Source organism: Mustelus asterias, chromosome 20 (assembly GCF_964213995.1).
Source record: "Mustelus asterias chromosome 20, sMusAst1.hap1.1, whole genome shotgun sequence".
In the NCBI taxonomy this organism is placed as follows: domain Eukaryota; kingdom Metazoa; phylum Chordata; class Chondrichthyes; order Carcharhiniformes; family Triakidae; genus Mustelus; species Mustelus asterias.
Window position 1 is genome coordinate 5,378,475 of NC_135820.1, and position 68,288 is coordinate 5,446,762.

A 68,288-nucleotide genomic window follows, 5' to 3' on the forward strand; every position below is an offset into this window, starting at 1 on the left:
CACAAACTCAAATTACAAGATAATGGTTGGAATGCGAGTCTTTACAGGTAATCAAGTCTTAAAGGTATAGACAATGTGAGTGGAGAGAGGGTTAAGCACAGGTTAAAGAGGTGTGTATTGTCTCCAGCCAGGACAGTTAGTGAGATTTTGCAAGCCCAGGCAAGTCGTGGGGGTTACAGATAGTGTGACATGAATCCAAGATCCCAGTTGAGGCCGTCCTCGTTTGTGCTATCAGTTTCTGCTCAGCGATTCTACGTTGTCGTATGTCATGAAGGCCGCCTTGGAGAACGCTTACCCGAAGATCAGGGGCTGAATGCTCGTGACTGCTGAAGCGTTCCTCAATTGGAAGAGAACACTCCTGCCTGGTGATTGTTGAGTGGTGTTCATTCATCCGTTGTCGTAGCATCCGCATGGTCTCCCCAATGTACCATGCCTCGGGACATCCTTTCCTGCAGCATATCGTGTACCTGGTGGATGGTGTTCTCACGTGAGATGATGGCATCCGTGTCAATGATCCAGCATGTCTTGCAGAGGTTGCTGTGGCAGGGCTGTGTGGTGTCGTGGTCACTGTTCTCCTGAAGGCTGGGTAGTTTGCTGCGGACAATGGTCTGTTTGAGGTTGTGCGGTTGTTTGAAGGCAAGAAGTGGGGCTGTGGGGATGGCCTTGGCGAGATGTTCATCTTCATCGATGACATGTTGAAGGCTCCGGAGAACATGTCGTAGCGTCTCCGCTCCGGGGAAGTACTGGACGACGAAGGGTACTCTGTCCGCCGTGTCCTGTGTTTGTCTTCTGAGGAGGTCGATGCGATTTTTCACTGTGGCGCATCGGAACTGTTGATTGATGAGTTGAGCGCCATATCCTGTTCTTATGAGGGCGTCTTTCAGCGTCTGTAGGTGTCTGTTGCGATCCTCCTCATCTGAGCAGATCCTGTGTATACGGAAGGCTTGTCTGTAGGGGATGGCTTCTTTAACGTGTTTAGGGTGGAAGATGGAGTAGTGGAGCATTGTGAGGTTATCCGTGGGCTTGCGGTACAGTGAAGTGCTGAGGTGACCTTCCTTGATGGAGATGCGTGTGCCCAAGAATGCAACCGATTCCGGAGAGTAGTCCATGGTGAGTCTAATGGTGGGATGGAACTTGTTGGTGTCATCATATAGTTGTTTCAGTGATTGTTCACCATGAGTCCAAAGGAAGAAAATGTAATCGATGTATCTAGTGTATAGCATCAGTTGAAGGTCCTGTGCGGTGAAGAGGTTTGTTCAAACCTGTGCATGAAGATGTTGGCATATTGAGGTGCGAATTTGGTCCCCATGGCTGTTCCGTGTGTTTGGATGAAGAACCGGTTGTTGAAGGTGAAGACATTGTGGTCCAGGATGAAGCAGATGAGTTGTAGAATTGCATCTGGAGATTGGCAGTTGTCGGCGTTCCATCCCACCATCAGACTCACCATGGACTACTCTCCGGAATCGGTTGCATTCTTGGACACATGCATCTCCATCAAGGATGGTCACCTCAGCACTTCACTGTACCGCAAGCCCACGGATAACCTCACGATGCTCCATTTCTCCAGCTTCCACCCTAAACACGTTAAAGAAGCCATCCCCTACGGACAAGCCCTCCGTATACACAGGATCTGCTCAGATGAGGAGGATCGCAACAGACACCTACAGATGCTGAAAGACGTCCTCATAAGAACAGGATATGGCGCTCGACTCATCGATCAACAGTTCCGACGTGCCACAGTGAAAAACCGCACCGACCTCCTCAGAAGACAAACACGGGACACAGCGGACAGAGTACCCTTCGTCATCCAGTACTTCCCCGGAGCGGAGAAGCTACGGCATCTTCTCCGGAGCCTTCAACATGTCATTGATGAAGACGAACATCTCGCCAAGGCCATCCCCACACCCCCACTTCTTGCCTTCAAACAACCGCACAACCTCAAACAGACCATTGTCCGCAGCAAACTAGCCAGCCTTCAGGAGAACAGTGACCATGACACCACACAACCCTGCCACAGCAACCTCTGCAAGACGTGCCGGATCATCGACACAGATGCCATCATCTCATGTGAGAACATCATCCACCAGGTACACGGTACATACTCTTGCGACTCGGCCAATGTTGCCTACCTGATACGCTGCAGGAAAGGATGTCCCGAGGCATGGTACATTGGGGAGACCATGCAGACGCTACGACAATGGATGAATGAACACTGCTCGACAATCACCAGGCAGGAGTGTTCTCTTCCAGTCGGGGAACACTTCAGTAGTCACAGTAGGGTATTCAGCCTCTGATCTTTGGGTAAACGTTCTCCAAGGTGGCCTTCACGACATACGACAACGCAGAATCGCTGAGCAGAAACTGATAGCCAAGTTCCGCACACATAAGGACGGCCTCAACTGGGATCTTGGGTTCATGTCACCCCATCTGTAACCTCCACGACTTGCCTGGGTTTGTAAAATCTCATTAACTGTCCTGGCTGGAGACATTACACATCTCTTTAACCTATGCTTAACCCTCTCTCCACTCACAGTGTCTGTACCTTTAAGACTTGATTACCTGTAAAGAGTCGCATTCCAACCATTATCTTGTAAATTGAGTTTGTGTCTACATATGTTCTGTTTGTGAACAGAACGCCCACTCACCTGAAGAAGGAGTGAGACTCCGAAAGCTTGTTTTTTTTTTATTTTATACTTTTCCAATTCAATCAAATCAAGTCCAATTCAGAGTCTCAACAAGTTGAGACATTTCCGATCCAAGCTGCATGTTCTCCCTGAGTCTGTATTGGGTTTCCTCCGGGTGCTCCAATTTCATCCCACAGTCTGAAGATCTGCAGGTTAGGTTGATCAGTGGTGCTAAATTCTCCCTCAGTGTACCCGAAGGGATGCCAGAGTGTGGCGACTGGGGGATTTTCACAGTAACTTCATTGCAGTTTTCACGTAAGCCTACTTCTGTCATGAATAAATAAACTTAAAACTTAGCCAGAGACGCCCACATTCCATGAATGAACAGAAACAAATGTGAAGCCTATCAGGGTCAAATGTCCCTTTGCATGGAGGAGGGGGCGTTCAGGGTGGTGCCTATTCCACCACAAGTGGGTCTGGTTGGAGAATGCTTCTGACAGACAGACGCCCCTTTAAATCCGCCTGTGGCTGACCCTGGCCTAAGCCCCGCCCTTTAGACTATGTTTGGGGGAGGAGGGCGGGGCCTGGGGAGTCGAGCGCTGATTGGCTGTTCCCGCGCGTGTCTCCATTCAGGGCAGGCCGTGACGTCTGAAAGGCGCGGCGGGACCACGTGGAAGGGCAGAGCCTGAGACAGAGTGAATTGGGAAAGTTACCATGTGTGAGGTGACAGCAGCAAATTTCCAGCTGATGTACCCTCAGATCAAGGAGGAGATTGCAAATTGTGACTTTGTAGGTGAGGATCCTGCAATTAAGCAGGAACAGGGGGAGAATTCATTCCCTAGCTACATTCCGGTTCTGTTTTCAACGAAGACACTTCCAAAGCTTGTCTGCAATAATTTTTCTCTCAGTTGTCTGTTGTATGACCGCACCACTGGTTCTCTCAAAACCAACAGGACTCTTACAGACCCGCCTGAAATGCTGCTCTGAATGAGAGTCATTTTCACTGTTAGGATCTGGTTAAATCAGACTTTAAACTTGTACAACAGGCAGGATAGCCAGAAGTGTTGTGTGTTGCAGCCACCAGACCAAGCTGGTGAGGGATAGGAAAACCTAATTTTGTTTTCCAGACCACACAACTGCAAAGAAAGCTTGGAGTCCAGATTCAGAGCTCTCTGTTTGGGAGTTATGAATGCAAGTCGCTGAGCTGCCACTTGCATGTGGTGTTGCTTTGTTTATTTCCTTCCAGGACTTGCAAGTTATTTAGGAAAACAAGCTCTAACAGTGCAGCACTCCCTCAGTACTGACTCTCAGACAGTGCAGCGCTCTCTCAGTACTGACCCTCTGACAGTGCAGCATTCCCTCAGTACTGACCCTCAGACAGTGCAGCGCTCTCTCAGTACTGACCCTCAGACAGTGCAGCGCTCCCTCAGTACTGACCCTCAGACAGTGCAGCGCTCCCTCAGTACTGACCCTCTGACAGTGCAGCGCTCTCTCAGTACTGACCCTCAGACAGTGCGGCACTCCCTCAGTACTGACCCTCAGACAGTGCAGCGCTCTCTCAGTACTGACCCTCAGACAGTGCAGCGCTCTCTCAGTACTGACCCTCAGACAGTGCAGCGCTCTCTCAGTACTGACCCTCTGACAGTGCAGCATTCCCTCAGTACTGACTCTCTGACAGTGCAGCACTCCCTCAGTACTGACCCTCTGACAGTGCAGCGCTCCCTCAGTACTGACCCTCTGACAGTGCGGCGCTCCCTCAGTACTGACCCTCTGACAGTGCAGCGCTCCCTCAGTACTGACCCTCTGACAGTGCAGCGCTCCCTCAGTACTGACCCTCTGACAGTGCAGCGCTCCCTCAGTACTGACCCTCTGACAGTGCAGCGCTCCCTCAGTACTGACCCTCTGACAGTGCAGCGCTCCCTCAGTACTGACCCTCTGACAGTGCAGCGCTCCCTCAGTACTGACCCTCTGACAGTGCAGCACTCTCTCAGTACTGACCCTCTGACAGTGCAGCACTCCCTCAGTACTGACCCTCTGACAGTGCAGCACTCCCTTCGTGCTACACTGTAAGGAAGCTGCATTGAGCAATAGGTTGTGTGTCCTCGCTTTGCTGAACAGTTTAATGGCCAGGAAAAAATGTGAAATCAGTCATTGACTGACCAGCTTTACAACAGGAGACATTTCGACTATGTGCAGACCTTCTCTGATGAATGTTGTTGGGTTTGTTTAAACCTTGCGAAAGAAATGTTTAACTGATGTTATCTAACTGGAATGTGTGTCGTTTATATCTAGCGATCGACACGGAGTTGACAGGTTTGCATTCCAGCAGCTCCCCCACTGGACAGCTGAGGTAAGGACTGCTCTGGTCGTTCAAGCTCACTAACCTGGAAGGACTTATGGAAGCTGAGATTGTTTCCTTGAGAACATGATGGGAGATTTACCAGCACGGCGCCAAGAATGAGGGAGCATCAGTTCGTGCCGGAGAGAAGCTGGGATTGTTCTCCTCTGAGCAGAGAAAGTTAAGGAAGAGATTGAATTGAAGCGTTCAAATCTTGGGGCAGTTTTGGATAAAGTGAATGAGCAGAAAGTGTTTCCAGTGTCAGGAAGGTGGATAACCAGAGGGGACACAGATTAAAGAGAATCGGGAAAAGAACCAGAAGGGGAGATGAGGAGAATTTGTATTTAAACGCAGCGAGTTGTTGTGACCTGCAAGGCGCTGCCTGAAAGGGCGGTGGAAGCAGATTCAACAGGAACTTTCAAAAGAGGGATATACTTGAAAAGGAATAATTTACTGAGAAATAGGGAAGCGTGGGACTAACTGGGGCGATGTATCACAGAGCTGGCACAGGACACGATGACCAAATAGCCTCCCTTCTGTATAATTTGATGATTGTTTTGCTACTTCTGACTGACTTGAAAGAAATCAGTGACTTGTGTAACAACAAAATCAATAATTAACATTTGCACAGTGCTTTAACATTCTAATATGCTGTAGCATTAAAGCAGACAATGGAACAGAATTACAACATTGCCTTTCACCATCACAAAACAACTCAAATCACATTACAGCCAATGTAATTTCCATTGTAATGTTGGAAATGCAGCAGCTATTTCACACAAAGAAAACTCTCTCAAACAGCAATGTGATAGTCATCAAGAATATATTATAGTGATGTAGCCTGATGGAGAAATACTGAACCCCAGGCCTCCAAGGAGAATAGTGGAACTGGTGGCATCCTTTTTGTCCAACGGAGAGGGTGCAGAGAGTGCAGCACTCCCCCTGTGCTGACTGTCTGACAGTGCAGCGTGGCACATCCTCAGCGCTGACCCTCTGACAGTGCGGCGCATCCTCAGCGCTGACCCCCGGACAGTGCGGCGCATCCTCAGCGCTGACCCTCTGACAGTGCGGCGCTCCCTCAGTGCTGACCCTCTGACAGTGCGGCACTCCCTCAGCGCTGACCCTCAGACAGTGCGGCGCTCCCTCAGCGCTGACCCTCTGACAGTGCGGCGCTCCCTCAGCGCTGACCCTCTGACGGTGCGGCGCTCCCTCAGCGCTGACCCCCTGATGGGGCGGCACTCCCTCAGCGCTGACCCCCGGACAGTGCGGCACTCCCTCAGCGCTGACCCTCTGACAGTGCGGCACTCCCTCAGCGCTGACCCCCGGACAGTGCGGCACTCCCTCAGCACTGACCCTCTGACAGTGCGGCACTCCCTCAGTACTGACTCTCTGACAGTGCAGCACTCCCTCAGTACTGACCCTCTGACAGTGCGGCACTCCCTCAGTACTGACTCTCTGACAGTGCGGCACTCCCTCAGTACTGACCCTCTGACAGTGCGGCACTCCCTCAGTACTGACTCTCTGACAGTGCAGCACTCCCTCAGTACTGACCCTCTGACAGTGCAGCACTCCCTCAGCGCTGACCCCCGGACAGTGCAGCACTCTCTCAGTACTGACCCTCTGACAGTGCAGCACTCCCTCAGTACTGACCCTCTGACAGTGCGGCACTCCCTCAGCACTGACCCCCAGACAGTGCGGCACTCCCTCAGCGCTGTCCCCCCTGACGGGGCGGCGCTCCCTCAGCGCTGACCCCCTGACGGGGCGGCGCTCCCTCAGCACTGACCCCCTGATGGGGCGGCGCTCCCTCAGCGCTGACCCCCAGACAGTGCAGCACTCCCTCAGTACTGACCCTCTGACAGTGCGGCACTCCCTCAGCACTGACCCTCTGACAGTGCGGCGCTCCCTCAGTACTGACCCCCAGACAGTGCAGCACTCCCTCAGTACTGACCCTCTGACAGTGCGGCACTCCCTCAGCACTGACCCCCTGACGGGGCGGCGCTCCCTCAGCGCTGACCCCCTGACGGGGCGGCGCTCCCTCAGCGCTGTCCCCCCTGACGGGGCGGCGCTCCCTCAGCGCTGACCCCCAGACAGTGCGGCGCTCCCTCAGCGCTGACCCTGTGACTCCGAGCACAGGAATCATAAACAAATGGGTGTTGATGCCGGCAGGATTGGAAACTGCAAGGACTCAGATTAGATGTGGGTCGGAATAGGAATCTGGACAGGGGGGTTGAGAATAGTCGGGGGTAACAGTTACACGGATGTTACAAAGGCGGACAATGTAGTGTGTGTGGAAGTTAACGGTCATGGTTTTTGCGATGTGACCATCCCAGGATTGTATCTTGAGGTTCCGAATGGTTTGCCTCGGACGGTGAGGAGGATTTTCTGACGCGGTAGGTAAATACAACAGATGGAAATGGCTGGAAGTACAGAGCAGAATAAGTCATGTCTGTGGAGCGAGAAACTGAGTTAATGTTTCCGCCCATTTAATCTGCAGCAGAACTGGAACATGTCAGAGATGTAACAGGTTTTGACGAGTATAAGGCAGGGACAGTTGGAAAGAGGGAAACAGTGAATTTAATTGGAACAGAATAGGAGCTTGGGATAGTCTGTGTCCAAATGCAGCAAGACCTGGACAACGTACAGACTTGGACTGACAAGGAACAGTCACGCCACACAAGTGCCAGGAAATGACCATCTCCAACAAGAGAGGATCTCACCATTTCCTTCACATTCAATAGTATCACCATCACTGAGCCCCCCCACTATCAACACTCTGGCGTTACCACTGACCAGAAACTGAACTGGACTAGCCATATAAATACTGTGGCTACAACAGCAGGTCCAAGACTAGGAGTCCTGCAAGGAGTAACTCGCCTCCTGACTCCCCAAAGCCTGTCCACCATCTACAAGGCGCAAGTCAGGAGTGTGATGGAATACTCCCCACTTGCCTGGATGGGTGCAACTCCAACAACACTAAAATTCAATACCATCCAGGACAAAACAGCCCCACTTGATTGGCACCCCTTCCACAAACATTCACTCCCTCCACCACAGAAGCACAGTGACAGCCCTGTGTGTACCATCGACAGGATGCACTGCAGGAACTCACCAAAGCTCCTTAGGCAGCACCTTCCAAACCCACAACTGTTATCATCTAGAAGGACAAGATCAGCAGATACATGTGAACACCACCGCCTGGAGGTTCCCCTCCAAGACACTCACTTGGAGATATATCGACCATTCCTTCACTGTGGCTCGGTCAAAATCCTGGAACTCCCTCCCTAACAGCGCTGCAGGTGTACCTACGTCCCAGGGACTGCAGCAGTTCAAGAAGTCAGCTCAGCATCACCTTTTCAAGGGGCAATTAGGGGTGGGCAATAAATGCTGGGCCTAACCAGCGATGCCCACATCCCCCATTAAAGAATGGAGGGGGAAGGACGAGAATTGGTCAGGCTGGGAATGGAGTCAGGATGTGGGGAAGGTTGGAGAAGGAAGTTATTAACCAGAGTTTCCCTGACTGCAGCTTGTTTGACTCCCCGGAGGAACGCTACGGGAAACTGAGGCCAAGTGTGACGAGGTTCACCGTGTCCCAGATCGGTAAGCGGCTGGCAAATTGGACATAAACGGTGTGGAATCCGGACTGATTCTTGGAAAAGGAATCATTTTCTGGGATAGAACATAGAACAGTACAGCACAGAACAGGCCCTTCGGCCCACGATGTTGTGCCGAGCTTTATCTGAAACCAAGATCAAGCTATCCCACTCCCTACCATCCTGGTGTGCTCCATGTGCCTATCCAATAACCGCTTAAATGTTCCTAAAGTGTCTGACTCCACTATCACTGCAGGCAGTCCATTCCACACCCCAACCACTCTCTGCGTAAAGAACCTACCTCTGATATCCGTCCTGTATCTCCCACCACGAACCCTATAGTTATGCCCCCTTGTAATAGCTCCATCCACCCGAGGAAATAGTCTTTGAACGTTCACTCTATCTCTCCCCTTCATCATGGGGAGGGGACGACAGCGAGGGGACGGGAATGGGGTTGGTGGCACACCGGATGCTCTTTGGAAGGACTATCACAAGGATCACTGGGCCAAAGGGCCTCCTGAGCCGCAGTCTCTTGTCGCTCGAACAGCAGAAGTCAAAGTAACCCATGGGAGGAACGGGAAAGACTAAACCAACAGGGGGCAGATTTCCAAAGATGGGACCAGGTCGCGGGGGGCGGGGGGTGGGGGAATGGCTTTCGAAACGAGGAAAGGGGTTTTGCTAGGTCAGAAGTAGAGAAGATGGTTCTGTGTTTTTGGTGGGTGGAACCCGAACGAGAGACCTTCAGTATCAGAGAATCATGAACAGATGGGGAATTGAGAACTTCCTTTACCCAGGGAGTGGTGTAGAACTCTCTCCCGGGGGGGGGGGGGGGGGAGTGGGGAGAATGCGGGGTCCCCCCCCCCGAGGGGACTTGCCCCCCACGGGGAGCGGGGGGAATGCAGGACTCACCCCCCATGGGGGTAAGTGGGAGAAATGCGGGGACTCACCCACACTGAGGAGTAGGGAGAACGCAGAACTCTCTCCCAGGGGGGAGCGGGGAGACTGCGGGGACTCGCCCCCACGGGGGAGCAGGGAGACTGCGGGGACTCGCCCCCATGGGGGAGCGGGGAGACTGCGGGGACTCGCCCCCATGGGGGAGACTGCGGGGACTCGCCCCCATGGGGGAGCGGGGAGACTGCGGGGACTCGCCCCCATGGGGGAGACTGCGGGGACGCGCCCCCATGGGGGAACGGGGAGACTGCGGGGACGCGCCCCCATGGGGGAGACTGCGGGGACTCGCTCCCACGGGGAATAGTTGAGGTGAAGCGTGTAGTTATATTTTGGGGGAAGCTGGATAAACATGTGAGGGAAAGGAATTGAAGGATATTGTAACGAGGTGAGATAAAGAGAGGATGTGAGGAGGCTCGATGGAACATAAACCCCAGCATGGAGCAGGTGGGCCAAATGGTCTGTGCTGTGAAACCCCTGTAATGTCCCCTTTTAATAAATAATATACAAAATCTGCGATGAAGACAACACCCAGCCCGGGTGGATTTATCCAGATTTTCTGGTCACTGTCAGTCTTTAAATACCTTTTTTTTCTCTTTAAAGGCCTCTCCTTGTTTACCCAACAGTCTGATACAACCAATGCGTGAGTAGGTTCATCAGGGGTTGGGAGGTCAGGGTCTGACCCTTCACTTACTGCGACCTTTCTAACTTCCACAGCCCCTACAACTCTCCCTATCTCTGTAACCTCCTCCAGCCCCGACAACACTCCCTATCTCTGTAACCTCCTCCAGCCCCTACAACCCTCCCTATCTCTGTAACCTCCTCCAGCCCCTACAACCCTCCCTATCTCTGTAACCTCCTCCAGCCCCTACAACCCTCCCTATCTCTGTAACCTCCTCCAGCTCCTACAACCCTCCCTATCTCTGTAACCTCCTCCAGCTCCTGCAACCCTCCCTATCTGTGTAACCTCCTCCAGCCCCTACAACCCTCCCTATCTCTGTAACCTCCTCCAGCCCCTACAACCCTCCCTATCTCTGTAACCTCCTACAGCCTCTACAACCCTCCCTATCTCTGTAACCTCCTCCAGCCCCTACAACCCTCCCTATCTCTGTAACCTCCTACAGCCTCTACAACCCTCCCTATCTCTGTAACCTCCTCCAGCCTCTACAACCCTCCCTATCTCTGTAACCTACTCCAATCCCTACAACCCTCCCTATCTCTGTAACCTCCTCCAGTCCCGGCAACCCTCCCAATCTCTGTGATCTCCTCCAGCCCCTACAACTCTCCCCATCTCTCTAACCTCCTCCAGCCCCTACAACCCTCCTTTTTTCTGTAACCTCCTCCAGCCCCTACAACTCTCCCTATCTCTGTAACCTCCTCCAGTCCCGGCAACCCTCCCTATCTCTGTAACTTCCTTCAGCCCCTACAACCCTCCCTATCTCTGTGACCTCCACGAGCCTCTGAGATCTGAGGCTGCTGGGGGGGTCCTAAAGCGCTGGAATTCTGTCTCTAAATCTCTATACTGCCCTCCCTCTGTCCCACCCTCTCCCTCTTCCTCCTCCTCTCCCTCTCTCTGTCTCTCTCTTTAAGACACTTCATAAAGTCGATCGCTTTGACCAAGCTCTTTACCGCTGGTCCCTAACATCTCATTATGTGGCTCGGACTCAAATATTTGTCTCATTGCTATTCCTGTGAAACACTTTGGGACTTCTTACCTGTTATTAGGTAAGTATAGATTCCTATATTCAGCTTTTAGGTTACGGTTGTTTAATTCCCCTTCACCGCCCAGGTTTTCTGCTCTCTGCTACAACTTCTACCTCTTCCCGCCGAGTTTCGGGCCTCTGGATGCCGAATTCACATTCCAGTCCTCAAGCTGCTCTTTCCTCACTAAATACGGGTTTGATTTCGAGAAGGTAGGTCGCTGGCCTGAGTGAGTAGAGACTGTGAGGCCGCCGCTGAGGGAGCAGGGCCCACGGGCTGTTGTTATGGGGACAGGGCCCTCTGGGTGTTGGTGGGAACTGAGGCCTGCGGGGGGTGCTGTTGTTAGGGAGCAAGGTCTGTGGAGGGGGGTGGGGGTGGTGTTTGCTCGGGGGGCTGTCAGTGGAATCGACGCCGGCGGGGAGTGAGGCCACGGGGAGTAGTGGGGGTGGGAGGAGGCTGTCGATGGGGTCGGGGAAGTGTGGGGCTGTTGCTAGGAGCTGAAGCCTTGGAGATTGTTGCTGGGGGAACAGGGCCTAGGCGGCCTGAAGGGTTCAGATGGCGGGGGGGTGGGGGGTGCAGGGTGGCTGCTATCAACAGGAATTGGGGCCCGTTGGGTGGGGAAAAGCTATCGCAAGGGGCACGGGGTGGAGTGTAAGGGAGCTGTTGGCTAGCGGTGGGTCTGAGCCCCGGCGGAGCTGTTAGGGAGTGGGGCCCGGGGGGGGGGGTCAATCAGTGGGGATGGGGTGCCTGTCATTGGGGAGCGAGCCTGGGGACTGTTGCGAGGGAGCAGGCCGGTTGGGGGGAGGCGGGTGTTATGGTCATTGTTGAGTGGGCCCGGGGGCTATTGCTAGGGATGGGGCTGAGAGATGGTGTGTCAGTGGGCTGGGTTTGGAGGGGCCGTTGCAAGGGAGAAGGGCCCAGGAGGGGGAGCCGTTGTTAGGGAGTGGGGTCCCGAGGGTCAGCCAGTGGGCTGCAGGGCTTGGGGGAGAGGGCTGTCGCTAGGAAGCAGGGTCCTTGGGGGGGGGGGGGGGGGGTGCTGTTGCTGGGGAGTGGGACCTGGGGATGGGACCTCTTGCTGGGGAGTGGAGTTGGTGGGGGGGTAGTGTGTCAGTGGGCTGGGTTTGGTGGCGGGGGGCAGTTGTGAGGGAGCCGGGCCCAGGAGGGGGTGCTGTCGCTAGGGAGAGGGGCCTGTGGGAGGGGGATGTTGATAGCGAGTGGGGTCTGGGGGTCGTCACTAGGGAACAGGGCCTGGGGTAGACATTGTCAGGTTGTAGGGCTTGCTCCATGGTGGGGATTTGCTGTCAGGGAGTGCGGCTATCGCTCGGGAAAGATGAACTCCAGATTGTGATCTTCTCTCCCCCTCAGTTTTTCAGAGAGGGAATCCCGTACCTAAACAAGGAACAGGAATCGAGACTTCAAGACCTTCTCACCGCTGGAACCTGGTCTTTGAGCAAGTAAGGAGAGGGGGTGGCGACTCCTCGCGCGGGTCTTATCCGAACGGTACTGCAGGCTGTCTGACTGGGAGAGGCATCATGCCCTGCCATCATTTGAACCTCATTCTGCGCCAATGTGCAGGTTGCCTTCCGTCTCCAGGCCAGGGATTAGTCCAGAGTCCCTCTCCTGGGATTAGTCCAGAGTCCCCCACCTGGGAGCTAACCCGGGATTGACACGTGTCAGCGGTGGACTGGGATGAGGCTGCCAGAGCCTGGAGAACCCCAGCTCCACTCCCAGGCCCGACTCCGAACCTGGGCCGGGTCTCCTTGCAACTCCTCCCCCCCCCCCCCCCCCCTCACCCCTCCACCTCCGCAACTCTCCCACCTTCTAAAATGTATGAATCAGTGTGTCTCAGCTCAGGAAGAGGCCATTCAGCCCATTTTGCCTTCGACTAGCCCTTTGAATGATCTATCCGACGCCTGCCCTGACCAATGTCATGCTTGGGACCGAGCAAGAAAGAGTAACGATGAGAGGGATTGTAGTAAACATCAACAACTTTAGTCAATAATTATGGTAATGACATTTTTTCATATTAGCAATTGTAATTGCAAAGAGAAATAAGGAAAAAAGGAAGTAATCACTTTATTGAAAGGGGGAAACACTTTATATCTCTCTAAAGAAAGTAAGACGGACTGATATTTGTTGAAACACAAATCACAACTGAGGGAGTGTCGCTCTGTCAGAGGGTCAGTACTGAGGGAGTGCTGCACTGTCAGAGGGTCAGTACTGAGGGAGTGCTGCACTGTCAGAGGGTCAGTACTGAGGGAGTGCTGCACTGTCAGAGGGTCAGTATTGAATCCGAGGTGCTGTCTATCCTCTTGTGGATGTTAGTGTTCTGTCAAAATGGGAAAGGACTTTGTGTTTCGCTGTTCTGATGACAGAATTTATCACTCGCCCAAAATCACAAGAAACGCGTGATGTGGGCATCAGCAATTTGGCGCCTGTGGGATCTTGCTGTACTCAAATCTGTGGTAGTGTTTACAGCAATGAGTGGGCCTTGCGAGTAGCTGATTGGAATGTGAAACACATTGGGGTGTCCTGAGGTGCTGAAAGACTTAATTTCCATTTAGAACCGATCGCTTCTCAATGTGTCCCCCAGCTCTGCCTTGAAGGACCTGTTGAAGATGATGATTGCGGAGGTGTCCGAGTGGCTTGTTCATGCTCGGGAGGGAGACTCGCTCACACTGTCCGGCCTGCCAGGTAAACGCATCATTGTCAACACCACCTCGCCACTCCGGTCAGCAAAGTAGCAAGACTCTGTGACAAAGCAGTCCCACCCTACTGCTACCCACTAATAGGCAACACTGAGGGGTCGGTACTGAGGGAGTGCTGCACTGTCAGAGGCTCAGTGCTGAGGGAGTGCTGCACTGTCAGAGGCTCAGTGCTGAGGGAGTGCTGCACTGTCAGAGGCTCGGTGCTGAGGGAGTGCTGCACTGTCAGAGGCTCGGTGCTGAGGGAGCGCCGCACTGTCAGAGGGTCAGTACTGAGGGAGTACCGCACTGTCAGAGGGTCAGCGCTGAGAGAGCGCCGCACTGTCAGAGGGTCAACGCTGAGGGAGCGCCGCACTGTGAGAGGGTCAGTGCTGAGGGAGCGCCGCACTGTCAGGGCCAGTACTGAGGGAGCGCCGCACTGTGAGAGGGTCAGTGCTGAGGGGGGTGCTTTTGCAGAGTTAGTTAACGTGCTCTAACTCCTTGCAGGTCTCCAGGTGTTCGAGGTGCAGTTGATGTTGAGACGAGGGATATCCAATATCTGGACTGAGATTGAAGATCAGGACAAGGTGAATGCTGACATCTGGAGGCAAAATGGGGATTAGAAATCAACGAGGAAGTCTGCGTGAAGTGAGAGTATTTATCGTTGGGGCGAGGTGGGACGGTCTGGAGAGGGAGAGGGTGCAGATGGAAAGGACTCCGAGCTCGAGTGGTGCAGGTTTATGCAGGGGCGGGTTGTTGGTGGGAGATGGGGCAAATTGTTGGTGGGGGGGTGCTTTAGTGGGGATGGGATTCTGGTGCAGAGGGGGTGGTGGACAGCTGGGGTGGAGCACGGGTTGTGGGGATATAGAGGGCAGTGGGGTGGAAGGGAGGGAGGGGGTTGTGAAGAGTGGGGATTTCAGTGGGGATGGAATGGAGCTGGTGGGCGAGGGAAGCTGAGAATGTGAGGTTAGTGTGCAAGGGAGGGGGAGCTGGTGGCCGGAAATGCCATCAGTTCATAACGGTTACCGAGGAAAAGCACCACCAAATTTAATCATCTATTCCCTTCTAACACAAACTTGTCCCTTTCTCTGTCTGTGCCCCTCTATCCCGGATTCTCTCCCTCTGTTTCCCTCTGTCCCACGGTCTCTTTCTTCCCCCCCCACTCCCCCCTCTCCCACCCCTGCTTCCTGGCCCTCCCTCTTCCCCCCCCTCGCTCAGGTTGTGGTTCAGAAGGTCAGTTATTCCAAACGGACACAGTTGGAAAACTCGGTGACAGATGGTTGCCGTGTGGATCGGGTGCTAGAGGCAGCATTAGGATTTACCCAGGTGTTCCGTGATCTAGTTGGAGCCAACAAGGTAAGGAGCATGCAACCGGAGAAAATTTCAACCTAATATCAGGGATTGAGTGGGAGGCACATTGTCAGGGTGGAGAAGAGGGAACGTTACTCTGTATCTAGACCTGTGCTGTACCTGTCCTGGGAGTGTTTGATGGGGACAGCGTAGAGGGAGCTTTACTCTGTATCTAACCCCGTGCTGTACCTGTCCTGGGAGTGTTTGATGGGGGACAGCGTAGAGGGAGCTTTACTCTGTATCTAACCCTGTGCTGTACCTGTCCTGGGAGTGTTTGATGGGGACAGTGGAGAGGGAGCTTTACTCTATCTAACCCTGTGCTATACCTGTCCTGGGGACAGTGGACAGGGATATTTACTGTGGTGTCAGGAAACAAAGGCAGTTTTAACTAATCTAAATTTCTGTTTGTGGGTTTTAGTAGTAAGGTGTAGTGTTACATAGGTTTGATTTTGTGTTTCTGTGTCAGAAAGAGTAAAACATCAGTTAGCTTCATGTTAAACAAAGGTGCCTGTGTGTATGTGATTTTTTATTACATTTAAATATGTGCCTGCATTGAAATTAAACACGGCGCAAAAGCAATTATAAAACTTTTTTTAAAAATAAGCTGTTGCTCAGCAACCAGGATCACCCTAGCTTAGAATACATTTTTGAGTTTAGTTTTAAACTGGAGCAGAAAGAGGTGGACAGGACAACAGAGCAGCAAAACTAAAACTTCCTGGTTTCTGGAATTTCATTTGGGGAGTTGGGACAAAGAGACTCTTCCTTCAACGTAACTGTCTTCCTGAGACAAAGAGCAAGATGTTGAATAAGGTCCTGTTGGGTGAAGTTAAAGGGATAGCAGCAAGAACCAGATTTCAAGTGAGAAGCTAGACATCCGAGATAAATCAAAAGTTTAGTGACATCTGAATACAGCCTGTGAAGCAGTGGCATTCTGGATACCTGAGGGATTGTGTGGAAGCTCGAGTACATGAGACAATGCAGGGCAGAGGAATTCTGAAAGGAGAGCTGGAAATCCTGGAAGTGGATCCTTGGTGATGACATCCAAGAGAAAGCATTGTTATAGAGAAGATTCCAGAGCGTATTTTCTTTTCCCCCTGACAGTGGAGTTTGGAAACACTCGTGTGGAAGCCAAGAGTTCCAGTACAGTTGGTTCACAGTGTTGGTAGGTAGAGCTCATGAGGTGTATGTGTCTCTGTCCGAACAGGTGTCTTCAGAGTATGATGCAGTAAGGAAAGTTTTCCTTTGTGCATATGAGTTGATTCTTACAAGATAACAGCCTGGACACACCTGTGTTGATTTTGAGAGGGTAAAGCAAAGTAATTTTGATTATTGAATACGGGCAGTAAAGTTAGAGGGAACAGACAAAGCCTATAGATAAATGAATCATTTGGGAGAATTGGAAGATTCACTACCTCCGATGATGTGAACTAATTGGGGGAATGTAAAATTGAAACTGCTAGGCAGGTAGCAGAACTGACAGATGGCTACAAACTGGTCCATAGAACCAAATGTTTTTTTCTATCATCCTTATAAATCTGAGAAGGATAGAAGGTGGGAGGGTGAAAGGAAAATAAGTAGTCAGGGAAGAGGAGGAACAGTTGGGCACGGTTAGGAAATTTCACCTGGGATCAGAAAGGAAAGTGCCGAGGGTGGCAGTGACATTCAGAGGCCCAAGTGTTTCCATTGGAAGAAGGTGGGACATATTTGGGCAGATTGCTGGAAACTGAATGGGAGACCAGTTGCAGTAGCAGGGAAGGTAGCCTCTCAATAAGAAATGGCTGTGAACACTGCAGCAGTGAGGCAGGTGAAACGTGCTCCCTCAGAATCCATGAGAAAGGGGATAAGTCTTGAGATATTTGAGAATTGTTTGCGTACTGGTGAAGGAGGTAGGGCTATTAGAAGTTCTGGATGTTTTGTTTTGAAGGGAGAAGTTTTCCCTTACTCGTCTGACAATTTTGAGAGATGCAGGAGCGGATTAATCATTGGTGGCTCAGGATACAGTTTGTATTCCTGAAAGGTTTATGAAGGTGATAGTATTCATAAGGGATGAACCTGTTTCTTTGTGTAAAGTTAGTTTAAGAAATAAGTTTGTAAATGGAATTTTTACAGTAGGAATTATTCTCAAAGTACCTATTGGAGGAATAGATTTCATTCTGGGTAATAATTTTCCTTCTGGAGTCAGCAATATATTTGCTTAATTCATTCGTGGGACATGGGCGTCGCTGGCTGGCCAGCATTTATTGCCCATCCCTAGTTGCCCTTGGAGGGTAGTTGAGAGTCAACCATATTGCTGTGGCTCTGGAGTCCCACCTGGGCCAGACCGGTTAAGGGCGGCAGATTTCCTCCCCTTAAAGAACATTAGTGAACCAAATGTCACAAATTAGTGAACCAAATGGGTTTTTCCGACAATTGGCAATGGTTTCAGGGTCATTGGCACATTCTTAATGCCAGGTATTTATTTATTGAATTCAAATTCCACCATCTGCCCTGGCAGGATTGGAAGCCCAGTCCCCAGATCATTAGCTGCGTTTTTGGATTAATAATCTAGCGATAATGCCACTAGGCCATCGCCTATGACAACTGCATTGCAACAGGCGTGTCAATCTCTAATCAATTTTCAGAAAATATCGTGGACAAAAATGAGACACATGTTACAGATAGCAAGCAACTGAAGGAAAATCCAATTAATGGAGAAAGATCAGGTTTCACATATGAAAGAGGGCTTTGCGAATGGAAAAAGGGAATCGGTGAGAAGAATTGAGAATCAGTCATGGAAGCTGGAACACGTGACTGAGGAATTGAACTGTCGAAATGATAAACTTGTAAAAGCAAACTTAGCAACGGTCAATTTTCAGTTAAAACTTGATGAACTTAAAGAAATCTCTGAAGTATTGTGGAAAAGGCCTTGACAGGATAAATCGGAATAATTGTTCGACCTTTGTCGTGAAAACAGCAACGAGATTCTTGACCCTGGAAGTTGAATAGATGTGTGGTAGGGAGTGTCGCAATTCTAACGTTGTTCCTCTGAATAAAAAGTCATTGTCGAATCGTGATCCAGTTGTCCAATGTTTTCATGTTTGATAAATGTTTTACTATTTTAAAAGTTAATTGGTAGTTGCAGGGATTCTGTTCATTCACATCTCTGAATGAAACAATAAAAATTAGGGTCTGTGAGTCAGGATTTGTTTTGAGAGCTGACTGCACCAGCTATGGTGGTGTCGAAAACCATGATTAGATTGTTGGGTCTGATCATTTTCTGTCTCTTTGCAGCCTCTGGTTGGTCACAATATGCTATTGGACTTGATGTATATCCACGACAAGTTTTACAGATCACTGCCAGGTAACAAGATACCTGTCCATAAATAGAGCGTGAGGCTCATTTTCTGTTGTTCTGTCTCTGCCAAGCTCCGTCTCCATCCCCCCAACCCACCCCGAATGCCCCACCTGTGTGCCTACCCAGCCTGCCTGCCTCACCTTCCTGTGCTGACTGTGTCGTTTCAATGTCCCCTTCCTGAATCTCTCTTTCTCTGGTTTGTTTTCAGAGAGTTTTGCTGAATTTAAGGCCAATATTCACAAACTCTTCCCCTCCGTCTTTGACACCAAACACATCAGCAAGCGGATGAAACAGGTAAACAATACATCCAACACCATCTCAAACGTTTGTGATAGTGCAACTTCCCCAGATACGGGAGTGTGTTGTCAGTGTGTGAGCAAGAGAGGAACGTCCCCTGATAGAGGTTTGTGTTTATGTTGTTTAGGTGTCTAATTACAACCTGTGCACTTCTATCTAATTATATCATCAAGCAAGTGTTTTTCTTTACTTATCGACCAACCTTCAGACATGACTATGATAGATATATGTCTGACAAATGTCCTATGTCCATTGTTGCCTGTTACAACAGATAGTTACAAGCTGGAGCTGCACATGATTCAGTGGAAGTCTTATATGTATATTGTGTGACTGAAGTCTGCCTGGAAACTGGGAGTTTCTATAGTCCTTGACACTTATCGAGGTCTGCATGAATGGTCTATTAGTTACTTTGTACGCAACTCATCTGCACACTTATGCAGGACTGCAATATCATACCAACACCACCTTGACTGTTAGGCGATCTTATCAAAAGATCTTGAAGTCTTTACTCATCTCTCCACATATTGTCGAAATGCTTCAAGTGGCAGTCAGAGTATCAAGTTTTGTTCTCTGAAAAAAGAAATTAACACGAACACAAATATTACCAAGTGAAAGCTATCAATTTATTAGCCCCATTTATACTTTCCCTTCACTAGAATTTACATCAGTGCCAGATTGAAATAGTCCACTGAATTGAATTGCACTCATAAGAACATAAGAAATAGGAGCAGGAGTAGGCCATCTAGCCCCTCGAGCCTGCCCCGCCATTCAATAAGATCATGGCTGATCTGAAGTGGATCAGTTCCACTTACCCGCCTGTTCCCTATAACCCCTAATTCCCTTACCGATCAGGAATCCATCTATCCGTGATTTAAACATATTCAATGAGGTAGCCTCCACCACTTCAGTGGGCAGAGAATTCCAGAGATTCACCACCCTCTGAGAGAAGATGTTCCTCCTCAACTCTGTCCTAAACTGACCCCCTTTATTTTGAGGCTGTGCCCTCTAGTTCTAGTTTCCTTTCTAAGTGGAAAGAATCTCTCCACCTCTACCCTATCCAGCCCCTTCATTATCTTACAGGTCTCTATAAGATCCCCCTCAGCCTTCTAAATTCCAACGGGTACAAACCCAATCTGCTCAGTCTCTCCTCATAATCAACACCCCTCATCTCTGGTATCAACTGAACCTTCGCTGCACTCCCTCCAAGGCCATTATATCCTTCCGCAAATAAGGGGACCAATACTGCACACAGTATTCCAGCTGCGGCCTCACCAATGCCCTGTACAGATGCAGCAAGACATCTCTGCTTTTATATTCTATCCCCCTTGCGATATAGGCCAACATCCCATTTGCCTTCTTGATCACCTGTTGCACCTGCAGACTGGGTTTTTGCGTCTCATGCACAAGGACTCCCAGGTCCCTCTGCACAGCAGCATGTTGTAATTTCTTTCCATTTAGATAATAATCCAATTTGCTATTATTTCTTCCAAAGTGAATAACCTCGCATTTGTCAACGTTATACTCCATCTGCCAGATCCTCGCCCACTCACTCAGCCTGTCCAAATCTCTCTGCAGACCTTCTACGCCCTCCACACGATTCACTTTTCCACTTATCTTTGTGTCGTCTGCAAACTTTGTTACCCTGCACTCAGTCCCCTCCTCCAGATCGTCTATATAAGTGGTAAATAGTTGAGGCCCAGTGCCGATCCCTGCGGCACGCCACTAGTTACCATCTGCCAACCAGAAAAGCACCCATTTATTCCGACTCTCTGCTTCCTGTCGGATAGCCAATCCCCAATCCATGCTAACACCCTACCCCCAACTCCGTGTGACCCAATCTTCTTCAGCAACCTTTTGTGAGGCACCTTATCAAACGCCTTTTGGAAATCCAAGAACACCGCATCCACCGGTTCCCCTCCGGCAACCGCACTAGTCACATCTTCATAAAAATCCAACAAGTTCGTCAAGCACGACTTTCCCCTCATGAATCCTCGATATTAAAACAATCTCATTCTTACCTGCATGAATTTGTGTCTGGATTAAAATTCCCACATGTTTAGCAAAACATCCTGGGATCCTGCCTCTGGCCAATAAACATGAATCCCGGTTAATAACTTTTGAAAAGAAAGCTTTATTAATTGCACTTCCTTTCTATTCGTTTGACTTAAACCCCCCTAGACTTTGATCGCAAAATCACAATATCAGACAGAAAACAGTACAAGCCACAAATATTATTATCCATCCACGAGCAGAGAAACATAGCACATGCTTTAAAACAACAATAATCAAAATTTAATTCTGCAAGCGTTTTCGTGGTTCTGTTTTAAACTTCCAAAAATGCCTGTAATTAAAAACTCAAGGATTGATAATACAAAACTACGAACACCCACATAAAACAAGCAGAACACACGTTCTCACAGCTCGTAGATTTCAAACAGTTAATTCTCCGCATTCTCTCCAACTATAGATTGGACATATGGAAAAGATCTCCTGGTTCTCCAGCCTGTCCCACACTGTGGTTCTTTATTCATCACAAAACGTACATCCACCACCTCTCTTCCTTCGCCCAGAATCAAACAGGGCAAATGAAAAAGTCATAAAATAGATTTAATAAAACTCGGGCCAATTCGAGGGGAGAAAACTGGAAGATTCCCCCCTGACCCCCTTAAGCAATCAAAACTAGTCCAGGAGATAACGTTGGCTTTGTAAAGCGACGGAGCACTACAAGCTCTCAACCCCTTGATTAGAATAACAAACAAGATCCTTCATTATAACTTATTATGACATTCCTCATCTGAATCTGTTTGCACTGTGCATTCACCACCTTTGATACGGGGCCATCCATACCCGGGCTGGGGAAGAATTACGCAGAGATGGATGTTTCCTTTTCCCAAATTCTCTTTGTTCTTTGTGTTTGGCTGCCTCTTTCTCTCTCTAAATTCCATGAGTTGGAGGTGCCGGCGTTGGACTAGAGTGGGCACAGTAAGAAGTCTCACAACACCAGGTTAAAGTCCAACAGGTTTATTTGGAATCACGAGCTTTCGGAGCGCTGCAGCGCTTCAAAAGCTTGTGATTCCAAATAAACCTGTTGGACTTTAACCTGGGGTTGTGAGACTTCTTGCTCCAAATCCCAAACAGTTTTTGGGAGAAATTGGTCGGCTGCAGCAACCTGCATCGCAGCTAGAGGGAGCTGTCATCCCCATATACTCCTGAATGAGCACTTGATTCACTGTTACTGAAGCCGGCCTGGAAACTGGGAGTTTTGTGGCACACAGCGCCAGGGACCCAGGTTCAATTCTGGCCTCAGATGACTGTGTGGAGCTTGCACACTCTCCCCGTGTCTGCGTGGGTTTCCTCTGGGTGCTCCGGTTTCCTCCCACAATCCAAAGATGTGAGGGTTAGGTGGATTAGCAGGGTAAATACATGGGGTTACAGGGATAAAGCGTAGGTAAGTATTGTTGTCGATGCTGGCCCGATGGACCGAATGGCCGCCTCCTGCACAGTAGGGATTCTATTGTGGTCCTTGACTCTTATCTGGGTCTGATTCGAGTTGAAGCACTGGTTTGTCAGAGCCTCCCTGTGAGACCATATTTAACAGTGACCAACTTGTGTAATTTTTTTAAACTGGTAAGATTCTCAACCCTTTCACCGGGGAGTGTGAGGATGGGTATAGTGGGACCTCCCCAGATACAGGGGTGTGTGAGAGAGTGGGGTCATTGGGACCTCCCCAGATACAGGGGAGTGAGAGTGGGCTTTACTAAGACAACCCCAGATAGAGGGGTGTGTGAGGGTGGGTTTTAGTGAGACCTCCCCAGATAGAGGGGTGTGTGAGGGTGGGTTTTAGTAAGATCTCCCCAGATACAGGAGTGTGTGAGGGTGGGGTCAGAGGGACCTCCCCAGAAACAGGAGTGTGTGAGGGTGGGGTTAGTGAGACCTCCCCAGATACAGGAGTGTGTGAGGGTGGGGTTAGTGAGACCTCCCCAGATACAGGAGTGTGTGAGGGTGGGGTTAGTGAGACCTCCCCAGATACAGGAGTGTGTGAGGGTGGGGTCAGTGGGACCTCCCCAGATACAGGAGTGTGTGAGGGTGGGGTTAGTGAGACCTCCCCAGATACAGGAGTGTGTGAGGGTGGGGTCAGTGGGACCTCCCCAGATACAGGAGTGTGTGAGGGTGGGGTTAGTGAGACCTCCCCAGATACAGGAGTGTGTGAGGGTGGGGTCAGTGGGACCTCCCCAGATACAGGAGTGTGTGAGGGTGAGATTAGTGAGACCTCCCCAGATACAGGAGTGTGTGAGGGTGGGGTCAGTGGGTTTTTTCCCCCAGTTAGAGGTGATTTTTTTTTTGTATTTTTCAGGAATTTCAGTCCCTCCAAATTCATAATCTCTTTGCTCTTCATTCTGCTTTGGAAAGGTAAGTGGAGACGGGATTGAGAATAAACAAGGGCAGTGGGTCAAACACTGAGCTTTCACCTCCCTGTAGTTGGCATTACTGCAAGTAACCAAAAGTTAAGTTCAAGAGGTCGGAGTTATGGAGTCTTTTAAGCGGGAAAGAGGTGAACAGGTTCAGGGAGGGAAATCTGGAGATTGGAGCCCCAGGCACAGCCCCCAGTGGTGGAGTGAGGGAATGGGGAGGGACAACAGGCTGCAATTGCAAGAATGCAGAGACTAGGGGCTGGAGAAGGTTACAGAAATAGGGAGGGTTGTAGGGGCTGGAGGAGGTTACAGAGATAGGAAGGGTTGTAGGGGCTGGAGGAGGTTACAGAGATAGGAAGGGTTGTAGGGGCTGGAGGAGGTTACAGAGACAGGGAGGGTTGTCGGGGCTGGAGGAGGTTACAGAGATAGGGAGGGTTGTCGGGGCTGGAGGAGGTTACAGAGATAGGGAGGGTTGTTGGGGCTGGAGGAGGTTACAGAGATAGGGAGGGTTGTCGGGGCTGGAGGAGATTACAGAGATAGGGAGGGTTGTAGAGGCTGTAGAAGGTTACAGAGATAGGGAGGGTTGTCGGGGCTGGAGGAGGTTACAGAGATGGGGAGAGTTGTAGGGATTAGAGGAGGTTAGAGAGATAGGGAGGATTGTCAGGGCTGGAGGAGGTTACAGAGATAGGGAGGGTTGTAGGGCTGGAGGAGGTTACAGAGATAGGGAGGGTTGTAGGGGCTGGAGGAGGTTACAGAGATAGGGAGGGTTGTAGAGGCTGTAGGAAGTTACAGAGATAGGGAGGGTTGTTGGGGCTCGAGGAGGTTACTGAGATGGGGAGAGTTGTAGGGATTGGAGGAGGTTACAGAGATAGGGAGGGTTGTCGGGGTTGGAGGAGGTTACAGAGATAGGGAGGGTTGTAGGGATTGGAGTAGGTTACAGAGATAGGGAGGGTTGTAGAGGCTGTAGGAGGTTACAGAGATAGGGAGGGTTGTCAGGGCTGGAGGAGGTTACAGAGATAGGGAGGGTTGTAGGGATTGGAGGAGGTTACAGAGATAGGGAGGGTTGTAGAGGCTGTAGGAGGTTACAGAGATAGGAAGGGTTGTTGGGGCTGGAGGAGGTTATTGAGATGGGGAGAGTTGTAGGGATTGGAGGAGGTTACAGAGATAGGGAGGTTTGTAGGAGCTGGAGGAAGTTACGGAGATAGGGAGGGTTGTAGGGGCTGCAGGAGGTTAATAAGGTAAGTTTGTAGTGATTGGAGGAGGGAACAGCAATCACGAGAGGTGAGATGATGGTGGGAATTGAAAACTAGACTTCAGATGGAGGATGGAGGTGTTATTGGACTGGGAACTTGTGCAGGTCAGTGAGCAGAGTGGGTGCTGGGTTAACAGAGACTGACGCTGAAGATTGATCAGCTTCACCCTTCACCTTGTGTTCGTTCAGCAGGCTGGTCGACCTCGCACAGCACGGACCCTCAATGAAGCACATCACAGGCTGTGAAAAATACGGTGAGTGGGATCACTGACTAATCCTGTCCCCCTCCCACCCAGAGTCAGACAGATATTAGAGCTTGAAGGAGAGAGAATGGAAAGAAAAACGAAAGCGAGAGAATGGGAGACAATAGAAGGGAGAGAATCAGTCACGTAAAAAGAGATGAGGAGATGCAGAGATACAGATAATCAGAGCGGGGGTTTGCTGATAGGATGGCAGAGGCCTGAGGGAGGACAAAGCGAGAGATGGAAGAAATGCGGGAAGTGTACAAGAGAGGCAGAAAGGAGATGGGCTGAGTGGGAGGAGAGACAGAAGGAGAGAGAGAGAGACTGAGAGATGGAAGAAGAGCTAAAGACAGATAGGTTAGCAGGGGAAAGATGGAGAGATAAGGGGAGGGAGAGTCACGGGGTGGCGGTGGGGGGGGGGGGGGGGGGGGGACATGCTCAGAGAGACATCAGTGAGTTGCAACAGGACCACAGCAGACGCCATCTCCCTGGCCCTGCACTCAACTTTAGAACACCTAGATAATAAGGACACCAATGTCAGATTCCTATTTATTGACTGCAGCTCAGCCTTCAACACCATTATTCCCACGAAACTCATCTCCAAACTCTGTGGCCTGGGCCTCGGCACCGTCCTCTGTGACTGGATCCTGAACTTCCTAACTCTCAGACCACAATCAGTAAGGATAGGCAACAACACCTCCTCCACTATCATCCTCAACAACAGTGCCCCTCAAGGCTCTGTTCTCAGCTCCCTACTATATTCCTTATACAACTATGACTGTGTGGCCAAATTTTCAAGTTTGCTGATGATACCACCATAATGGGTCGGATCTCAAACAATGCTGAGACAGAGTACAGGAATGTGATAGAGAATCTGGTGAACTGGTGCGGCAACAATAATCTCTCCCTCAATGTCAACAAAACGAAGGAGATTGTCACCAACTTCAGGAAGCCCCTGTCTACATTAAAGGGGATGAAGTAGAAAGGGTCGAGAGCTTCATGTTTTTAGGTGTCCAGATCTCCCAAAAACTTGTCCTGGTCCCCCCATGCTGACACTATAGTTAAGAAAGCCCACCAACGCCTCTACTTTCTCAGAAGACTAAGGAAATTTGGATGTCAGCTACGACTCTCACCAACTTTTACAGATGCACCATGGAAAGCATTCTTTCTGGTTGCATCACAGCTTGGTATGGCTCCTGCTCTGACCAAGACTGCAAGGAACTACAAAAGGTCGTGAATATAGCCCGATTCATCACGCAAACCGGCCACCCATCCATTGACTCTGTCTACACTTCCCGCTGCCTCAGCAAAGCAGCCAGCAGAATTAACGACCACACGCACCCCGGATATTTTCTCTTCCACCTTCTTCCATCGGGAAAAATATACAAAAGTCTGAGGTCACGTACTAACCGACTCAAGAACAGCTTCTTCCCTGCTGCTGTCAGACTTTTGAATGGACTTACTTTGCATTAAGTTGATCTTTCTCTACACCCTAGCTATGACTGTAACACGTTCTGCACTCTCGTTTCCTTCTCTATGAACGGTGTGCTTTGTCTGTATAGGCACAAGAAACAATACTTTTCACTGTAAATACATGTGACAATAATAACTCAAATCAAAAATCATCAGTCAGTGTAGAGATACCTTTCAGAGAGAGAGAGAGCGAGGACTGAGAGACACTAGTCAGTGTACAAACATCTCCCTGAGAGAGAGGGACTCTGGTGCGGCCGCACTTGGAGTACTGTGTGCAGTTCTGGTCCCCACATTACAGGAAGGATGTGGAGGCTTTGGAGAGGGTGCAGAGGAGGTTTACCAGGATGTTGCCTGGTATGGAGGGGAGATCCTATGAGGAGAGGCTGAGGGATTTGGGATTGTTTTCGCTGGAAACGCGGCGGCTAAGAGGGGATCTTATTGAAACATATAAGATGATTAGAGGTTTAGATAGGGTGGATAGTGATAGCCTTTTTCCTCTGATGGAGAAATCCAGCACGAGGGGGCATGGCTTTAAATTGAGGGGGGGTAGTTATAGGACCGATGTCAGGGGTAGGTTCTTTACCCAGAGAGTGGTGAGGGATTGGAATGCCCTGCCAGCATCAGTTGTAAATGCGCCTAGTTTGGGGGCGTTTAAGAGAGCCGTAGATAGAGTCATGGACGAAAAGAAATTGGTTTAGGTTTTTTTTTTGTAACTGGTCGGTGCAACATCGTGGGCCGAAGGGCCTGTTCTGCGCTGTAATGTTCTATGTTCTATGTTCTATAAGAGACACAGTCAATGTACAGATATCTCCCTGAGAGAGGAACTGAGAGAAACCAGTGGGTGTACAGATATTATCCTGAGAGAGAGAGGGACTGAGAGACACCAGTGAATGTACAGATATCACCCTGAGAGACACCAGCGAGCGTACAGATATCACCCTGAGAGAGAGAGGGGACTGAGAGACACCAGTCAGGTAGATGAACATTGTTGCAAATGAATTAACCTCCAACTCTCCTGTTGTGTTTTAGCTGAAGGAGGCTATCCTCATGAAGCCGGATTCGACGCCTTTGTCTGTGGTACAGGTCTGTTGATCAGATTAGGATTGTTCAGTTTCTTGATAATGTGGCATTTACAGCCATTTGGTCTATCTATCTCCTCCATGCTGCTGTTTATTGTCCTCCAAAGACTCCTCCCACCTCCTCTTCATCTCACTCCCCACCACCATATCCTTCCATTCCTTTCCCACTCGTGTGTTTACCCAGCTCCCCCCTCCCTCCCTTTAAATATATCCATACTCAACCACTCCCTTTGAATACATTCCACGTTTTAACCACTCTCTGGGTAAAGGAATTTCTCCTGAATTCCCATTTGGTTATATTAGTGATTATCTGATATTGACGTTCCCTAGCTCAAGTCAAAATATCCTTCTCACATCTACTCTAATCCAGTGCTCCAGGTGTGGTCTAACCAAGGTATATGGAGACCAGAACTGTGCACACTGCTCCAAGTGTGATCTAACCAAAGGTATATTAAGATCAGAACTGTGCACAGTGCTCCAGGTGTGGTTTAGAGTCATAGAGGTTTACAGCATGGGAAACAGGCCCTTCAGCCTAACTTGTCCATGCCGCCCTTTTTTTTTAAACCCCTCAGCTAGTCCCAATTGTCCGCATTTGGCCCATATCCCTCTATACCCATCTTACCCATATAACTGTCTAAATGCTTTTTAAAAGACAAAATTGTACCTGCCTCTACTACTACCTCTAGCAGCTCGTTCCAGACACTCGCCACCCTCTGTGTGAAGAAATTGCCTCTCTGGACACTTTTGTATCTCTCCCCTCTCACCTTAAACCTATGCCCTCTAGTTTTAGACTCCCTTACCTTTGGGAAAAGATATTGATTATCTCGCTGATCTGTGCCCCTCATTATTTTATAGACCTCTAAAAGATCACCCCTCAGCTTTCTATGCCCCAGAGAAAAAATGTCCCAGTCTATCCAGCCTCTCCTTATAACTCAAACCATCAAGTCCTGGTAGCAACCTAGTAAATCTTTTCTGCACTCTTTCTAGTTTAGTAATATCTTTTCTATAATAGGGTGGCCAGAACTGTACACAGTATTCCACGTGTGGCCTTACCAATGTCTTGTACAACTTCAACAAGACATCCCAATTCCTGTATTCAATGTTCTGACCAATGAAACCAAGCAAGCAGGTCTAACTGTATACCGTGCTCCACCAAGGGATATAGAGACCAGAACTGTGCACACTGCTCCAAATGTGGTCTTACAAGGTATATGGAGACTGGTACTTTGTACAGTCTAATCAACATCTGAAACCAGTTTAATGAAGCATCTCTGCTTCAATGAAAGATCCTTCTGAAAATGGGCCCCAGTTCTCTTTTTATGATCTTATTAACTTGACCCCCACCTAGTTTTTAATGATTTGCGTACTGTATCCCAAGATTCCTCAGTTCCTCTACTCCTGTTAATGCTCCTATTTTCCAAGCAACGTTTGGGCTTCTCAATCCTTCCGACAAAAATGCAGCACCTCCCACTTGCTGAAATGCGTTTCTGGAGTGGGATTGTCCTGGTCAGCTGGGCCCATCTCTTAGGTTCTGTGGGGCCCAATGGCAAATAGCCCATACTAGAGCCTGGAGCTCAATTTGGAGGCGATTCCTGGAGCAGGTGGAAGATTTCCCTTCCCCAGACTCACCTATTCTCCTGGGAAATGGGGATGGTCTCAGACAACCTGGTCGGAAGTCACAGAATCTCGGCAGTGCAGAAGGAGTCCATTCAGCCCATCAGGTTTACACTGGCTTTCTGAGGGATCAGTGGACTTAATCCCACTCCCCTGCCGTACCCCGGTAACCGCGCACATACTTGAAGAGAGTAAGACTTCAATTGAACCTGCCTCTGCCACCCTCTGAGGCAAGCACAGCACTAATCTTCCCTCCTCCTGCCCCTTTCCAGAGTTGCTCAGGTTAAGATGTTATTTGGTCCAGAATGGGGAGAGCGGGCCGCATGTTTTCGGGAGAAACAGGTTGTATTGCGTTAGACGAGTGTAGGAAAATGGCACATTGTGGCACTACAATGTGTGAGTTAATCAGTCTTTGTGCTCTCTAATGTGGGAAGGCGTCCCTCCTCCCGACTCTCATTGAGTGGGGGTGCGGGGGGGGGGGCATTGTGGATGACTTCAGGAGCGGGTGAGAGGCGGGCTTTGAAAGTTATAACACGAACACTAACTTATGTTTTCATTCCCATTCATTTTGCAGTGTTGCTGCAATTGGCTCAACTGCTGCTGACCAATCAGCGAAAGTAAGTCCAGTGGTCAACAGCAAACATGATTGGTTCTCTCACACATGTGGACCCTCCCCTCCCCCGTGCCCGCGTAGAGGGGCGGACCCTTCCCCTGTGCCCGCGTGGGGGGGCGGACCCTTCCCCTGTGCCCGCGTTGGGGGGGTGGACCCTCCCCCGTGGCCGCGTGTAGGGGCGGACCCTCCCCCGTGCCCGCATGAGGGTGGGGGGGGAGGACCCTCCCCTGTGCACACGTGGGGGTGGGGGGGCGGGGGGAGGACCCTCCCCTGTGCACGCGTGGGGGTGGGGGGGGCGGCGGGCAGACCTTCCCCCATGTTTGTCTGTCTTTTGTGACCATTGACACAGCAGTTACTGCCTTGCCTCCAATGAAGGGTGATGACCGGCATGTCAGTCTGTGACTAACATAACGAAACCAACCAGGCAATTCAGGCACAGTAAGATCCCACAAAGTGATCAATGACCAGATTTTGCAGTGATTATATTTTTCTAATGTTTCTCTCTCTGTCTCCTCCCCCGCCCCCTCTCCCCCGGCCCCTCTCTCTCCGTCCCCCCCTCCTCTCTCTCTCTCACCTCACTCTTCCCCCCCCCCCCCCCCACCCCCTCCACACACAAGTGTCTATGAGTCCCAGATGCCACTGATTGCGGAGTACCTGGCTGCAGTTGAACCGCACAAGAACAATGTCAATCTGATCCGGGCTCGCGTTTCTTTCACAGTGAGTCCAGGGCGGGTGTGAGGGGGATTGGGGCGTGTGGTGCGTTACTGAGGAGTGAAAGTCACATTGCTGTTGGTGGAAAGCTCCGAGATCCCATCTGGAGTAACTGGGTGGGGGCACCTTATCTCGGAAAGGATAGAGATTGACATCGGAGTACGTATAACACACGTTCACCAGGTGATCCTGCGGGGTTGAAGAGTTCAAATCGGAGGGCAGCTCACACAGATTAGTCTGTATTCTCTCGAGTCTCGAAGATGAAGGGGATCTAATCGAGGGCTTTGAGGATTCAATAAGGTCCATCGATACAAATTATTTCAATTTCTCTCAGAGAGAGTCCAGAACAAGGGGGCACAACCTTAAAATTTGAGCCACGCCATTTAGAGAGTGATGTCAGAATCAATTGGCAACATGAAGGGGAATGGAAATTGGGAACTTGATCTGTCACCCTACACAATCCTAAACATGGGGGTTAATTAAAATGTCAGAACTGGGATTGATTTCTGTTGGTTAATGGATATGGGACAGAAAGTTTTATTCTGTTTCTAGCCCCGTGCTGTACCTGTCCTGGGAGTGTTTGATGGGGGACAGTGTAGAGGGAGCTTTACTCTGTATCTAACCCCGTGCTGTACCTGTCCTGGGAGTGTTTGATGGGGACAGTGTAGAGGGAGCTTTACTCTGTATCTCACCCCGTGCTGTACCTGTCCTGGGAGTGTTTGATGGGGACAGTGTAGAGGGAGCTTTTCTCTGTATCTCACCCCGTGCTGTACCTGTCCTGGGAGTGTTTGATGGGGACAGTGTAGAGGGAGCTTTTCTCTGTATCTAACGCCGTGCTGTACCTGTGTTGTGAGTCTGACTCTGAATGTGAATCTTGTGTTTCCCAGTCTCTGTCAGGAGCTGATCCACAGGCTGAGCGACCTCCCATTCTGCTGGTGAAGGTGCGTCGTGGCTGGAGTTCCAGCCCTGCCGAGATTGCCAAGGAGTTTGCGACATTCTGTTCCCTCGACGTCAGGAAGGAGAGTCCAAGGCACTACCTGATCGCTACGAACGAGTGGAAAGGGTGAGTGATCCATAAGCTAAAGGCAGGAATGTTCCTGACAGAGTGACCCCCTCTTTAAACAGGGTGTCTGACGGAGAGACCCCCCTCTTTAAATGGGGTCCCTGACAGAGAGACCCCCCTCTTTAAATGGGGTCCCTGACAGAGAGACCCCACTCTTTAAATGGGGTCCCTGACAGAGAGACCCCCTCTTTAAATGGGGTCCCTGACAGAGAGACCCCCTCTTTAAATGGGGTCCCTGACAGAGAGACCCCCTCTTTAAGCGGGATCTCTGACGGAGAGACCCCCTCTTTAACCGGAGTCCCTGGCAGAGTGACCCCCCTTTTTAACTGGGGTCCCTGGCAGAGTGACCCCCCTTTTTAAGCGGGGTCCCTGGCGGAGAGAGACTCCTTTGAAGCGTGGGCTTTGCCGCTCACAAGTCCGGTTAGTGAAGGAATGAGTAATAATTCATGCATGTTGTTTTCCTGCCTTTTGACCCACGCTCTGACCCTGTGACCTCCTATTCCAGGGCAAGGAAGATCTTGAGGACTTATAAGACACACCCGGTTTTCCAAGTGGAACCTTATCGCTATTGGACACACTCGGCGACTGTGACTAGTGCATTCCGGCAAGTTCTGGGGGAGGGGTCCTGACATGCCTCCCACCTTCTTGTTACATTCTTCCTCTCCCCCCCCTCCCCCCCTCACCTGACCATGTGGATTGTACTGACTCCTGGGGCGGAATCTAATTCCCTCCCTGATGGCTGGTTGGGTTTGGGGGGGATGGGGGAGGCGCATTGATTGGTGCCTTGATTAATGCAGTGCTGGGTTGGCATGTGGGCAGCCTGCCCACCCCACTCCCACCTTCAGCCTTTCAGGGCAATTAATGCCCCATCAGAGCTTCATCCCTCAGCTGCTGACGGGGAGATCTCTGGGTACTGACAATCTGACAGTGCGGCACACCGTCAGGACTGATCCTCTGACAGTATGGCACGTCCTCAGCACTGACCCTCTGACAGAGCAGTTCTTCCTCTGTACTGACCCTCTGACAGTGCAGCACTCCCTCAGTACTGACCCTCTGACAGTGCAGCACTCCCTCAGCAGTGACCTTCTGACAGTGTGGCACTCCCTCAGCAGTGACCTTCTGACAGTGCGGCACTCCCTCAGTACTGACCTTCTGACAGTGCGGCACACCCTCAGCGCTGACCTTCTGACAGTGCGGCACTCCCTCAGTACTGACCCTCTGACAGTGCGGCACACCCTCAGCGCTGACCTTCTGACAGTGCGGCACTCCCTCAGTACTGACCCTCTGACAGTGGAGCACTCCCTCAGCACTGACCCTCTGACAGTGCAGCACTCCCTCAGCACTGACCCTCTGACAGTGCAGCACTCCCTCAGCGCTGACCCTCTGACAGTGCAGCGCTCCCTCAGTACTCACCCTCTCACAGTGCAGCGTTCCCTCAGTACTGACTCTCTGACAGAGCAGCACTCCCTCAGCACTGACCCTCTGACAGTACAGCACTCCCTCAGTACTGACCCTCTGACAGTGCAGCATTCCTTCAGTACTGACCCTCTGACAGTGCAGCACGCCCTCAGTACTGACCCTTTGACAGTGCAGCACTCCCTCAGCACTGACCCTCTGACAGTGCAGCACTCCCTCAGTACTGACCCTCTGACAGTACAGCACTCCCTCAGTACTGACCCTCTGACAGTGCAGCATTCCTTCAGTACTGACCCTCTGACAGTGCAGCACTCCCTCAGTACTGACCCTCTGACAGTGCAGCACTCCCTCAGTACTGACCCTCTGACAGTGCAGCACTCCCTCAGTACTGACCCTCTGACAGTGCAGCACTCCCTCAGTACTGACCCTCTGACAGTGCAGCACTCCCTCAGTACTGACCCTCTGACAGTGCAGCACTCCCTCAGTACTGACCCTCTGACAGTGCAGCACTCCCTCAGTACTGACCCTCTGACAGTGCAGCACTCCCTCAGTACTGACCCTCTGACAGTGCAGCACTCCCTCAGTACTGACCCTCTGACAGTGCAGCACTCCCTCAGCACTGACCCTATATTAAATTGCTGTTTCATTAATTTCTGTCTCCGTAGACTCTGCTGTTCGCTTGCTGCCGCGTCACTGCTGGTCTTTTTCCTGGGGAAACCTGTTTAGGAAGGAAACTCGATTTGCGATTGGAATCTGCTGAGGATGACTGCAAGATGAAGATTCTATATGCAGCGTGCGATCCCAATAAAAATGACCTTTAGTCTTGCCAGTTGATTTGTGTCTCAGACCGCTGATGGAAGGATAAGGGGCGGGTTGGGTCTCTCACAGATCCAGCGCAGTCCATACTGCCTCGGGATCTCTGACTATTGCGCAGGTTAAAAGGAGACTCCCTGACTTATGGGGTTGGGGTTGGAGGGCTCACACTGTGAAGGTATTTTCGTACCTTGTGACCTCCATTTCCTCCATCTTCCATTCTACGCCCCCAACCCAAATGCCGTATACGCTTCCCCCACCCTGGGTGGAGGAGGTATGTCATACTTTTAACCCTGGGCTGACCTCTGACCTGTCAGCAACCCTCTGACCTTTCACCTGGACCTAACCAGCCACGATCAGGGATGGGTGGGGTTTGGAGGCCGTAGTCTGGATTTGGGAGCGAGCGACCCCCATGGTCTGTGAAGTCAAGAAGGGGGTCAGAGGGCAAGCAGCCCAGAATCGGCCTGGTTTTGCTGTTCGTCCTGTTACCAAAATCACCAGTTGTAGAAACTGGGAGAGGCCATTCAGCCCCTCGATCCTGTTACACCGGAACAGGAGGAGACCAATCAGCCCTAGTGTGTGTTGCACCAGAACAGGAGGAGGCCATTCAGCCCCTCAAGTCTTGGTACACAGGAACAGGAGAAGGCAATTCAACCCCTCGAGTCTACTGCACAGGAACAGGAGGAGGCCATTCAGCCCTTCAAGTCCGTCAGGAACATGAGGCTGGCATTCAGTCATTTCAGTCTGGTACACAGGATCAGGAAGAAGCCATTCAGCCCTTCCAGTCCGTCAGGAACAGGAGGAGGTCATTTAGGCCTCTCGAGCCGATTACACAGGAACAGGATACAGGGGAGGTTGTGGGGTTAGAGATAAGCTTGTAGGGACTGGACGAGGTTATAGAGATAGGGTTGTAGAGGCTGGAGGAGGTTACAGAGATAGGAAAGGTTGTAGGGGCTGGAGGAGGTTACAGAGATAGGGAGGGTCATAGAGGCCGGAGGAGGTTACAGAGATAGGGAGGGTCATAGAGGCCGGAGGAGGTTACAGAGATAGGAAGGGTTGTACGGGCGAGAGGAGGTTATAGAGATAGGAAAGGTTGTAGGGGCTGGAGGAGGTTACAGAGATAGGGAGGGTCATGGGGCTGGAAGAGGTTACAGAGATAGGGAGGGTTGGGCTGGAGGAGGTTACAGAGATAGGGAGGGTCATAGGGGCTGGAGGAGGTGACAGAGATAGGGAGGGTTGTCGGGGCTGGAGGAGGTTACAGAGATAGGGAGAGTTGTCGGGGCTGGAGGAGGTTCGGGCAGCAGCCTCTGGAGTTGATAGCTCCACAGGTCGTAAATTGGAGCAGGACAGTATTGAATGAACCCTCTCTGATGCTGACATTAATGAAGAGCTCCGGTTGAGAACAGGAGGTTACAATGTGAGCCAGATTGTTGAGGGGGGTGATGTCAGGAAGCACTTCCTCACCCCAACAGGAGTGGAAATCAGGAACTCTCTCCCAGGAAAGATTTAGTTTGTTCACACTGGATTGCAGTGTCTGGGGCCAAAGCCTCCCAACTGCCTCCATAAACTTCAAACTCAGCTGCCCTACTTTCAGACACTCTGAACACCAGGCTCTGTGAGCAAGCTTTGTGTGGCGAGGGGATCAAAGTGCTCACTGATAAACCCCCCTGCAAATGCCCAGATGGTGTTATTACATTGACAACACTGTTTAAATGTAAAGTGTTGACGAGGATTAAATGGTAAAGCATCAGAGGGGGCCATTCAGCCCCGTGTGTCTCTCTGAAGGAGCTGTCGAATTAGTCCGACTCGCGGCCCCCCTCTCCCCTGCCCTGTAAATCTAGGGAAGGTTCATTCAATTCTTCTGACGAAAGTCTGTCCCCCCGCCCCGCTCCCCTTCCCTCCCCCCCCAGCTCCCCCCCCCGCCCCCCAGCTCCCCTTCCCTCCCCCCCAGCTCCCCCCCCCCAGCTCCCCTTTCCTCCCCCCGAGCTCCCCTCTTCCTCCCCCCAGCTCCCCTACCCTCCCCCCCCAGCTCCCCCCACCCCAGCTCCCCTTTCCTCCCCCCCAGCTCCCCTTTTCCTCCCCCCAGCTCCCCTCTTCCTCCCCCCAGCTCCCCTCTTCCTCCCCCCAGCTCCCCTCTTCCTCCCCCCCGCTTCCCTTTCCTCCCCCCGCTTCCCTTTCCTCCCCCCCGCTTCCCTTTCCTCCCCCCCCGCTCCCCCTTCCTCCCCCCAGCTCCCCCTTGCTCCCCCAGCTCCCCACTCCTCCCCCCAGCTCCCCTCTCCTCCCTACCCCCGCTCCCCTCTCCTCCCCACCCCCGCTCCTCTCTCCTCCCCCACTGCTCCCCTCTCCTCGCCCCAGCTCCCCTCTCCTCCCCCCACCTCCCCTCTCCTCCCCCCGCTCCCCCTTCCTCCCCCCGCTCCCCCTTCCTCCCCCCCGCTCCCCCTTCCTCCCCCCCGCTCCCCCTTCCTCCCCCCAGCTCCCCCTTCCTCCCGCCAGCTCCCCCTTCCTCCCGCCAGCTCCCCTTTCCTCCCGCCAACTCCCCCTTACTCCCCCAGCTCCCCCTTCCTCCCCCAGCTCCCCCTTCCTCCCCCCAGCTCCCCTCTCCTCCCCCCAGCTCCCCTCTCCTCCCCCCAGCTCCCCTCTCCTCCCCCCAGCTGCCCTCTCCTCCCCCCAGCTCCCCTCTCCTCCCCCCAGCTCCCCTCTCCTCCCCCCAGCTCCCCTCTCCTCCCCCCAGCTCCCCTCTCCTCCCCCCAGCTCCCCTCTCCTCCCCCCAGCTTCCCTCTCCTCCCCCCAGCTCCCCTCTCCTCCCCACCCCCGCTCCCCTCTCCTCCCCCCCAGCTCCCCTCTCCTCCCCCCCAGCTCCCCTCTCCTCCCCCCCAGCTCCCCTCTCCTCCCCCCAGCTCCCCTCTCCTCCCCCCAGCTCCCCTCTCCTCCCCACCCCCGCTCCCCTCTCCTCCCCACCCCCGCTCCCCTCTCCTCCCCACCCCCGCTCCCCTCTCCTCCCTCCCCCGCTCCCCTCTCCTCCCCCCCGCTCCCCTCTCCTCCCCCCCGCTCCCCTCTCCTCCCCCCCGCTCCCCTCTCCTCCCCCCAGCTCCCCTCTCCTCCCCCCAGCTCCCCTCTCCTCCCCCCAGCTCCCCTCTCCTCCCCCCAGCTCCCCTCTCCTCCCCCCAGCTCCCCTCTCCTCCCCCCAGCTCCCCTCTCCTCCCCCCAGCTCCCCTCTCCTCCCCCCAGCTCCCCTCTCCTCCCCCCAGCTCCCCTCTCCTCCCCCCAGCTCCCCTCTCCTCCCCCCAGCTCCCCTCTCCTCCCCCCAGCTCCCCTCTCCTCCCCCCAGCTCCCCTCTCCTCCCCCCAGCTCCCCTCTCCTCCCCCCAGCTCCCCTCTCCTCCCCCCAGCTCCCCTCTCCTCCCCCCAGCTCCCCTCTCCTCCCCCCAGCTCCCCTCTCCTCCCCCCAGCTCCCCTCTCCTCCCCCCAGCTCCCCTCTCCTCCCCCCAGCTCCCCTCTCCTCCCCCCAGCTCCCCTCTCCTCCCCCCAGCTCCCCTCTCCTCCCCCCAGCTCCCCTCTCCTCCTCCCAGCTCCCCTCTCCTCCCCCCCAGCTCCCCTCTCCTCCCCCCGGCTCCCCTCTCCTCCCCCCGGCTCCCCTCTCCTCCCCCCGGCTCCCCTCTCCTCCCCCCGGCTCCCCTCTCCTCCCCCCGGCTCCCCTCTCCTCCCCCCGGCTCCCCTCTCCTCCCCCCGGCTCCCCTCTCCTCCCCCCGGCTCCCCTCTCCTCCCCCCGGCTCCCCTCTCCTCCCCCCGGCTCCCCTCTCCTCCCCCCGGCTCCCCTCTCCTCCCCCCGGCTCCCCTCTCCTCCCCCCGGCTCCCCTCTCCTCCCCCCGGCTCCCCTCTCCTCCCCCCCCCAGATCGCCTCTCCTCCCCCCAGATCGCCTCTCCTCCCCCCAGATCGCCTCTCCTCCCCCCAGATCGCCTCTCCTCCCCCCAGATCGCCTCTCCTCCCCCCAGATCGCCTCTCCTCCCCCCAGATCGCCTCTCCTCCCCCCAGATCGCCTCTCCTCCTCCCAGATCCCCTCTCCTCCCCCCTGCTCCCCTCCCCTCTCCTCCCCCCTGCTCCCCTCCCCTCTCCTCCCCCCTGCTCCCCTCCCCTCTCCTCCCCCCTGCTCCCCTCCCCTCTCCTCCCCCCAGCTTCCATCCCCTCTCCTCCCCCCAGCTCCCCTCCCCTCTCCTCCCCCCAGCTCCCCTCCCCTCTCCTCCCCCCAGCTCCCCTCCCCTCTCCTCCCCCCAGCTCCCCTCCCCTCTCCTCCCCGCAGCTCCCCTCTCCTCCCCCCAGATCCCCTCTCCTCCCCCCAGATCCCCTCTCCTCCCCCCAGATCCCCTCTCCTCCCCCCAGATCCCCTCTCCTCCCCCCAGATCCCCTCTCCTCCCCCCAGATCCCCTCTCCTCCCCCCAGATCCCCTCTCCTCCCCCCAGATCCCCTCCCCTCTCTTCCCCCAGCTCCCCTCCCCTCTCCTCCCCCCAGCTACCCTCCCCTCCTTCACTCACTCCACATCATCTTCATGTCCTCTCTCCTTTTCCTGATGTTCCCCTCCTTTTCCCTCCTCTCCCTCTCTCCCCTTCACCATCCCTTTTCTCACTCTTGCCTCACACCCCTTCGCTGTGTTCCCCCAACTTCTCAACCCCTCCCTCCCTCGCTCCTCACTTTCCACCTCCTCCCTCTTTTCCTCATCCCCTATCTGATCCTCTACCCTGACATCTTCCTCTCTTTCCCCACCTCGTCCCCTTTCCCTCCTCCTCCCTCACCCTCTCCCAGCCAGCTTGCCGATAACCTCTAGTTACACATTGACTTAGTGCGTGCTCTGAGTGAGGAGGTTAAAGGTGGAAATGAACAGAAATCGCAGTGTAAGCTGCTGGTTACAGGGGCCCACTGATAAACAAACGGGGACTGATAGACATCCCCGTGCAGTGATCTCTGGACTTTTGACCTCTGGACCATACAGAAATCAGCAAATAGTGCAACCGTCAGAGGACTTGGTCACTGAGATAGAATGTTCAAATAAATATCAGCAAACTCTGCTGCCCATGTCCTAACTCACTCCCACATCACGTTCATCTATCAACCCCCTCAGCTCACTGACCCACATTGGCTCCCAATCCAGCAATACCTCAAAGTACTATTTTTGTTTTCGAATCGGTGGCACGGTGGTTAGCACTGCTGCCTCACAGCGCCAGGGTCCCGGGTTCAATTCCAGCCTCCGGTCACTGCCTATGTGGAGTTTGCACATTCTCCCCGTATCTGCGTGGGTTTCTTCTGGGTGCTCTAGTCTCCTCCCACACTCCAAAGATGTGCAGGTTAGGTGAATTGGCCGTGCTAAATTGACTCTAGTGTCAGGGGGATTAGCAGGTTAAATACGTGCGGGATAGGGCCTGGGTGGGATTGTTGTCTGTGTGGCCTCGATGGGCTGAATAGTCGGCTTCTGCACTGCAGCATTCTCTGAATCCTCCTCATGATCTTGCTGCCACACGAACAGTCTCCACAACCAACAGCCCTCCCTAGCATTTGATAAGGTTCCCCATGGTAAGCTTTTGCAGAAAATACGGACACATGGGATTGAGGGTGATTTAGTGGTTTGGATCAGGAATTGGCTAGCTGTAAGAAAACAAAGGGTGGTGGTTGATGGGAAATATTCATCCTGGAGTTCAGTTACTAGTGGTGTACCGCAAGGATCTGTTTTGGGGCCACTGCTGTTTGTCATTTTTATTAATGACCTGGATGAGGGCGTGGAAGGATGGATTAGTAAATTTGCGGATGACACTAAAGTCGGTGGAGTTTTAGACAGTGTGGAGGGAAGTGGCAGGTTACAGAGGGACATAGACAATCTGCAGAGCTGGGCTGAGAGGTGGCAAATGGAGTTTAATGCGGAAAAGTGTGAGGTGATTCACTTTGGAAGGAGTAACAGGAATACAGAGTACTGGGCTAATGGTAAAATACTTGGTAGTGTGGATGAACAGAGGGATCTGGGTGTCCATGTGCATAGATCCCTGAAAGTTGGCACCCAGGTTGATAGGGTTGTTAAGAAGGCGTACGGTGTGTTAGCTTTTATTGGTAGAGGGATTGAGTTTCAGAGCCAGGAGGTCATGCTGCAACTGTACAAAACTCTGGTGCGGCCGCATTTGGAGTATTGCGTACAGTTCTGGTCGCCGTATTATAGGAAAGATGTGGAAGTGTTGGAAAGGGTGCAGAGGAGATTTACCAGGATGTTGCCTGGTATGGTGGGAAAATCGTATGAGGAAAGGATGAGGGGCTTGAGGTTGTTTTCATTAGAGAGAAGGTTAAGAGGTGACTTAATAGAGGCATACAAGATGATCAGAGGATTAGATAGGGTGGATAGTGAGAGCCTTTTTCCTCAGATGGTGTTGGCTAGCACGAGGGGACATAGCTTTAAATTGGGGGGTGAGAGATATAGGACAGATGTTAGAGGTAGGTTCTTTACTCAGAGAGTAGTAAGGGTGTGGAATGCCCTGCCTGCAGCAGTAGTGGACTCGTCAACATTAAGAGCACTCAAATGGTTATTGGATAAACATATGGATGATATTGGAATAGTGTAGATTAGAGGGGCTTTAGATTGGTACCATTGGTCGGCGCAACATCGAGGGCCGAAGGGCCTGTACTGCGCTGTAATGTTCTATGTTCTATCATTCCCCCAGAAGGAATAGACATGAAAACGGGGAAATAATAATATTATAGAATGACAGAATTTGCTACAATACAGAAGGAGGCCATTTGGGCCATCGAATCTGCACTGACAACAGTCCCACCCAGGCCCTCTCCCCACCCTATCCTGGTAACCTCACATATTTGCTATGGTTAATACATCTAACCTACACATCTTGGGACATTAAGGGACAACTTAAAATGGCCAATCCACCTAAGCTGCACATCTTTCACTGAGAGGGAAAATCGAGCATCCGAAGGAAACCCGTGCAGACACGGCGAGAATGTGCAAACTCCACACAGTCAGCCAAGGCTGGAATTAAACCTGGGTCCCTGCGCTGTGAGGCAGCAGTGCTAACCACTGCTTTACAAAGAACAAAGAAAATTACAGCACAGGAACAGGCCCTTTGACCCTCCCAGTCTGCAACAACCATGCTGCCCGGCTGAACTAAAACCCCTTACCCTTCCAGGGACTATATCCCTTGATTGCCATCCTATTCATATATTTGTCAGTATGCCCCTTAAAAATCACGAGCGTATCTGCTTCCCCCTCCCCCTGCAGCGAGTTCCAGGCACCCACTACTCTCTGTGTAAAAAAAACTTGCTTCGTACATCTCCTTTAAACTTTGCCCTTTGCACTTTAAACCTATGACCATGGTAATTGACTCTTGCGCCCTAGGGAAAAAGCTTCTATCTATCCAATCTTTCCATACCCATCATAATCTTGTAGACTTCTATCAGGTCGCTCCTCAACCTCCGTCATTCCAGTGAGAACAAACCAAGTTTCTCCAACAACCTCTCCTCTTAGCTAATGCCCTCCATACTAGGCAACATCCTGGTAAATTTTTTCTGTACCCTCTCCAAAGCCTCCACATCCTTCTGGTAGTGTGGCGACCAGAATTGAACATTATATTCCAAGTGCGGCCTAACTAAGGCTCTATAAAGCTGCAACATGACTTGCCAATTTTTAAACTCAATGCCCTGGCCGATGAAGGCAAGCATGTCGTATGCCTTCTTGATTACCTTCTCCACCTGTGTTGCCACTTTCAGTGTTCTGTGTACCTGTCCACCCAGATCCCTCTGCCTATCAATACTCTTAAGAGTTCTGCCATTTACTGTATATTTCCCATCTGTATTAGACCTTCCAAAATACATTACCTCACATTTGTTCAGATTAAACTCCATCTGCCATCTCTCCGCCCAAGTCTCCAACCGATCTATATCCTGCTGTACCCTCTGATGATCCTCATCATTATCTGCAATTGCACCAACCTTTGTGTTGTCCGCAAACTTACTAATCAAACCAATTACATTTTCCTCCAAATCATTTATATATATTACAAACAGTAAAGCTCCCAGCACTCCCAGAATATAAAGACTGACAAATCCCCAGGGCCTGATGGAATCTATCCAAGGCTGCTCAGGGAGACGAGAGGTGAAATCGTTGGGCCTCTGACGCAAATCTTTGTCTCGTCACTGGACACAGGTGAGGTCCCAGAGGATTGGAGGATAGCCAATGTGGTCCCGTTATTTAAGAAGGGTAGGAAGGATAACCCGGGTAATTATAGGCCGGTGAGCTTGACGTCCGTGGTGGGGAAGTTGTTGGAGAAACTTCTTAAAGATAGGATGTATGCGCATTTAGAAAGGAATAAACTCATTAACGATAGTCAACATGGTTTTGTGAGAGGGAGGTCATGCCTCACGAACCTGGTGGTGTTTTTTGAAGAAGTGACCAAAATGGTTGACGAAGGAAGGGCCGTGGATGTTGTCTATATGGACTTTAGTAAAGCATTTGACAAAGTCCCTCATGGTAGGCTAGTGAAAAAGGTTGGATCCCATGGGATAAAGGGGGAGGTGGCTAGATGGGTGGAGAACTGGCTTGGTCATAGAAGACAGAGGGTGGTAGTGGAAGGGTCTTTTTCCGGCTGGAGGCCTGTGACTAGTGGTGTACCGCAGGGCTCTGTATTGGGACCTCTGCTGTTTGTGATTTATATAAATGATCTGGAAGAAGGAGTAACTGGGGTGATCAGTAAGTTTGCGGACGACACAAAACTGGCAGGACTTGCAGATAGTGAGGAACATTGTCAGAGGCTACAGAAGGATATAGATAGGCTGGAAATTTGGGCAAGGAAATGGCAGATGGAGTTCAATCCTGATAAATGCGAAGTGATGCATTTTGGTGGGAATAATGCAGGGAGGAGCTACACGATAAATGGAAGAACCATAAAGGGTGTAGAGACGCAGAGGGACCTGGGGGTGCAAGTCCACAGATCATTGAAGGTGACGTCACAGGTGGAGAAGGTGGTGAAGAAGGCATATGGCATGCTTGCCTTTATAGGACGGGGCATAGAGTATAAAAGTTGGGGTCTGATGTTGCAGATGTATAGAACGTTGGTTCGGCCGCATTTGGAATACTGCGTCCAGTTCTGGTCGCCACACTACCAGAAGGACGTGGAGGCTTTGGAGAGAGTACAGAGGAGGTTTACCAGGATGTTGCCTGGTATGGAGGGGCTTGGTTATGAGGAGAGATTGGGGAAACTGGGGTTGTTCTCCTTGGAAAGACGGAGGATGAGGGGAGACTTAATAGAGGTGTATAAAATTATGAAAGGCATAGATAGGGTGAACGGTGGGAAGCTTTTCCCCGGGTCGGTGGTGACGTTCACGAGGGGTCATAGGTTCAAGGTGAAGGGGGGAGGTTTAACACAGATATCAGAAGGACATATTTCACACAGAGGGTCGTGGGGGCCTGGAATGTGTTGCCGGGCAAGGTGGTGGAGGCGGACACACTGGGAACGTTTAAGACTTATCTAGACAGCTATATGAACGGAGTGGGAATGGAGGGATACAAAAGAGTGGTCTAGTTTGGACCACGGAGCTAATTGTTCCTTGTTTCTCGTTTCAAGGCTTCATTCTATGATCATCTTGCTGGTGCCAGTACAGAGCGAGACTGCGAATAGTTGGGAACCTGTCTCGGGGGCAGGGAATTCATATGGTGTTCGTGGAAGTGGAAATGACGGGTTGGGAAGCATTTTCCGATCAGGGCCATTGTGATCTCCTGGACTCGTTTCGATCGCCTCAGGGGGTCGGAGAGGAATTTCCCAGATTTTTTTTTTCCCCATATTGGCCCTGGGGTTTTTCACTCTGGGTTTTCGCCTCTCCCTGGAGATCACATGGTCTGGAATGGGGGGGTGGGGGTAAGTTAATAGGTTGTAATGAACAAAGCATCGTAGCTGTGAGGGACAGCTCGGTGGATAGGATATTGGTACATACAACACAGGTATGTAGATAGGCTGAAAAATTGGGCGGGGATCCTGGATTCAGGATTCAATCCTGGACCGGGGAGCGGCGCGGGCTTGGAGGGCCGAAGGGCCTGTTCCTGTGCTGTATTGTTCTTTGTTCTTTGTTCTTTGTTCACTGATCCCTGAGGAACGCCACTAGTCACAGCCCTCCATTCAGAAATGCACCCTTCCACTGCTACCGTCTGTCTTCTTTGACCGAGCCAGTTCTGTATCCACCTTGCCAGCTCACCTCTGATACCGTGCGACTTCACCTTCTGCACCAGTCTGCAATGAGGGACCTTGTCAAAGGCCTTACTGAAGTCCGCGTAGACAACATCCACTGCCCTACCCTCATCAATTATCTTCATCACTTCCTCGAAAAACTTGATCAAGTTAGTGAGACACGACCTCCCCTTCACAAAACCATGTTGCCATCGCTAATATGTCCACTTATTTCCAAGTGGGAGTAAATCCTGTCTTGAAGAATCCTCCAATAATTTCCCTTCTTGCAACGCTGCAATTCCTGAGGTGCAGGTATACCCATAGTGCTGAGAGGGAATTCCTGGGTTTTGACCCAACGACAGTGAACGAATTGCAATATTTTTCCAATCAGGGTGGTGAGTGTCTTGGAGTGGAACCTCCAGGTGGTGGTGTTCCCAGCTATCTGCTGTTCTTGTTGGTCTAGATGGTAGTGGTCATGGGTTTGGAAGGTGTTGCCTAAGAAGCCATGGTGAGTTAGAATCATAGAAACCCTACAGTGCAGAAGGAGGCCATTTAGCTGATTGAGTCTGCACCGACCACAATCCCACCTGGGCCCTATCCCTGTAACCCCATTTATTTACCCTGCTAATCCCTACTCATCCCAGGAGACTAAGGGGCAATTTAGCATAGCCAATGCACCTCACCCTCACATCTTTGGAATGTGGGAGGAAACCGGAGCACCCGGAGGAAACCCACACAGACACGGGGAGAATGTGCAAACTCCACACAGGCAGTGACCCAAGCTGGGAATTAAACTCAGGTCCCTGAAGCTGTGAGGCAGCAGTGCTAACCACAGTGCCACCGTGCTGTCCCTGTAGATCATCTTATAGATGGTATGTAGAGCTGTCACTATGTGTCGGCGGTGGAGTGAATGTTTGTGCCAATCAAGCGGGGTTGCTTTGTCCTGGATGGTGTTGAGCTTCTTGAGTGTTGTTGGAGCTGTACCCATCCAGGCAAGTGGGGAGTATTCCATCACACTCCTGACTTGTACCTTGCAGATGATGGGCAGGGTTTGGCCTGGGGATTTGGGAGGAGGGGGGGGGGGGAGGTTGCAGGGCGGTTCGGGTAGTCAGGGGGTGAGTTACAAACCACAGGATTCCCAGCCTCTGATCTGCTCTCTAAAGTTGGTCCCATGATGTGATTACCACCACGGGTGTGAAAAAATTGGATGTTATTGTTTGGGGTGAGACGTTTGGAGACGGTCCCTGGTGCAGTCGCACCCTGTGTTTACACATGATAAAAATGTGGATGGGGGGATGGGAACAAAATGGAATGAGAAAAACAGGAAAAACAGGAGTCTCTGGTTAAAAATTAACAATTTCAAAACCAGCAACGTGGCACTGAAACAACTTTGAGTTTTGTCTTTCAAAGATATTTTGTTCAAACTAGCTACTTTCCAGTCCCCCCCCCCCCCCATGTGAAATTCATTGGCAATTGAAGCATCGTCTGCAACCGGCCTGTGGAAATTAACAGTCCCGTTCCAAAGATGCCGGAATTGACACAGTGGCAAAAGGTTCAGAACAAAGTTAGCAGCAACTTCAGGCCCCGACCCCTCCCGGTCTCAGCCCACCCATTGGTTGAAAGTTTGTTCCGCTCCTGGCCAATGGGATATGATGTCCGGGATCCCCTCCCCCTCCATTGTGCCGTGTGGCACACGTCTGTTTAAACCACGCCCACTCCACCTTAAAGTCCTGACCACTCAACTCTTCCTACGGAGAGATCACTCAGGCACGTTTCCCCATCTGCTTTACAGCGAGTCAGGACAACCTCAGTGAGAGAGATCAGCACACAAAGGTGAGTCCCTGCAACACCCATTGTGCCGCACTGTCAGAGGGTCAGTACTGAGGGAGTGCTGCACTGTCAGAGGGTCAGTACTGAGGGAGTGCTGCACTGTCAGAGGGTCAGTACTGAGGGAGTGCTGCACTGTCAGAGGGTCAGTACTGAGGGAGTGCTGCACTGTCAGAGGGTCAGTACTGAGGGAGTGCTGCACTGTCGGAGGGTCAGTACTGAGGGAGTGCTGCACTGTCGGAGGGTCAGTACTGAGGGAGTGCTGCACTGTCAGAGGGTCAGTACTGAGGGAGTGCTGCACTGTCAGAGGGTCAGTACCAAGGGAGTGCTGCACTGTCAGAGGGTCAGTATTGAGGGAGTGCTGCACTGTCAAGAGGGTCAGTACTGAGGGAGTGCTGCACTGTCAAGAGGGTCAGTACTGAGGGAGTGCTGCACTGTCAGAGGGTCAGTACTGAGGGAGTGCCACACTGTCAAGAGGATCAGTGCTGAGGGAGTGCTGCACTGTCAAGAGGGTCAGTACTGAGGGAGTGCTGCACTGTCAGACGGTCAGTACTGAGGGAGTGCCACACTGTCAAGAGGGTCAGTACTGAGGGAGTGCTGCACTGTCAGAGGGTCAGTACCGAGGGAGTGCTGCACAACAGAGGGTCACCACCATCAGTAGAAAGGTAATTTATCACATTGTTGCTTGCTGTGCACACATTCACTGCATGTGTCCTACATTACAACAGTAATTCCATTTCAGAAATACAATAGTGGTTGTAGAACATTTTGGAGCTGAGCTAGTGAGAGGCTTGCTAGAAATTGAGTTACATTTTGTGTCCATTCTGATTTTCTTGAAGTGTTTTTTTACATCTCTGTGCATTTCAAATGGTGTGTAATCTCCTGTGTCTACTGATGAGAGAGAATTTTTGAATATTTCCCCATCTCTCTGCCAAGAGTAAAACACTTTTATAAATCTGTGCTTTGACAAAATTTTGAAAGCAGTTCTTTGTGTATGGATTAGCCCAACGTGGGCCCCAGCAAACTGCATTCCTGTCTTAAATGGGGCAGTGTCATCGCAAACAGGAGCCAACAAGAGGAGGCCATTCAGCCCCTCTAATCTGTTAAATAGAATGAAGAAGGACCATTCAGCTCCTTGAGTCCGTTAAAGAAGAATAGGAGGCCATTCATAGAAACCCTACAGTGCAGAACGAGGCCATTTGGCCCATCATGTCTGCACTGACAACAATCCCACCTAGGCCCTATCCCCACAATCCCACATATTTACCCTGCTAATCTCTCTAACCTATGCACCCTGGGACACTAAGGGGCAATTGAGCACGGCCAATCAACCTAACCTGCACATCTTTGGACTGTGGGAGGAAACCGGAGCACCCGGAGGAAACCCACGCAGACACGGAGAATGTGCAAACTCCACACAGACAGTGACCCAAGCCGGCAATCGAACCCAGGAGCTGTGAGGCAGCAGTGCTAACCACTGTGCTGCCACATTCAGCCCCTTGAGATTGTTGCGCAGGAACAGGAGGAGGCCATTCACCGCCCATGAGCTAGTTACGAAGGAATAGAATGAGGCTATTCAGCCCCTCCCCAGTGACAGTTACATAGGGGTAGGATGAGGCCATTCAGCCCTCCAGGCTGTTGCTAAAAATAGGAGCAAGTCATCCGGCCCCTCTGCGCTGTTGCACAGGGACAGGAGGTGAACAATCATCCCACACTCTCCATGTGGACTCTGACTCTTGGTTGACCTTCAGTCAAGCTGTGGTGCAGTGTGTGTTTTGTGTTTGTATAGAGGGGTGTGTTTGTGTAAGTTCCATTGATAAGTCAGATCTCCCGCCAGCTCACGTGAGGAGGAGGAGGATCTCGATTGGCCATCCTCCTCTCACACGGAGGGAGGGCGGGAGAGGGGTTGGATTTTCATTGCCAATTTGCTGCTAACGTCATGTGTAAATCAGCTCACTGGGCCAAGGTGACAACCAGTCGGTGTTTCTGTTTTGGATGTGTCGCTATCTTCTTTTAATTTTACGGGATGTGGGCATTGCTGCCCAGGCCCAGCATTTATTTCCCATCCCTAATTCCCCCTTGGTGGTGAGCTGCTGCCTTCTTGAACCCGCTGCAGTCCATGAGGTGTAGGTACATCCACAATGCTGTTAGGGAGGGAGTTCCCAGATTTTAACCCAGGGACAGTGAAGGAACAGCCGATATATTTCTAAGTCAGGATGCTGAGTGACTCGGAGGGGAACCTCCAGGTGGTGGCGTTCCCAGGTATCCGCTGCCCCTTGTCCTTCTAGATGGTAGCGGTCATAGGTTTGGAAGGTGCTGCCTAAGGATCCTTGGTGAAAAAGTAAAAGTTTATTTATTAGTCACAAGTAGGCTTACATTAACACTGCATTAAAGTTACTGTGAAAATCCCCCAGTCGCCACACTGCGGTAACTATTCGGGTACATCTGAGGGAGAATTTAGCATGGCCAATGTACCTAACCAGCACGTCTTTGGACTGTGGGAGGAAACCAGAGCACCCGGAGGAAACCGACGCAGACACGGGTGAACGTGCAAACTTCGCACAGACAGTGACCCAGACCGGGAATCGAACCCGGGTCTCTGGCGCTGTGAGGCAGCAGTGCTAACCACTATGCCACTGTGCCGCCCTGCAGTACATCTTGTAGATGATACACACGGCTGCCACTGTGCGTCAGTGGTGGAGGGAATGAATGTTTGTGGATGGTGTAGCAATCATGCAGGGCTGCTTTATCCTGGATGGTGTCAGGTTTCTTGAGTGTTGTTGGAGCCACACCCATCCAGGCAAGTGGGGAGTATTCCATCACACTCCTGACTTGTGCCTTGGAGATGGTGGACAGGCTTTGGGGGCTCACGGGGGTGAGTAACCTGCCACAGGATTCCCAGCCTCTGACCTGCTCTGGTATTTATATGGCCAGTTCAGCTTAGATTTTGGTCAATGATAACCCCCAGGATGTTGATAATGGCGGTTACAGTGATGGTGATGCCATTGAATGTCAGGGCTGATGTTTACAGAGTAAAGCATTTCTTGCGAATGTGGTTACCGATAACACCCAGATCATTTTTTTGTAACATCGATTGAGGGGTGATAAATATTGGCCAGGACCCAGGAGAAAACTCCCCCCTCTTTCCCATCGACCTGCACAGGCAGGTCAAAAAACAGCACCTCTGATAGTGTGACACTTCTCTCAGTACCTCTCTGGAGCGTCTGCTCGCTGACTGACACGCCAAGGTTCCACATTAGAGTCCCACTGACTGAGACACAGCTTAAACAGATATGGGGGTGGGGGGTGGTTTGTTGCGGGGGGTCCAGGCTGCAGGATTGTCCCATTGGTAAGGCGCAGTATGGGTTCGTGAAGGGAAGGTCATGTTTGACTAATTTGGTGGAATTCTTTTGAGAACATTACATGTGCAGTGGACAATGGGGAACCTGTGGATGTGGTGTATCTGGATTTCCAGAAAGCATTTGACAAGGTGCCGCACCAAAGACTGCTACATAAGATAACGGTGCACAGTGTTACGGGTAATGTATTAGCATGGATAGAGGATTGATTAACTAACGGAAAGCAACGAGTGGGGGTAAATGGGTGTTTTTCTGGTTGGAGTCAGTGGCTAGTGGTGTGCCTCAGGGGTCAGTGTCGGGAATGCAATTGTTTACAATTTACATCGATGATTTGGAGTTGGGGACCAAGTGTAGTGTGTCAAAATTCACAGATGACACTAAGATGAGTGGCAGAGTAAAGTGTGCAGAGGACGCTGAAAATCTGCAAAAGGATATAGATAGTCTAAGTGAGTGGGCAAGGGTCTGGCAGATGGAGTACAATGTTGGTAAATGTGAGGTCATCCATTTTGGTAGGAATAACAGCAAAATGGACTATTATTTAAATGGTAAAAAATTGCAGCATGCTGCTGTGCAGGGGGACCTGGGTGTCCTTATGCAAGAATCACAAGGAGTTGTTTTGCAGGTGCAGTAGGTAATTAAGAAGGCAAATGGAATGTTGTCCTTCATTGCGAGAGGGATGGAGTTTAAAGACAGCGAGGTTATGTTGCAGCTGTACAAGGTGCTGGTGAAGCCACACCTGGAGTACTGTGTACAGTTTTGGTCTCCTTACTTGAGAAAGAATATACTGGCACTGGAGGGGGTGCAGAGGAGATTCACTAGGTTGATTCCAGAGTTGAGAGGGTGGGCTTGTGAGGAAAGACTGAGTAGACTGGGGCTATATTCACTGGAATTCCGCAGAATGAGGGGAGATCTTATAGAAACATGTAAGACTGAAGGGAATAGATAAGATAGAAGCAGGAAAGTTGTTTCCACTGACGGGTGAAACTAGACGGCATGGCCTCAAAGTAAGGGGAAGGAGATTTAGGACTGAGTTGAGGAGGAACTTCTTCACACAAAGGATTGTGAATCTGTGGAATTCCCTGCCCAGCGAAGCAGTTGAGACTACCTCATTGAATATTTTTAAGGCAAGGATAGATAAATTTTTGAACAGTAAAGGAATTAAGGGCTATGGTGAGCAGGCGGGTAAGTGGAGCTGAGTCCATGAAAAGATCAGCCATGATCTGATTGAATGGTGGAGCAGGCTCGAGGGGCAAGATGGCCGACTCCTAGTTCTTATGTTCTTATGTGTTGAAGGTCAGCTGTGAGAGGCCTTGCTATCCACTTGCGAACTGGTGGAGACGCAGGCCAGAAGGGAGGGCTGCGAGGCAGAGAGGTGGTCCAACAGTCGACAGGGAGGTGGTGAAGGGGGGGTGGGGGTGTTCTCCACCCCCGAGAGCTGCAGAGCCTCAGTCACTGAGTGTGATTAAGATTGAGACTGACAGATATTGAGACAGGAATGACGATAAGGGGACAGCGCAGGAAAATCAGGTGAAAGTGATTTGGTTGAATGGTAGAGCGGGCTTGAGGGGCCGAGTGGCCTACTCCTGCTCCCATTTGCTTTGTTCCTATGTAATCAGCTTCATTTTTTAAAAATTCCCTTTCGGTTATCCACAGTGAAGGGTGTCCCACTTCATTTCTTAATCATCTCCCACTCTACATTAATTATATCCCATTCTACATTTGGATAATTCGCTTCTCTTGGGCATTAACAGAGATCACTTGTCGGAGGCGAGTTATTTGCCTGTGATTACCTATTACGCCCCCTCACCATGCCTAACCCCAATCTCCACCGCCCACACTGCTCCGAATATTGGGGCTTGTGACGCGGAGCCAGTGGTCATTGGGATTCCGAGACGTTTCCAGGATGGAATCTTTAATCCGTGTCCACATGTCTTTGTCGCACTGTAACCTGCCCCACAAAGCACAGAACAGTCCAGCCCCAGCCTGCTCACAATTCTTACCTCCAAATTGGACATTGCCCAACTGATCAAAGCCCTGAGTCACCATGAGATCAGCAACACATGGCTGGTAAACAACCAAGTATTGAAGGCGAGAGTTTCAATTAAAGTGGGGCACTGCGAAAGATAAACCTTAGTGCAGCACTCCCTCAGCACTGACCCTCTGACGGTGCGGCACTCCCTCAGCACTGACCCTCTGACAGTGCAGCACTCCCTCAGCACTGACCCTCTGACAGTGCGGCACTCCCTCAGCACTGACCCTCTGACAGTGCAACACTCCCTCAGAACTGACCCTCTGACAGTGCAGCACTCCCTTAGTACTGACCCTCTGACAGTGCAGCACTCCCTCAGTACTGACCCTCTGACAGTGCAGCGCTCCCTCAGTACTGACCCTCTGACAGAGCAGCACTCCCTCAGTACTGACCCTCTGACAGTGCAGCACTCCCTCAGTACTGACCCTCTGACAGTGCAGCACTCCCTCAGTACTGACCCTCTGACAGTGCAGCACTCCCTCAGTACTGACCCTCTGACAGTGCAGCACTCCCTCAGTACTGACCCTCTGACAGTGCAGCACTCCCTCAGCACTGACCCTCTGACAGTGCGGCACTCCCTCGGTACTGACCCTCTGACAGTGCGGCACTCCCTCAGCACTGACCCTCTGACAGTGCAGCACTCCCTCAGCACTGACCCTCTGACAGTGCGGCATTCCCTCGGTACTGACCCTCTGACAGTGCGGCACTCCCTCAGTACTGACCCTCTGGCAGTGCAGCACTCCCTCAGCACTGACCCTCTGACAGTGCAGCACTCCCTCAGCACTGACCCTCTGACAGTGCAGCACTCCCTCAGTACTGACCCTCTGACAGTGCAGCACTCCCTCAGTACTGACCCTTTGACAGTGCAGCACTCCCTCAGTACTGACCCTCTGACAGTGCAGCACTCTCTCAGTACTGATCCTCTGACAGTGCAGCACTCCCTCAGTACTGACCCTCTGACAGTGCAGCACTCCCTCAGCACTGACCTTCTGACAGTGCAGCACTCCCTCAGCACTGACCTTCTGACAGTGCAGCACTCCCTCAGCACTGACCCTCTGACAGTGCAGCACTCCCTCAGAACTGACCCTCTGACAGTGCAGCACTCCCTCAGTACTGACCATCTGACAGTGCGGCACTCCCTCAGTACTGACCCTCCGACAGTGCAGCACTCCCTCAGCACTGACCTTCTGACATTGCAGCACTCCCTCAGTACTGACCCTCTGACAGTGCAGCACTCCCTCAGTACTGACCCTCTGACAGTGCAGCACTCCCTCAGTACTGACCCTCTGATAACCTGGTGTTGTTAAAACTCTTCCTCTGATTGTGCCCAGCACTGAGGGAGTGCAGCACGATGGGGTGTTGAGCTGGATTATGGGTTGAATCTTCAGGATATATATTTACATTTGAGGACGTGCTGGGATTGTGGAAATTTATTTACGATTGTCACAAGTAGGCTCCCATTAACACTGCAATGAAGTTACAGTGAAAATCCTTTAGTCGCCACACTACGGCACTTGTTCGGGTACACTGAGGGATAATTTAGCACTGCCAATGCGCCTAACCAGCACATCTTTCGGAGTGTGGGATGAAACCAGAGCACCCGGAGGAAACCCATGCAGACATGGGGAGAATGTGCAGACTCCGCACAGACAGTAACCCAAGCCGGGAATTGAACCCGGGTCCCTGGCGCTGTGAGGCAGCAGTGCTAACCACTCTGCCACCGTGAAAATTGCTGATGATCGGGAGCTGCAGAGACCAGTGGTCTCTTTAATGAATCCTTGTTTCTCTTTGCTGACCTCCCTCTCTCTCTCTCTCCATCCCAGCTGTCGCCATGACACATCAGTTTGTAACACTTACTCCAGAACAAAAGGCGGAACTTGCTGGCATTGCCCAGAGGATCGTTGCCCCGGGAAAGGGCATCCTCGCAGCCGATGAATCCGTTGGTGAGTTGGGGGAGGGCGGAGTGAAGGGATGTGGCTATGGTCTCTGTGAAGCATTCTGTGGGCGATCAACTGGGCGTGTAATTTGACGAATTTGCGACACCTAAAATTGTCTGCTGTGTGAGCCCACGTCTGAGGGAATAGAGATTTCAAAGTGAGTAAGAGAACCCGAGTGTGCAAGAACACTCATGATTTCAATGTACGAGTGAGTCTGGGTATAAAGGAGGTTAGACAGATAGAGGGTTGTGGGGCTGGAGAAGGTTGGAGGAAGTTACAGAGAGAGGGAGGGTTGTTGGGGGAGGCTACAGAGATAGGGAGGGTTGTAAGGATGGAAGGAGGTTACAGAGGTAGGGTGGGCTGCAGGGGCGGGAGGAGATGACAGAGATAGGGAGCGATGTCTGGGCTGGATGGGAATGTGTGCGACCAGTCAGGAAGACTTTGGATTAGTTGAGCCTCGAGTTAATGATTGACAAGTGAGGCTTTGAGTGGAAGCTGTGCTGAGATTGTGCAGAATTAAATGTGAGGCTCTGGTAGCGAACATTCTGGTTCATCCACGGTGGGGTGGGGGCAAGGTGGGGTGGGGGCAAGGTAGGGTGGGGGCAAGGTGGGGTGGGGGTGGGAGTTGCAGGAAGAGGAATGGAGACAGTGTTGAAGGAAGGAAATAATTTCGGGCTGAATGTCAAGGCCTTCTCTCTATTTCACTCTCTGCCCAAAGCTCACAATGACCCTCCCGCCCCGTTCTGATCTCCCCACAGGTACCATGGGCAAACGGCTGAAAAACATCAATGTGGAAAACACGGATGAGAACCGGAGGTTTTTCCGGCAAATTCTGTTCACCACAAACAGCGAGGTTACTGCTTGCATCGGCGGAATCATCTTCTTCCAAGAGACCCTGTACCAGAAAACAGACGATGGAGTCCCATTCCCCCAACTCATCAAAGACAAGGGCATCGTCGTGGGAATCAAGGTGAGGCACCCGGCGCACTCTGAACTCCTGGGTCAGGAGGTCACAACCGCACTGTCAGAGGGTCAGTACTGAGGGAGTGCTGCACTGTCAGAGGGTCAGTGCTGAGGGAGCGCTGCACTGTCAGAGGGTCAGTGCTGAGGGAGTGCTGCACTGTCAGAGGGTCAGTGCTGAGGGAGTGCTGCACTGTCAGAGAGTCAGTGCTGAGGGAGTGCCGCACTGTCAGAGGGTCAGTACTGAGGGAGTGCCGCACTGTCAGAGGGTCAGTACTGAGGGAGTGCTGCACTGTCAGAGGGTCAGTGCTGAGGGAGTGCCGCACTGTCAGAGGGTCAGTGCTGAGGGAGTGCCGCACTGTCAGAGGGTCAGTACTGAGGAAGTGCCGCACTGTCAGAGGGTCAGTACTGAGGAAGTGCCGCACTGTCAGAGAGTCAGTACTGAGGGAGTGCCGCACTGTCAGAGGGTCAGTACCTCTCTTGTTTTCTCTCCCTCTCTGTGTCTCCTCTCTCTTTCACTTTCCCTGTCTTGCTCTTTGGGCAGGACTTTCTGGCCACATTGGAAAATCCTGTGCAAGGTCAACAGACTTCTGCATGGTCTGTGTCCCGTCCGCTCCGTTGTGGGCGGGACGGGAAGATTGGGTGGGATTTTACGGCCTTGCTCGTCCCACAGCCTAAAATCTCACCTGAGGTCAATGGGTCTTTCGATGGTCCGCCCCTCGCCCGCTCCGATTCCCATGACGGGCAGGACAGTAAAATTCCAGCCTTTGTGTTTGTATTTCTCTATGCCCCCCCCCCCCCCCCCCCCCCCCCCCGTCTCTGTCTGTGTGTGTCTCTCTCTCTCTACTCTACGTTGTGTTGGTTGAGGTTTGGCCGTTTCCGCACTGATCCTACCCAGCTTGTTGGGTGAGTTCTCCCAGCCCCACCTCCTGGCTGGGTGTCTCAGACTGTGCTGCATTCCGGGAGGGGTGGGGTTGGTGGCAGAATGCTGGGGGGAGGAGGAATGAGAGAGACAGGCTGAAGGAGATTACGATTGTGAGTGTGCGACTGTGCGTGCGCATGTCAGTGTGTGAAAGTGTGTGTGTGAGAATGAATGTATTTGTGTGGGTGTCAGGGCGAGGGTGTGCTGTTTTGAGGAGGGACAGTGGAGTGAGATACAGGGCATGGATCACCCCTTCTGTGATGCACCCTCTGGTTGAATATCTTGACCAGCTCCCCGCTGGCATCCGCTGAATGGAGCTTGTGGTGGGTGCCATTGGTCACTGACCATGGACTGACTGATCTGAACTGTCTCTTTCTGCTGCTCACAGGTCGATAAAGGAGTGGTTTCATTGGCTGGGACTGATGGAGAGACAGTGACACAGGGTGAGTGGAGGTGGGAGGATTGATTCACTCAAAAACTCTCCCAAATCTCAGATAGCACACCCCAAGCCCAAATCACTGACCTGTATTCACCCTGTAAACCCCTCACTGATCCCTACACACCCTCTGACCCTCTCACTGACCCCTGCACATCCTCTGACCCCCCTCATTGACGCCTGCACACCCTTTGACCTCCTCACTGATCCGTACACACACTCTGACCCCCTCACTGACCCTGTAACCCCTCTGACCACCTCACTGACCCCGACACCCTGTTTGACCACCTCACTGACCCCGACACCCTGTTTGACCTCCTCACTGACCCCTACACACCCTCTGTCCCCCTCACTGATCTTTCCAAACCCTCTGACCACCCACACCTGCCCCGCTCCGTCCCTTCTCACTGACCCTGTGCCACAGACCGCTTGCTGCCTCTTGGGTGAGCACCTCCTCCCCGGGGTGTAATGATTGATGTTCTCTGTGCTCCTCTGGCAGGACTGGACGGCCTGGCTGAGCGCTGTGCCCAGTACAAGAAGGATGGTGCTGAGTTTGCCAAGTGGCGGAGTGTGCTGCGGATCACGGAGAAGGCGCCCTCAGCGCTGGCCATCGAGGAGAATGCCTGGGTGCTGGCGCGTTACGCCAGTATCTGCCAGCAGGTAGGAGCGAGCTGGTGCTGCCAGGCTGTTCCTGAGCCCAGGCAGTGAGCTGGTTCATGAGCGCAGGTATCGAGCAGGAGTCTTGGGTCTTGATAATCCCTCCCTGGCACCGATACAGCCTGGGGAGATGGTACTGTGGTGATAATGTCACGAGACTGGTAATCCCAGGCTGAACCCCTGGGGTTACAGGTTCAAATCCCATCATTGCAAACTGGTGGAATTTAAAACCAACTGCCCCATCCCCCTCTCTCTCTCTCTCTCTCTCTCTCTCTCTCCCCCCCTTCTCTCTCTCTCTCTCTCCCCCCCTTCTCTCTCTCTCTCTCTCCCCCCCTTCTCTCTCTCTCTCTCTCCCCCCCTTCTCTCTCTCTCTCTCTCCCCCCCTTCTCTCTCTCTCTCTCTCTCACCCCCTTCTCACTCTCACTCTCTCTCTCTCTCTCTCCCCCCCTTCTCTCTCTCTCTTTCTTCTCCCCCCTTTCTCTCTCTCTCTCTCTCTCTTCCCCCCCCCCTCTCTCCCTTGCTCTCCCATCCCCGGTTTTTTGAGCTGATGCCTTTGAGACTGGCACTGAGGATTAAGCAGTGGTTTCTAAACGCACCCACCACCTCTCCTCGCCTCTCCCCGCTGCCTCTCCCCGCTGCCTCTCCCCGCTGCCTCTCCCCGCCGCCTCTCCCTGCCGCCTCTCCCCGCCGCCTCTCCCCGCCGCCCACCTCAACAAGGATCAACCTCAATCAACCACATCACATTGAATACGTGAGGAAAAATCTCAAAGCTGAGCCTCGGAAGCTGCTTTGGAAGGTTTACTGGGGCTGACAGGTGGTGTCGAAATGCAGGTTGTTGTTGTTGTCTCCCGTGGGCAGTATCTATTGCCCACCCCCCCCCCCCCCCCTCTCCCCGCCACACCCTGAATGGCCGCACTCACCCACTCTCTGCTTCCCTGCAGCAAGGCCTGGTGCCCATCGTGGAGCCGGAGATTCTGACCGACGGGAGTCACGACCTCCAGCGCTGTCAGCACGTCACTGAGAAGGTGAGGACCCCCCACCCATTGGCTGCTCGGGGGTGGCAGCACCCCCAGCCTGCCCTCTGATTGGGTGGAGAACAGGGAGCATTCTGGGACAGGGCTGGGAGGGGGGACGAGGAAGAGGGTGCAGGCGTGGGGTGGGGGGAGGAGGCTCGGGGTGAGGGCAAAGGCTGGAGGCTGGGAGGGGGTGAAGGAGGATTCTAGGAAGGGGGGGGGACAAGGAAGGATGACATGGGAGGGAGGAGGCTGGGGGGGGGGGGTGACGGAGGAGGATGGGTGAGGGGAAGAATAATTCTGGGGGGCGGGAGCGAGGGAGAATTCTGGGAGCGGATGAGGGAGGCAGACGGGGAAGATCCTGCGATTGGGATATCTCTCTCTCTCTCTGTGTGTCTCAGATTAACCAGCTCTCTCTCTCTCTCTCTGTCCTCTCTCCAGGTTCTTGCTGCCTGCTATAAGGCTCTGAATGATCACCATGTGTATCTGGAGGGGACGCTGCTCAAACCCAACATGGTGACAGCTGGACACTGCTGTACCAAAAAGTACAGCCCCGAGGAGGTCGGCATGGCAACCGTCACCGCATTGCGCCGCACCGTGCCAGTGGCAGTGCCTGGTGAGAGCGCGAGAGAAACACCCCACTCTCTGCCCCCACCCTCTCCGTCCCCCCACTCTCTGCCCCCACCCTCTCCATCCCCCCACTCTCTGCCCCCACCCTCTCCGTCCTCCCAATCTCCGCCCCCCTCCCTCCCCTTCCCCGCCCATCTCTCTGTGGCTCAATATTGACAGTATTTCATAAACGCAAGTCATATGTTCCAGTTCAGTGAATGCTCTCTCTCTCTCTCCCTCCCAGGTATCTGCTTCCTGTCAGGGGGTCAGAGTGAGGAGGAGGCGTCTGTGAACCTCAACGCCATCAACCTCTGCCCCCTGCGCAAGCCCTGGAAGCTGAGCTTCTCTTTCGGCCGGGCCCTGCAGGCTTCGGCCCTCTTGGCCTGGTCTGGGAAGGATGAGAATGCAGAGCTGACACAGGAGGCCTTCAGCAAGCGGGCAAAGGTGGGTGAGGAGGGCAGGTGGGGGTGGGTGAGGGGGCGGGAAGGCGGGAGGGGAAGAGGTGTTCGCATTTGCCTCGAGGCTTGGTGCTGCTGACAGCCAGTTGCTGCCAAGTGTGCAAAGTGAGATCCCAGAAAACAAAACCGTTGTTGGAAATTGGCCCATCTTTGACATTGAGTCTGGGGCGGGCGTGGGGGTCGTTTCAAACCACATCACCCAGACTTCGAAATCACTAACGGTTCAAAACAGTTCCCGCTGACAGTGCGACGCTCCCTCACCGCTGACTGTGCGGCCTAGTGTCCCAGTTTTGTGCTTGAGACGAGAACTGAGCCACGAGTGTGGTTGACACTCCCTGAATCAATTGCCTGATTTAAAGGGCGGCACAGTGGTTAGCACTGCTGCCTCACAGCACCAGGGACCCAGGTTCGATTCACGACTTGGGTCAGTGTCTGTGTGGAGTCTGCATGATCTCCCCGTTTCTGCGTGGGTTTCCTCCGGTTTCCACCCACAATCCGAAAGACGTGCTGGTTAGGTGGATTGGCCGTGCTAAATTCTCCCTCAGTGTGCCCGAACAGGCACCGGAGTGTGGCGACTAGGGGATTTTCACAGTAACTTCATTGCAGTGTTAATGTTAGCCTACTTGTGACTTGAATAAATAAACTTTAAAAAAACTTTAAATTTAGGGAGTGTCCCTAAAGGTGGCCTTTTCCATTCAGTCTTTGCAGCCAAGGCAGCTGGTGTACAAGTTAGGGACCGTGTCTAAATGGTGATCGTGGTTTTTTTCCTCTCTGAATGCAGATTAACAGCCTGGCTTCCAAGGGAGAGTATTCTCCCTCAGGAGACACGAACATTGCTGCCAACTACTCGCTGTACGCCGAGAACTACACTTACTAATGGACCAGCAACAAACTTATACAGAATCCCGACGCTTCCCTCACCCCCCTTGATTGTGGTATGACCCCCGCCACCCCATCCTCCAGTTTTACATTTCGCACCCTCGCAAGTGGAGGGACGCTTGATCCTCCTCCAGTCTCCCACTACCTCAAGTCTCACAACTGGAAGGAATATCGAGAGGGTGGGACGAGGGAGGGTGCCCTTCCCTCTCCCACCTGTGAATGAAGTTTCCACCTCACCCCTTGGTAACCCCTCCCCTCTGCGTCAATGGGAATCAGATAATTTCTGGAAATCCAAATGACAATTAACACAAGTTGTAAAACTGCTCATGCCTGTGTGTGTGTGCCTTTTATTTTATGTATTTGGCCTTGAATAGCACTTAACAGACGTGTCGCCAAAAGTTTTTCACCTCACATTCATTAGGACAAATGCAAGAGAGTCAGATTTCATATGATCCCAACAATTTTTACTGCAGGAGAAAAGGGTGTTAATTGGTTGGCCGGTCCACTCTGGTTGGGATGTCGTCATTGTCTGGGTCCTGGACCAGAAACCTGAGATAGATTGTGAAACCAGACTAAACCCCCCCCCTCCCCCCAACAATTTTTCTATTTTGGCAAAAATATGAGGAAAGGATACTTCCTTCCAGGAATGATTTTGCTGACAAGGTCGGGATCTTTATAGTGAAACCAACTTTACTTAATAACACAGTTTATATAAAGCTCTAACAAATGAAGCAATTTAACTCTTAATAGTTGAACAATATTTAAAAATGAAAAGCAAACAAATTTAATTTCCAACTTATCACTGTTTCAGTTCCAAATAAGCAACATTCCTCTTATAGACTTAAAGGCCACTTTAGCAATCATAAACATACTTGCTATAATGAGTGTTGGTGGTCGAAGCTTTCAGAGAGAGAGTTCCAGAAGCTTTCAAAATCATTCTAATTTCAACCAGGCTTCAGCTGCAAAGTAAACTCCTTTCTGCAAAAGCTGTTTCTCTCTCTGCTACAGACCCAGGACTGCCCAGAAACCATATCATCATGTGACCCTGTCTAATCCCAAGTCCCAGAAGAACTTAAGTAAACAGAAGTCCATTAACTATTGGGGACTCATTTGTTAGAGGGATAGATAGGAGGTTCTGTGGCAACAAGAGAGACTCACGGATGGTATGTTGCCTCCCGGATGCCAGGGCCCGTGACATCTCCGACCGCGTCTTCAGGATTCTAAAGGGGGAGGGGGAACAGTCACAAGTCGTGGTGCATGTCGGCACCAAAGACATAGGTAAGAGAGGGGACGGGGATTTAAAACAGGAATTCAGGGAGCTTGGGTGGAAGCTGAGAGCCAGGACAAAACAGGTTGTCATCTCTGGTATGTTGCCGGTGCCACGGGATAGCGAGTTGAGGAACAGGGAGAGAGTGCAGTTAAACACATGGATGCAGGGATGGTGTAGGAGGGAGGGTTTCAGCTATGTGGATAATTGGAACACTTTCTGGGGAAGGTGGAACCTGTACCAACAGGACGGGGTGCACCTGAACCAGAAGGGCACCAATATCCTGGGAGGGAAATTTGCTACGGCTCTTCAGGGGGATTTAAACGAATTTGTCAGGGGGATGGGAAAAGGAGGTCAGTGAGTGTAGTGAGGTACTGGGAAGGGTATCATGGTCAAAGGTGGGTACCAGCAGACAAGATGAAGGGGATAGATAGAGTGAACATTCAAAGACTATTTCCTCGGGTGGATGGAGCTATTACAAGGGGGCATAACTATAGGGTTCGTGGTGGGAGATACAGGAAGGATATCAGAGGTAGGTTCTTTACGCAGAGAGTGGTTGGGGTGTAGAATGGACTGCCTGCAGTGATAGTGGAGTCAGACACTTTCGGAACATTTCAGCGGTTATTGGATAGGCACATGGAGCACACCAGGATGATAGGGAGTGGGATAGCTTGATCTTGGTTTCAGATAAAGCTCGGCACAACATTGTGGGCTGAAGGGCCTGTTCTGTGCTGTACTGTTCTATGTTCTAAGTGTGTCTACTTCAATGCAAGGAGCATCCGAAATAAGGTAGGTGAACTTGGGGCGTGGATTGGCACTTGGGGCTACGATGTTGTGGCCATTACGGAGACATGGGTAGAACAAGGACAGGAATGGTTGTTGGAAGTTCCGGGGTACAGATGTTTCAGTAAGTGTAGGGTAGCTGGTAAAAGAGGTGGAGGAGTGGCACTGTTAATCAAGGAGAGTGTAACGGCTGCAGAAAGGCATTTCGAAGGGGATCTGCCTACAGAGGTAATATGGGCTGAGGTTAGGAATAGGAAAGGAGCGGTCACGTTGTTAGGAGTTTACTAGAGGCCCCCAAAGAGTAATAGAGTAATGTGGAGCAAGAAATTGCTAAGCAGATTATGGATAGGTGTGGAGGTCACAGGGTAGTTGTCATGGGGGACTTTAACCTTCCAAATATTGATTGGAACCTTTATAGGTCGAATAGTTCGGATGGGGCAGTTTTTGTGCAGTGTGTGAAGGAGGGGTTCCTGACACAATATGTGGATAAGCCGACAAGAGGTGGGGCCACATTAGATTTGGTAATGGGAAATGAGCCAGGCCAAGTGTTGGATTTGGTTGTGGGAGAGCACTTTGGAGATAGTGACCACAATTTGGTGTCTTTTGTTATTGCAATGGAGAGGGAGAGGGCCATACGGCAGGGCATAGTTTACAATTGGGGGAGAGGTAATTATGATGCAATCAGGTGGGAATTAGGAAGCATAGGATGGGAACAAAAATTGTCAGGCAAAGGCACTAATGATAAGTGGAACTTTTTCAAGGAACAAATACTGCGTGTCCTTGATAGGTATGTCCCTGCCAGGCAGAGAGGAAATGGCCGAGTGAGGGAACCATGGTTCACGAAAGAGGTGGAATGTCTTGTCAAGAGGAAGAAGGAAGCGTATGTTAGGTTGAGAAAACAAGTTGGCTCGATGGAGGGTTACAAGTTAGCAAGAAATGAGCTGAAAAAGGGGCTTAGGAGAGCTAGGAGGGGGCATGAGAAGTCCTTGGCGGGTCGGATCAAGGAAAACCCCAAGGCTTTTTACTCTTATGTGAGGAATAAAAGAATGACCAGGGTGAGGCTGGGGCCGGTCAAGGACGGCAGTGGGAATTTGTGCATGGAGTCAGAAGAGATAGGAGAAGTGATGAATGAATACTTTTCTTCGGTGTTCACCAAGGAGAGGGGCCATGTTTTTGAGGAAGAGATGGTGTCACAGGCTGGAGGAAGTAGATGTTCGGAGGGAAGATGTACTAGCAATTTTGAATAAACTGAAAGTTGATAAGTCCCCTGGGCCTGATGAAATATATCCTAGGATTCTTTGGGAGGCAAGGGATGAGATAGCAGAGCCTTTGGCATTGATCTTTGCGTCCTCACTGTCCACGGGGATGGTGCCAGAGGACTGGAGAGTGGCGAATGTGGTTCCTCTGTTTAAGAAAGGGAATAGAAATGACCCTGGTAATTATAGGCCGGTTAGTCTTACTTCGGTGGTCAGTAAGTTGATGGAAAAGGTCCTTAGGGATAGGATTTACGACCATTTGGAAAGATGCAGCTTAATCCGGGATAGTCAGCACGGATTTGTGAAGGGCAAGTCTTGCCTCACAAATTTGATAGAATTTTTTGAGGAGGTAACTAAGTGTGTAGATGAAGGTAGTGCAGTTGATGTCATATACATGGATTTTAGTGAGGCGTTTGATAAAGTCCCCCACGGTCGGCTTATGAAGAAAGTAAGGATGTGTGGGATAGAGGGAAGTTTGGCCGATTGGATAGGTAACTGGCTATCTAACAGAAGACAGAGGGTGGTGGTGGATGGAAAATTTTTGGACTGGAAACCGGTTACGAGCGGAGTGCCACAGGGATCAGTGCTTGGTCCTCTGCTATTTGTAATTTTTATAAATGACTTGGAGGAGGGGGCTGAAGGGTGGATCAGTAAATTTGCTGATGACACCAAGATTGGTGGAGTAGTGGATGAGGTGGAGGGCTGTTGTAGGCTGCAAAGAGATATAGATAGGATGCAGAGCTGGGCTGAAAAATGGCAAATGGAGTTTAACCCTGACAAATGCGAGGTGATTCATTTTGGTAGGACGAATTTAAATGTAGATTACAGGGTCAAAGGTAGGGTTCTGAAGAATGTGGAGGAACAGAGAGATCTTGGGGTTCATATCCATAGATCTCTGAAGGTTGCCACTCAAGTGGAGAGAGCCGTGAAGAAGGCCTATAGTGTGTTGGCATTCATTAACAAGGGGTTTGAGTTTAAGAGCCATGGGGTTATGCTGCAACTGTACAGGACCTTGGTGAGACCACATTTGGAATATTGTGTGCAGTTCTGGTCACCTCACTATAAGAAGGATGTGGAGACACTGGGAAGAGTGCAAAGGAGGTTTACCAGGATGCTGCCTGGTTTGGAGGGTAAGTCTTATGAAGAAAGGTTGAGGGAACTTGGGCTTTTCTCTTTGGAGCGGAGGAGGTTGAGAGGAGACTTGATAGAGGTTTATAAGATGATGAGGGGGTTAGATAGAGTGAACGTTCAAAGACTATTTCCTCGGGTGAATGGAGCGGTAACTAGGGGGCAGAACTATAGGGTTCACGGTGGGAGATATAGGAAGGATGTCAGAGGTAGGTTTTTTTACTCAGAGAGTGGTTGGGGTGTGGAATGGACTGCCTGTAGGGATAGTGGAGTCAGAAACTTTAGGAACATTTAAGAAGCTATTGGATAGGCACATGGAGTACTTTGGGATGATAGGGAGGAAATAGCTTGATCTGGGTTTCAGACAAAGCTCGGCACAACATCGTGGGCCGAAGGGCCTGTTCTGTGCTGTACTGTTCTATGTCTATGTTCTAACTCAATTTAAAATAACCACTTGAAATGAGTAATTATCCTGTTCTTCCAAAATCTGAGCTGCATTCCCACCAGACATATCCACTGCCTGTCGCAAAAAGCTGAACTTTTATACATTCCCCTGAAACATGAAGAAAAAAAATTATTTGTATCAATTGTGCCACTATCACCACATGATGGAGAAAGCAACAGAGAATTATTGGCTCCTCCAGCTCTTCAATTGTGTGCAAAAGGATTGAACATGTTCCTTTTGTTTGCTGAGCACCCATCCTTGCGTATGAATGTAGGTAGCTTTGAGCATGTATAAATAAGCCATGTGGTGGGCTTGACCGATTAGCTTAAATTGGTTGTTAGTATAGCTATTAGCACACTTGGGATTGTTCAGTAAGTGCTGCCCAATCACAGAATCACATCTGACACTGCATGTTTTAAGGAGTTCTTTGACCACGGGCTGGTTGTTTACACTCTTTACTCTGCCTCTCAAGAATACCCAAAGGAACGTTGCCCGGATTATATTACCTTGAAAGGTATGCCTATGTCTCCTAGGATGTCCCGATGTGAGCACATTCCGGATCCTTATGCAGGAAGTTCAAACTTTCAATTGCTGGTTTTAGCCGGTCGAGATTGGCCAGTGCCACGCTGGTTTGCACTGTGTGTTATATACTTACCCTGGCTTTTACACAGATTTACTCAGAGTTTAGCAAAGGAGGTTTCAGTGAAAGTAAATCCACTGGAGTGTCAAAGCACAGCAACGATCACCTCCACCCCCTCAATCCCCCAACAGCACTGACCCTATTCCGCACATTGGAGAGTATTTACCCCATCCCCTCTCTCCCCCCCCCCCCCCTCCCCCGACCCCCAGACACTGCTTATGGCAGTGGTTCCCAAACTTTTTTCACTGGGCAGCACTTTCGGAATAAAGATTTGCTCACGCCACACTGAATTTTTTATTGATAAGAAATACATTCAAAAACAAAAAAAAACAACTCCGAGCAGTGCTTGATTCATAACATAGAACACAACTACTTTATAATATGATCATGGGACATCCAGAAAGTATAAAACAATGCTTGTTTAAACCATGTTTAAATGTTTCTTTGATTGTCCTTGAATCTTCCCGCCACGCTTGCCATCCTCTCTCGCTGCACCAGGGTGGCGCGCTGCACCCTTTGGAAACCACTGACTTAAGGCAATCCCACCCCCTGACACTGCTCACGGCAATCCTCCCACCCCCCCCAGACAGTGCTTAAGGCAATCCCCACCCCACCGCCCCCCGACACTGCTCACAACAATTCCCCCCCCCCCCCCCCCCCGACACTGCTTATGGCAATCACCCCCACCCCCCAGACACTGCCTACAGCAATTCCTCCCCCTCCCCCCCCCTCCGGGACACTGCTCACAGCAATTCCCCCCACCCCCAGTGATGGAGGATTAGCACTGCCGGAGGCAAGTGAATGGGCTATCAGTGCAGTTGGGAGGGTGGAGGATATTAGCGCAGTTGGAGAGTGAGGGGGGGGATTAGCGATTATGGGGGATTAGTGATTAGGGGGGATTAGCACTGTCAGAGGCTGAGGAGGGGGTAACACTATTGGGGCAGTGAGGGGAATTAGTGTTGTCAGGAGGGTGAAGCAGAGCGATTTTGGATTGCTCCATGCAATCTTAAACCAAGATTTTCTTCCCTCAGTCTGGTGTTCAGTCAGAGCTGGGAGTAATTTGAATTGGAAATGCTGGCTGTCAGATTCTGAGTCATTGCAAATAGTGAAAATCACGTTTTCTCCTGTGAACAGCAGAGCAGGAAATAGCAAAATTAACACAAGCTTCGGTAGATTCAAACTCCTGGTTCCCGAAATACGCCGGCTAGTCTGGTTAACAGCAGGGCACAGCTCTCCAACACTGAGGCCTGCCTGCTTTTCGATGGAGCAACCGGCATTGGAAGCCTGGAGTTATAAAATGCTGCCAGGAAAATGTGTACTTGACTTCCTGAGATGAGCAGCAGTTGGAACCCTTCAAACGCTAAGCACTAGATTTGGCCCTCGCTGTTAGATTTGATCAGCCCATCACTGGGGCATATGGCCATCATATTGCCACCCAACGTCACACACGATCGCCAGAACTCTACCACCTCGTCCGCCACAGAATCGGAGCGGGTGACAGTCCGACAATGGAAATCTCTGTTGACCTCGAGCAGGAATTTCCATTATTGATCGAGCGAGGCCGCAAAAATCCCGCCCGATGTGGTCTGATCCTTGACCAGACCCTGGGATGTAAGGGAGGGGGAAGGGAGATCCGGTTAGGCAGCAACAATGTTTTGTTCAAATTAGATAGAGGTTGAGATTCATGATACCGGCCATGGATAAAAAGCCACGAGATTCCACGGGTTTGAACAAACAAAAACAAAAAATTTTCAAAGGTCAGAAAGATAAAATAATTTGCCATGTGGATTATATTCTCTAACATTCAGAATAAGCATGATGTATAAGTGAAAAAGCAGGCGAACTGTGGTCAAACACACCACATTACAGGGGAAATGACACAAGCAACCAAGTAAGAAGTTTAACAACACCAGGTTAAAGTCCAACAGGTTTATTTGGTAGCAAAAGCCACACAAGCTTTCGGAGCTCTAAGCCCCTTCTTCAGGTGAGTGGGAATTCTGTTCACAAACAGAGCATATAAAGACACAAACTCAATTTACATGAATAATGGTTGGAATGCGAATACAACTTACAACTAATCAAGTCTTTAAGAAACAAAACAATGTGAGTGGAGAGAGCATCAAGACAGGCTAAAAAGATGTGTATTGTCTCCAGACAAGACAGCCAGTGAAACTCTGCAGGTCTAGGCAACTGTGGGGGTTACAAATAGTGTGACATGAACCCAATATCCCGGTTGAGGCCGTCCTTGTGTGTGCGGAACTTGGCTATCAGTTTCTGCTCAGCGACTCTGCGCTGTCGTGTGTCGCGAAGGCCGCCTTGGAGAACGCTTACCCGAATATCAGAGGCCGAATGCCCGTGTCTCCACATCATGACAAGCAACCAAGACAGAGTCCATGGATTTCAAGAACCCACTCGGATGGCAGTAAGCACCAAGTCAAACAATCTCCTTGAAACTGTGTCTGAGCTTCGCCTTTGTGGATCTCTCCTTTGAATCCGACCCACAGATATTGTTCTCACTCAAGTGTTGGCCCCCTCACAGGGTTCTAATCTCGCCTTCCAAGAGGATATTTCCTTGGATTTCCCTGTACACTCAACACAAACTCACAAGCAGACCATCAGATCTATGGTCATGACAGGCAGAACTCCACTGCTCCAAAGGGGCACCTTTGCCCCAACAGCCCTCATTACTTAAAATCTGCACCCCACGGCCGGAACTGCACCCCACTGCACCCACCACAGAATCGGAGCAGGCAAGGGTCCGATAACGGAAATCCTCGTTGACCTGAGGCGACAATTTCCAGTCTCACCCGAGTGAGGCCGTGCAATCCCAACCCACAGCTCTTTCGTTGACTTAATGGAACCTATTCCAGTCCCTGTGTCTGTGACAGACTCCCTCAAACTGACTGCCTCAAGAAGTGATGTTCACTGACTTTTGAACTGATCAGCTGACCTGTCAAAACATTCGCAGAGGGTCCCACCCTTTTCAACTAGATGGAAATCAACGTGACAAGTATCGGAACATCCGTAATTGTTGCAAATCCCACAGAATGTGAATTAAACACACAGGGGCTGGGATTCTCCGGCCGTTCATGCTGGTGGGATTCTCTGGTCCCTCTGGAAGTCCATGGGTTTCCTGCCGGTATGGGGTGCCGTCAATGGGAATTCGGCTGGGAGGTCAGAGAATCTCAACCAGGGACTCAACAGACTGAATTTAGCACACAGGGACATGGAATTAATCGACTTCATAGCAAATGTTGCTCAGTTGTGTGGCTGCAAAAACATTGATTTTGACTTGACAGTAATATCCTTTCAGGGAAAGATATCATTTGCATTGCCATTGCATAGAAGCAGCATGTAACAGCATGCATAACCTCTTGGTCAAATTGTTTCAGATACTTTGCCTTTCCCGGGTAACTGGAAGTAGTCCAGGTACTTTTTAGATACTTAAGTCATGGTCTTTTGCACAATAAACAGTGAAGAATGAATTGATCAGAATAGACAATGTGCCACAGAATAGTTTACAACTCTGTCCCTTCATCAAGTGAACATTGTGGTTGGAATTATAGAGATAGGGAGGGTTGTAGGGGCTGGAGGAGGTTACATAGAGAGGGAGGGTTGCAGGGGCTGGAGGAGGTTACAGAGATAGGGAGGGTTGTAGGGTCTGGAAGAGGTTACAGAGAGAGGGAGGGTTGTAGGGGCTGGAGGAGGTTACAGAGATAGGGAGGGTTGTAGGGGCTGGAGGAGGTTACAGAAATGGGAGAGTTGTAGGGGCTGGAGAAGGTGACAGAGATAGGAGAGTTGTAGGGGCTGGAGGAGGTTACGAGGTAGGGAGGGTTGTAGGGGCTGGAGCAAGTTACAGAGATAGGGAGGGGTGTAGGGGCTGGAGGAGGTTACAGAGATAGGGAGGATTGTAGGGGCTGGAGGAGCTTA

At 51.4% G+C, this 68,288-nt stretch overlaps 2 protein-coding genes across 2 annotated transcripts; both read left to right on the plus strand.

Moving 5' to 3' along the window:
• Positions 1-3,338: 3,338 nt before the first annotated feature.
• LOC144508745 (poly(A)-specific ribonuclease PNLDC1-like) lies at positions 3,339-33,562 on the plus strand. Its single transcript, XM_078237054.1, has 16 exons — positions 3,339-3,417; positions 4,917-4,974; positions 11,290-11,413; positions 13,766-13,895; positions 14,393-14,472; positions 15,104-15,241; positions 18,506-18,575; positions 18,778-18,863; positions 23,221-23,276; positions 24,723-24,784; positions 27,275-27,328; positions 29,513-29,555; positions 30,169-30,268; positions 31,150-31,325; positions 31,831-31,933; positions 33,407-33,562. The coding sequence occupies exons 1-16, from the start codon at positions 3,339-3,341 to the stop codon at positions 33,560-33,562; spliced, it is 1,515 nt and encodes a 504-aa protein (XP_078093180.1).
• An 11,907-nt stretch (positions 33,563-45,469) lies between these two features.
• On the plus strand, positions 45,470-59,162 carry LOC144508383 (fructose-bisphosphate aldolase B-like). The gene is made up of 9 exons (XM_078236251.1): positions 45,470-45,586; positions 52,792-52,911; positions 53,664-53,875; positions 55,176-55,230; positions 55,723-55,883; positions 56,822-56,905; positions 57,335-57,509; positions 57,747-57,946; positions 58,742-59,162. Exons 2-9 carry the CDS (start codon positions 52,800-52,802, stop codon positions 58,835-58,837), a joined length of 1,095 nt encoding a protein of 364 aa, XP_078092377.1. The 5' UTR covers positions 45,470-45,586; positions 52,792-52,799; the 3' UTR covers positions 58,838-59,162.
• The last annotated feature ends 9,126 nt before the right edge of the window (positions 59,163-68,288 follow it).

What these genes read in the sequence shown, in the direction of transcription:
- LOC144508745 (XM_078237054.1), top strand. Translation starts at nt 3,339, where the DNA reads ATGTGTGAGGTGACAGCAGCAAATTTCCAGCTGATGTACCCTCAGATC. An exon ending in TGCAAATTGTGACTTTGTAG is followed by an intron (nt 3,418 to 4,916) that starts GTGAGGATCCTG and finishes GTTTATATCTAG; the next exon opens with CGATCGACACGGAGTTGACA. An exon ending in ACGGGTTTGATTTCGAGAAG is followed by an intron (nt 11,414 to 13,765) that starts GTAGGTCGCTGG and finishes ATTTCCATTTAG; the next exon opens with AACCGATCGCTTCTCAATGT.
- LOC144508383 (XM_078236251.1), top strand. Translation starts at nt 52,800, where the DNA reads ATGACACATCAGTTTGTAACACTTACTCCAGAACAAAAGGCGGAACTT. An exon ending in GCATCGTCGTGGGAATCAAG is followed by an intron (nt 53,876 to 55,175) that starts GTGAGGCACCCG and finishes TGCTGCTCACAG; the next exon opens with GTCGATAAAGGAGTGGTTTC. An exon ending in CCTTCAGCAAGCGGGCAAAG is followed by an intron (nt 57,947 to 58,741) that starts GTGGGTGAGGAG and finishes CTCTGAATGCAG; the next exon opens with ATTAACAGCCTGGCTTCCAA.